The sequence below is a fragment of the Hyaena hyaena genome, unplaced genomic scaffold (assembly GCF_003009895.1).
Source record: "Hyaena hyaena isolate Hyena2069 unplaced genomic scaffold, ASM300989v1 scaffold_731, whole genome shotgun sequence".
In the NCBI taxonomy this organism is placed as follows: Eukaryota; Metazoa; Chordata; class Mammalia; order Carnivora; family Hyaenidae; genus Hyaena; species Hyaena hyaena.
In genome coordinates, this window is record NW_024081360.1 from 757,221 (window position 1) to 829,309 (window position 72,089).

The 72,089-nt window shown below is 39.3% G+C and overlaps 2 protein-coding genes across 3 annotated transcripts in view; both read left to right on the forward strand.

The window, feature by feature from the left end:
• Positions 1-177, forward strand: part of LYG1 (lysozyme g1) — a 5,102-nt gene extending 4,925 nt beyond the window's left edge. The window contains exon 5 of the mRNA XM_039217976.1: positions 59-177. Coding sequence (XP_039073907.1) covers positions 59-177 — 119 coding nt within the window. The remainder of the gene's footprint in view (positions 1-58) is intronic.
• Positions 178-34,887: 34,710 nt separating this feature from the next.
• On the forward strand, positions 34,888-47,301 carry LYG2 (lysozyme g2). 2 transcript variants are annotated; one of them, XM_039217980.1, is made up of 7 exons: positions 34,888-35,122; positions 35,257-35,362; positions 35,847-35,914; positions 41,643-41,783; positions 42,553-42,749; positions 44,329-44,467; positions 46,042-47,301. In XM_039217980.1, exons 3-7 carry the CDS (start codon positions 35,872-35,874, stop codon positions 46,158-46,160), a joined length of 639 nt encoding a protein of 212 aa, XP_039073911.1. In that variant the 5' UTR covers positions 34,888-35,122; positions 35,257-35,362; positions 35,847-35,871; the 3' UTR covers positions 46,161-47,301. The 2 variants fall into 2 exon arrangements, with proteins under 2 accessions (XP_039073911.1, XP_039073910.1); XM_039217979.1 differs by lacking the exon at positions 34,888-35,122 and having other exon boundaries at positions 35,176-35,362.
• Positions 47,302-72,089: the final 24,788 nt, after the last annotated feature.

Here is a 72,089-nt window from a genome sequence, read left to right on the forward strand (position 1 = left end):
AGACCCCGAAGCAATGAAGGGCTATGGGGTCAGCACTAACCCATCTCACCAATCCCAGGTGGACTCTGTGCCTATGCTGGGGGCCCTGACTACATCAGAAGCAACCAGGACCTGAACTGTGACTTCTGCAATGATGTCCTTGCACGAGCCAAATACTTCAAGAGACACGGCTTCTAATGCCCCAGAGCAAAGAGGAGGCCTCAAGTGTTACACGGATAAAACTAGCCAATGGAGCTCATAGCATGAATCTGAATTTGACCTGAAGGTCATCAAAATAACATGAATCCCATTAAAGAAAGAGTTGTTGCCTGCATTTTGTGGTGTGGTATGTATGTAAATTAAGGGTTGTGTCTCCTTAAAGGTATATGCAAGTTAGCTGTAATGTGGATTTCCACAAAATGAATCCTATAGTTCATTGACTAGCATTGCCAGATTTAGCAAATAAAAACACAGGAAACCCAGTTAAATTTGAGTTCCGGGTAAAGGATGACTGATTTTTAGTATAAGTCCCATGCAATATTTAGAACACATTTACCCTAAAAAATTATTCATAGTTTATCTGAAATTCAAATTTAACTGGGCATGTGGCAACTCTTATCACTGATTTCTTTGATAAAAATCATACATAGTTTTCAACTTTAATGAGAGGTGCCTAGGTGGCTTAGTCGGTTAAGTGTCCGACTTCAGCTCAGGTCATGATCTCACGTCTCGGCTAGTGAGTTTGAGCCTTGCATTGAGCTCTGTGCTGATGGCTCAGAGCCTGGAGCCTGCTTCAATTTCTGTCTCCCTCTCTCTCTGCCCCTCCCCCACTTGCACTGTCTCTCTCTTAAAAATAAATAAACTTAAAAACAATAAATTTTAATTGAAAACTTTCAATGAGAAAAGGCTGGGATGGTGACCAACCCCATCTGTTGGGTAGAAAAGTTTCTGAAGAGTTGCTCCTTTGCAGCATTATCTTAACCCTAGGATAGTCTCTTTGTCATTTAATTTTACTTCTTCCTTCCCTTTCCTGGACCACATAACCTTCTCCTGCACCCATACTCCCCCAACTCAGCTAGATTATTCCCTGTTTGGGGCACTTTAGACTAACAGAGCCAATAAATGCAATAAATGCCCCATTCTCCCAACTGTGTGATATCAATACTCTGCAGAGTGTCATTCTAGAACAACTGTCATCATTTTAGGCAGCAGTATTTTTTTTAAGCAACAACTGAGTGCTTAGCTCAACTAAATCATACAATATAGTTGAGGATAACAGCCAACTGCACGTGTGCACAAGGTACAGACTCAGGGCCTGTAGCAGGTAGCAGTGTGAGGTGCTCATCTTCTGTGTCAGGGGCCTGTGGAAACTGCTCATGACCATTGGTGCCCTTGACTTCCTCCAGGGCCACTTCCTTCTTAGTTTCCCCACCCATTGCTTTTCAAGACTTACTTTCAAGGCTGAATGCAGGTAAAGGATTCTCACCAAGGAAAAATGACTAAGGAAGCCTTGTGAATACACTCTCTTTGAATATTTACATTTCACTAGTGCTAAGGAAGTAGATTATGAGGCACTGGTTATCAGCAAACAGGCGAAACATTTGGGTGAATAAAAACCTCCTGAAATCACACCATTAGGGCAGCCTCATACAGCTCCCACTACAGACACATATGCCCAGGAAGTAGGGGTAGCTTGTGTACATGCTGATAGAGTCCTTCCTGAGAAAATATCCAGCCAAAGAAAGCCAATTAGGAGCACCAGGATGTCACAATAGGAGCTCCAGAGAAGGCTCAGCCACGTGAGAGTTGGTAAAAGTACAGGGTATTAATTATATAGCTACTAACAAATCCTTACTTGTAGAGCAATACCTAGCCGACAACTACTATATTAAAAACTATAAAGGCAAAACTCATACTCAAAGTCTCTTGTTTTAGTTGGGATACTGATATACTAACACTTGGGACACAATAAGATTTCCTTAAAGAAGAGGTAACTGAAAATTGATGTGGGAACTTTGGTGAAGAACTGAGGCCAGAATTCAAGCAAGAGGCTAAGGCATTTACTAACTGCTATATTCTCCCACTTGCCCTGACAGGATACACCATTTTTATTTACTTGAACAGACCAAAGAACTGCCAACCACAGGTGTTAAGATACTCGCCTTAGTCACAGAACCAAAATCCAAACTCAGATGTTTCCCATTTAAAACCTTTTTATTTTACCCTAAGTGAACACATGCATGTAATTAGATGATTATTAATATGTATGGTGTCTGTCTGTCTATATGGTGGGGTGTTAGGGTGCCAGTCATCCCAGTTTGCTCAGAGCTGATGGGTTTCCTGAGACATGGGATGTTCAGTGCTATACATGAGAAAGTTAAAGGGGAAGGATCTTGGGCCAATCCAGATGAGCCAGTTACCTTAGTTTGGTGTTATCACTTGCAGTAGGTATTTGAAAATGAGCAGTTTTCTTCTTTCCCTCCCTTCTCCTCACGCTCCTTATATTGTAATTGCCACAGTGCTTGGGATAGGAGGTCAGAGAACGAAAGGACATTGCTGGTGTTTTGAGGTGATACAAAAGGATGCTAAGCATCTTACAGTTTACACTGGGTAGGATGGTCTCATCCAGTGAAGGCTGTATATAAATGAAAATGTGTGTGTGTGTGTGTGTGTGTGTGTGTGTACACATTTTTTTTAAAACCCCTTCCTGAGTTAGCCTTTTGTCAACTTTATAACTCAGGATTTTTTTTTAACAGGTCTGGGAGCCATCTCTCTGAAATGTAAACATCTAGAAAGATGGAGTATCCATGATCCTGTCACTATGATAGTTTAGCTCTGGGCATTTCCATGTCATAGAAACAAGAAAATTTTTATTACGTCTTCCGATAAAGGTGAATTTAGGGTAAACTTTTAAAGGATACACAGCCAATGGTGCCATTAGGTCTTCTCATCTGTATATAAAGGTTAAAAATAAAGCAGCATAAAAAGATGATAACTTCTTGGCTGTGTAAACAGGATAAAATTTATTTCTATATATATAATTTCTTTGCAGATGATCAACCGTGTCCATGCTCTGGTTTATGCTTATTCAATAATAAAATTGCTTTCTTTCTTTTTGATATTTTGTGTCAATTTTTAAGTCCTTAACAACACAAAATAAAAAGAAAATTTGGTTAAAGATCGCTCAACACTGGGCTGACAGTCAGCTGGCTGTATGAGCAACTGGTGTTCCAGATTAAGTCTTAATCATGTACAAATTCTTTGTTTTTTCTCTTTTTCAAGTACAAGATTTTCATCAACATGCTAGGGATTTCTTCTGAGAGATTGTGAATCTCATCACACAAATGGTCCTGTCCCAGAGCAGACGTACAATCAGTTCACAGAAAAGTTGTTTAGTAACCTAGGATTACTGTACTTTCCTGAGTAATTTTTGTTTTCCATGGAGTTAATAATCACCTTTTATTTGCTTGCTGTCTTAGTTTTCTCTGTACTTAACAGTATTTGAATTCTAAATCTCCTCTCTGAGGTAAATCAGAAGGCTCTAAGAGCACGCTGGGGTCCTCTTCACCATCAGCCCTTCTCAGCTATCCTCTGTGGCTCCTTCCATTTTTTGCATCCTTCTTACCTTACTTCTTTGTATTGATGGAGCACATCCTCCAGCAGCTTCCTGAAAAAAGTGAATGGGAGATAAGTTTTTTCCAGATTTTTCTTGTCCAAAAGATCATTTTCCTTTCTTCTGCTGTCACATGAATTGGTCATTTGGCCTGGTACAAAATTGTAGTTTGGAAACAATTTTCCTTTAAAATTTTGAAGGCATTGCTCCCCTGGTCTTCTGGCTTCCAGGGTTACTTTTCAGAAGCCTAAGGTCACTTCAATGTTAATCCTTTATTTATGATATATCCCCTTCTCCCTTCTAGAAGATTATAGAATCTTCTTTTGTCACATATTTGATATCTCACAATGATGTACTTTAGTACAATTCTGGTTTTATGCATTATGCTGGGCACTCAGTCATTCCTTTCAAATTGAATTTCAAAATAAAAAAATTGGCTGATAATTTCCTCCCTTCCATCTTTCTCTGTCCTCTCTTCTGTTATTAAGTGTGGACCTCCTGGACTGGTCCTCTAAATTCCCGATTTTTCTCTCTCCTATTTTTTACTTCTGTCCTTTTTCTTTCTAGAAAATTTCTTTATCTTCTAAAGTTTCCAATAAGCTTTTCATTTCTACTATCATGTTTTTATTTTCCAGAAGTTTTTTTTTCTGCTCTCTGAGTGCCTCTTCTTTTTTTAATGTTTTTATGTTTTTATTTATTTTGAGAGCAAGAGAGACAGAGCATGAGTGGGGGAGGAGAAGAGAGAGAGGGAGACACAGAATCTGAAACAGGCTCCAGGTTCTGAGCTGTCAGCACAGAGCCCAATGTGGAGTTTGAACTCACAGACCATGAAACCATGACTTGAGCCAAAGTTGGACGCTTAACCAATTGAGCCACCCAGGTGCCCCACGAGTACTTCTTAATAGCATCTTGCTTTGGTTTCATCAATGCAATATTTTCTCTTATTTCTCTGGGTGTATTATTGAGAGTCCTCCCCACCCCAGCCCAAGTCTTCTTCCAGAATCTCTATTTCTTCCTGGGTGCCTTTTTCTGTTTGTTCTGACATCTATATTTCATATTGGAGGCTTTCTTCAAATGTCATGAATTATTTGTTATCTGGACATTTTTAAAAGTGTGGGAACTAGAAAGTTAATCAGAAACTTTGAACACATAGGTGGAGCTTATCATCTGTGAGTAATCCCATAAAGTGATCCTGCTGGGCTATTTGTTAGGAAATCCTCTATGTCTATATATCTTTTTTTTTTTCTAGGAGGGAGAGAGAGAGAGACAGCGTGAGCAGGGGAGGGTCAGAGAGAGAGGGAGTCACAGACTGAAACAGGCTCCAGGCTTTGAGCTGGCAGTCAGCACAGAGCCCGACACGGGGCTCGAACCCACGAACTGTGAGATCATGACCTAAGCGAAAGTAGGAGGCTTAACCGACTAAGCCACCCAGGCGCCCCTGTCTATATATCTTTAGATATTTTCTTTTGACTGTTCATATGCCTGAGAGAAAAACCCATATAGTTTTTAGACCACCGTAGAGTCTGGTGGTGTTCTGGAATCCAAGAGGAGGCAGTAGGCTGAGGAACTCAGTATTCAATATGTGTTTTACTTGGTCTCCCTCTTTTTTGTATGAATGCCTTCCCAAATGTGCCATATGTGATCCTGCCTTCTGTATTACCTTTTCCAGAAACAAAAATCTCTGCCAGGGTCAGGGAAGAAATCCAGGGTTTCAGCTGCTTCTTAATCATCTTTCAATCTTAAACATCTTTTTTTTTTTTTTTTTTTACAAATAGTTTATTGTCAAATTAGTTTCCACATAACACTCAGTGCTCATCCCCATAAGTGTCCTCCTCTATGCCCATCCCCCCTCCCCCCCACATCCATCAGTCCTCAGTTTTTGTCAGCATTCAAGAGTCTCTCATGGTTTGCCTCTCTCCCTTTCCCCCACCATTTCCCCCCTTCTTCTCCCCCTTGGTCCTCCGTCAAGTTCCTCCTAATCCTCCTATAAGTGCAAACATATGATATTTGTCCTCTGCCTGATTTATTTCGCTCAGCATAACACCCTCAAGGTCCATCCATGTTGCTACACATGGCCAGATTTCATTCTTTCTCATTGCCATGTAGTATTCCATGGTATAGATAAACCACATCTTCTTGATCCATTCATCTGTTGATGGACACTTAGGCTCTTTCCATGTTTTAGCTATTGTGGAGAGTGCTGCTATGAACATTGGGGTACATGTGCTCCTATGCCTCAGCATTTCTGTATCCCTTCGGTAAATTCGTAGCAGTGCTATTGCTGGGTCATAGGGGAGTTCTATTGTTAGTTTCCTTAGGAACCTCCACACTGTTTTCCAGAGGGGTTAAACATCTTTATTTACCCCGAGTTTCCCTCAACTTCCAGAAGTGGCCAATGCCATCAATTTCTGCATCTTCTGAGGATTTTACAACATGAATCAAGTTGGTTCTTTGCTTTCCCACTGCCAAGCTAGGATTTCACTTTTTATGCCTGTTTTATCAGTGACCAACTTGTCCAAGTGTTTTCCAGATTTCACAACTTTGTTGCTTTTACCTATCAGGGTCTAGGAACGTCTCCAAGGACTAGGAGTTTTCAACTAGAATTTCTGCTGTTCCTCTGTATCATACTTACAGCAAACAAAGTTGGTATATTCTTCATGCTCTGGATTTATGGCTTGGTAGATCCAAGTGGATCACTGTAGCAGGAAGACTCTAAGATGGCCTCTAGGGTCCCCTCCTCCTGGTGTCAAGCCCTTGTGGAATTCCCTCCCCTTCACTGTGGGTAGTAACTGGGACTTGCTTCTAAAAATAGAGTATGGCAAAGATGATGAGATGTTACTTCTGTGTTTACATTGCATATGATTGTAACTTCCATCTTGTTAGCAAACTCCCTAACGCTTTGATGAAACAAGTTGGCATGTTAGGGAAACCCATGTGGCAAAGAACTGAGGGTGGCCTCTGACTAACAGTCAGTGAAGAAGTGAGGCCCTTATTCCAAAAACCCAAAGGAACTGAATCCTCCCACAAACCACATGAGTGAGCTTTGCAGCAGGTCCTTCCACAGTTGAGCTTTCAGATGAGATTCTAGTCCTGGTTGATTGCAGCCTTATGAAAGACACTGAAGCAGAGGATCCAGCTGAGCTGTGCTGGATTCTGCAGAAAGTGAGATAATAAATGAAATTTTAAAAATGTTTATTTATTCATTTTGAGAGAGAGAGAGAGAGAGAATGTGTAAGTGGGGGAGGAACCGAAGGACAAGGAGAGAGAGAATCCTAAGCAGGCTTTGCATTGTCAGCATGGAGCCCAATGCAGGATTTGAACCCACAAACCATGAGATCATGACCTGAGCCAAGATTAAGAGTGGGTCACTTAATCAACTGAGCCACCCAGGTGTCCCAATAAATGCATTTTTTAAGCCACTAAGCTTGTGGTAATTTGTTATGCAGCAATAGATAACTAATATCAATGCTATCAAAGTAATGGCTGGTCTGTCCTACTGCCAAACAAAACCTCATTATATTTTGGAAGTGTGATCAATGCAGAATCAAGTAGATTATCTAATTAGATAAATATTATGGATATATAATTGCTTCCCAAACAAAAATCAATTATCTTTCATTATGAAAAATTTCCATATTGCTCTTTTATTTTTATCCAAGTAATATAAACACAGAAAGAATAGAATTTTGCAAATAATAAAAAGCTGAGGTATCCCCACTCCATCCCTCCTCAGACATCCTTAAAGCAACAAAATTCTTGTATAATTATTTACTTCATTCCATCATGCGGATGTATCATTTAATAAATTTCCTAAAGGAAGTTTGAATCATTGACAATTCTTCCCCACTCCTACATTTTATTGTGGAACTTTTCAAACAAATAGGAAAGTTGAAAACTTTTACAGTGGGCACCCATGTCTGCACCACTTAGATTAAAAAATTTGTGCATTAAAAGACACTATCAACAGCGTAGAAATGCATTCCATGGAATAGGAGAAAGTATTTGCAAATGACATATCTGATAAGGGATTAATATCCAGAATATTTAGAGAACACCCAAAACTCAACAACAAAAAAAACCAAACAACCCCACTAAACATATGAAAAGATGTTCATCTTCGCTAGTCATCAGAGAAATGCAAAGCAAAATCACGAGATACCATCTCATATCTATTATGGTGACTCCTAAAATAAACAACAATAAAAAACAAACAAACAACCCAATTGAAAAATGTACCAAGGATGTGTATAGACATTTATTCAAAGAACATATCTACATGGCTAACAAGACATTATTAAAAAGAAAACTAGGGTACCTGGGTGGTTCAGTCATTTAAGTGTCCGACTTCAGCTCAGGTCATGATCTCGTGGTTTGTGAGTTCCAGCCCCGTGTCGGGCTCTATGCTGACAGTTCAGAGCATAGAGCCTGCTTCAGATTCTGTGTCTCCCTCTCTCTCTGCCTCTCCTCCACTCATACTCTGTCTCTCTCTCTCTCTGAAAAATAAATTAACATTAAAAAAATTAATTAATTAATTAAAAAAGAAAAGAAAAGAAAACCACAGGCCAAAATTGGCATCACATAGGTTAAAGCCCCAGTTCTGTAAACTAGGGCTTAATACCTAACCCAACCATCATATCAACGTCCTAGGAATGTAACCTTTAACCAGTCAACATGGAATTTCCTGGTCAATACTGGGAAATTCACAGATAGACTCTTTCTGCTCCCTCTTAGGAGGGCAACCTTGCCTAAAAAGTGCATTCCTTACTAATAAATTCCTGTCTTCTTTTTAAATAACCTTTCTCTGCCATTAAAAACTCTTCTTTTGTTTAACTCAGTGGAGCTGCCCTCTACTTGCTAGGTGGGAAGCTGCTCAATTCATGAATTGTTTAATAAAGTCAATTAGATCTTCTAATTTACTTGCTTGAATTTTGTTTCTTAATAATATATCAATAATCAAGGAAAGAAAGTTGAGAGTCTTCCCCACCCCAGCCCAAGTCTTCTTCCAGAATCTCTATTTCTTCCTGGGTGCCTTTTTCTGTTTGTTCTGACATTTATATTTCATATTGGAGGCTTTCTTCAAATGTCATGAATTTGTTATCTGGACATTTTTATTTTTTATTTTTTATTATTTTTTTATTTATTTATTAATTTTTTAAAAAATATTTTTATTTATTTCTAGGAGAGAGAGACACAGCGTGAGCAGGGGAGGGTCAGAGAGAGAGGGAGTCACAGACTGAAACAGAATCCAGGCTCCGAGCTGGCAGTCAGCACAGAGCCCGACGCGGGGCTCGAACCCACGAACCGCGAGATCATGACCCAAGCGAAAGTCGGACGCTTAACCGACTAAGCCACCCAGGCGCCCCGTATCTGGACATTTTTAAAAGTGTGGGAACTAGAAAGTTAATCAGAAACTTTGAACACATGGGTTGAGTTTATCATCTGTGAGCAATCCCATAAAGTGATCCTGCTGGGCTATTTGTTAGGAAATCCTCTATGTCTATATAAGAAAAAGAGAGTTGAAATTTGTTTTCTCTGCTGGTAGACCTATTAATTTATCTCTATAGTAGTTCTATCCAATTTCATTTAATGTATTTTGAGGCAATTCTATTAGATCTTTGCATGTTTAGCATTGCTACATCTTACTAATGAGTTAAGTCTTTGTCATTCATTTAATGTTTCTATCTTTAATAATGGGTTTTATCTTAGGGCCTATTTTATTTGATACAATGTTCCAGGAGGGAAAAGGTAGAGGGAGGGTAGCTGATCTCCACCTGCTTCTCTTCCTCCAGATCCCAGGGATCCTGTGCTGGCTTAATCTGACCCCTGGGGACACTTGAACCAGGCTGCAGGTGTAAGCAGGCCCTGTTTTCCAAGGTAACATAGAATGGTCATGAAGCAAGATCTGAAGTTCCCTCCTATTTACTCTCCAACCAGCCTATTTGCTTCCAGTTACAAGACCCACCTGACACATAGCCGTTATATACAGCCCACCATCTTCTGGGTGGCTCAGTTGGTTAAGCATCAGACTCTTGATTTCAGTTCAGGTCATGGTCTCCCAGTGGTCATGTCAGGCCCTGTGCTGGGCATGGAGCCTGGTTAAGATTCTCTCACTCTTCCTCCCTCTGACCACCCCTTGCACACTCTCAAAAACAAAAAACTCTATCCAGCCCCCACCCCACCTTGGGGGGATCGAATTTGTCCCTGGAGGGAGAGGTTCCAGCATCTCTGTCATACTTTTTGTAGTCCCCACACTTTTTTAAAAAATGAAAGTAATACACATAAGTGTTGTTTTTGAAAAGACAGACTGAGTTTATAATGAAAGCGGAGACATCACACTCTACCCTACCCCTTTCCTAATCACACTTCCTTGAAACAAATACGTGAATCCTTTCTTTTTGTAGCTTTAAGAACGTTCTTTTTCCCTCTTATTAGGGAAAACCCCACCTCTACTTTACTGTGTGTTTCTTCTCTGGGAGCCACCTTTACTACTCACGCAAAACATGTTATTTCTGGTGTGTAGCCACAATTTAGCACACTCTAAGCCTAGGGCGGGTGATGGTCTGGTGAAACCAAAGACAAGAACCAGAGACAGCAACTGAGATATGAGTTTATTGGGGGAAGTCCAGGAGTGGCCGACTGGTCAAAGGATCCACTACTGGGATCTATGTGCAGGTTTTTTTTTTTTTAATGTTTTATTTATTTCTAGGAGAGAGAGAGAGCGACAGCATGAGCAGGGGAGGGTCAGAGAGAGAGGGAGTCACAGACTGAAACAGGCTCCAGGCTCTGAGCTGGCAGTTAGCACAGAGCCCTACGCAGGGCCCGAACCCACAAACTGCGAGATCATGACCTAAGCGAAAGTCGGACGCTTAACTGACTAAGCCACCCAGGCGCCCCAGCAGGTTTTTATATCATAGCAAGTTACTGTAGCAACTGTCAGCGGCCCTCCCCCTCCTTGCATGGCCAGCGTTTCTAAGGAGATCAAGGCCTGCCACCTGGACACTCTTTGTTAACAAGGGAAATGCTCTGAGTTGCCTCGCCCCAGAGCCCATGACCTGAACACTAAGCAACATGTTCTGCTGCACATTCTGCTTGATGGGAATATGAAGGAAAGACAGGATCTCTTTCAAAATAGTGATTAACAGTTGCACGCAGGGTATGCTTGCACCAACTAGCTATCGGCCATGTACCAATCTGGTCACCACATACGTGGAGGTTTTCCCCCACACTAAGCAATTCTCTGTGACACCAGCTGAATGTCCTACAATTTAACTCAATTCTGACACTCTTTGCCTGTCAGATCCCACAAGTCAGTCCCACAAGACTGCCCCCCTGCCCCGACCACACCCACACACATCAGACACCAATCTGTTGTCAACTGTGCTTCTGACCAACTGGCTTTAGATCGGAGATTCCAACAACTCTCTCATTGGGTTCGATTAATTTGCTAGAGCAGCTCACAGAACTCAGGGAAATACTTATGTTTACCAGTTTATTTAAGGATGAAGATGAATACCCAGATGATGAGAACTGGGAGGGTCCCAAGTAAAGGAGTTTCTGTCCCTGTGGAGGTGAGGTGCCTCATGCTCCCGGTGTGGAAATGTTCACCCACCTGGAAGCTCTCTGCACCCTGTTCTTTAGGATTTTAGGAAAGCTTCCTCACACAGGCACAATCAATCATTAACTACATTTCCAGAGCCTCTCCCATCTCAGAAAGATAGGGAGGGGGTGGAGCTGAAAATTCCAAGCTTTTAATTATGGCTTGGTCTTCCAGGTGAGCAGCCCTCATCCAGGAGCCCACCCAGAGTCACCTCCTTAGAACAAAAGATTCTCCTAGTGTCCTTCTCACTTAGGAAATTGAGGGTTTTAGGAGCTCTGTGTCAGGACCTGGGGGCAGAGACCAAATATATATTTTCTGTTATACCACAGAACCTCTTTAACTTAAAAAAAAGTTAATCCTGTTATTTCTCCCTTTCCTCGCTACTGTTAGAAGAGTTAATTGTGAAAATAAAGGAAATCTCATTTACAATAGGGCCAGGAAGCCCTGAAAGGGGAGCTCTTACCTGTGCCACTCCTTGGAGCCCGCATAGCCAGCAGAAAGAATAAAGAGACTTACTTTGACAAGGGAAAACATTTTCACATGGGAATTTCATCTCCATCTCTTAAGAAGGAAGATCCCTCGGGGCGCCTGCGTGGCTTAGTTGGTTGAGCATCCGACTTTCGCTAAGGTCATGGTCTCACGGTTCGTGGGTTCGAGCCCCGCGTTGGGCTCTGTGCTGACTGCCAGCTCTGAGCCTGGAGCCTGTTTCAGTCTGTGACTCCCTCTCTCTCTGACCCTCCCCTGCTCACGCTGTCGCTCTCTCTCTCTCCTAGAAATAAAAAAAAAAAGAAGGAAGATCCCTCCCCTGCCGTAGGGAGGGCAACAACACACCAATTGCCACTTGCAGCCAATGAGAAATGGTTATTGACTGACTGACTGACTGACTGACTGACTGAGTGATTGATTGGGGGGGTGGTGGAGAAGGGCAGAGAGAGGGAGAGAATCTGAAGCAGGCTCCACACTGTCAGCTCAGAGCCCACACGGTGCTCCATCTCACAAACCATGACATCACAATTTGAGCTAAAATCAAGAGTCGGATACTTAAATGACTGAGCCACCCAGGCACCTCCAGGGGCAACTAACTTTACCAAGTCTTTTGTATTTTTTCAGACATTTATTCTACATATGAATAAATATGCATGTAATATTCTTGGGTTTTACAACTTTCCCCACAACCAGAAGCATACTATATACACCTTTATTCACAGTGTCATATAAAGTGTTTATGTACAATTTAAAGAATGCTAAAATGAACACCCATACACCCATCTCTCAGGTTAAGAACTAGCTACTCTGCTACATCACTGCTACTCTGTCTCCAAAGTGCTTCTCCTCCATCACCACCAGGGGGAACCTGGACTGAATTTTGTATTAACCAGACTTGTGCTTTTCTTGCCACATCCCCCAGCATTGTGCTGGGGATTTAAAACTTTTTCTGATCTGGTGGATGTAAAATGTTATTGGATTGTGGTTTAAATATGCATTTCCTTGATTACTAAACATGTTGAGACTTTTTTTCAGGCACTATACTAGGTGTTATACATGCACTTATTTTTTTTTATTTTTAAGTTTACTTATTTATTTTGAGAAAGAGAGCACATGCACAAGTGGGGAAAGAGCTGAGAGAGAGAGAGAAAGAGAGAGAAAAAATCCCAAGCAGGCTCTGTACCACCAGCACAGAGCCCAATGTAGAGTTTGAACTCACAAACGTGAGATCATGACCTGAGCCAATGTCTGGTGCTTAACTGACTAAGCCTTCCAGACACCCCATTATACATACACTTTAAAAAATTGTTTTGAGTATAGTTGACACACAATGTTACATTAGTTTCATGTGTACAAGTGATTCAACATCTCTATACTTTATGCTATGCTCACCACAAATGTAGCTCCCATCTGTCACCATGTAGTGGTATTACAATGTCATTGATTATATTCCCTATGCTGTGCCTTTCACCTCTGTGACTTATTCATTCCATAATTGAAATCCTGTACCGCCTACACTCCTTCACCCATTTCTCCCATTGCTTCCCCACCTCTCCTCTAGTGTTCTCTTGTGTTCACAGGTCTGTTTCTGCTTTTTGTTGTTTATGGATTTATTTTATTTTTTAGCTTCCACATGAGTGAAATCATTCGTCTTTCTCAGTCTGACTTATTTCACTTAGCATAATAACCCTCTAGGTCCATCCATGTTGTTGCAAATGGCAAGATATCATTTTAAATTGCTGTGTAGTATTCCTCTGAGTGTGTGTGTGTGTGTGTATGTGTATGCACGTGTGCACGCGAGCGCACCACATCTTTATCGATTCTAAGAATGGTGAGCATTTTGTCATATGTTCATTTATATTTTTTCTACTGTGCTTTTTTCATGGCTCTCTCATTTTTCTATTTCAGTATATCTTTTTCATTGATTGATAAGAATTATTTATCTATTCTGAGTACTTTTTTAAAATAATTTTTTAATGTTTATTTATTTTTGAGAGAGAGAGAAACTCAGAGCATGAGTGGGGAGGGGCAGAGAGAGAAGGAGACAGAATCTGAAGCAGGCTTCAGGCTCCAAGGTGTTAGCACAGGGCCTGACGCACGGCTCAAACTCAAACCATGAAATCATGACCTGAGCCAAAATCAGACATTTAACCGACTGAGCCACCCAGGTGCCCCTATTCTGAGTACTAACTCTTTACCATCTCTGTGTCATGCAAATATCTTTGTTTCATTTATAACTTACTTTTTTTTTACTTTTTTTGATGAAAACTTTTAATTTTGAAACAAACTCAAAGTTACAGAAAAATTGCAAATAATTCATTTTTCCCTAGACCATTTGAGAGTAAGTTGCCAATATGATGTACTTTAGTGTATGGTTTTTATGAACAAGGACATTCTCCTGCATCATCACCAATACAACAAAATGGTTATTAAGAAAATGCTATCTGGCGGCATTTTGTTCGGAGTTTTTCATTGTAATCTGGGGATGAGATAGGCTGTAGTGGGTTCATGTCATTTGAGTAAGAAGCAAAGCCCAAATGGCATTTATCCCCCTTCCCCCATCCACCCTCGGTTTGTTCTCTTTAAGAATCTCTTATGGTTTGCCTACCTCCCTCTCTGTTTATAACTACTTTCCCCCCTTCCTTTCCCCCATGGTCTTCTGATCAGTTTCTCAAGATTCACATATGAGTGAAAACATACAATATCTGTTCTTGTCTGCCTGACTTATTTCACTCAGCATAATACCTTCCAGTTCCATCCACATTGCTCAAATGGCATGATTTCATTCTTTCTCATTGCCAAGTAGTATTCCATTGTATATATAAACCACATCTTTTTTTTTTTTTTTGAAACGTGTTTCATGAGTCAACTCATTCTTCCAATCATCTTTCCAGATGGTGCAGGTGGAGGTGGAGGGTGAGGTCCCAGAGGCCACCAGTGTGGAGAAGGGGGGGTGTCCCAGAGCCCATGAATGGGGATAAAAGGCAGCCCACAGGGCATGGCATGGAGGGCACTTCTGGGAAAAGCGGACACGCTCTGGCTCCACCATTTTATATTCCCACCAGCAATGAATAAGGGTTCCTGTCTCCCATATCCTTGTCAGTCATTATTATTGTCCACCTTTGTGATTTTAGCCATCTAATGGGTGTGAAGCGGGAGCTCAATGTGGTTTTGATTTGACTTTCTGGATGACTAATAATGTTGAGCATTTAGTAGCCTTTTGTATGTCTTCTTTGGATATGTAATGTCTATTCAAATGCCTTACTTTTAATTGAGTTGCTCATTTTTGAGTTGTAAGAATTCTTAACACAGTCTAGATAAAAGTCCCTGATCAGGTTTATGTTTGTAAATATTTTCTCCCATTCTGTGGTTTGTCTTTTCGTTTTTTGATGGTGTGGAGATGAACCAACCTGGACCATGAGGAAAAGGCAACACTTAGGGAAGGGAGAGCAGTAAACAGAAGAAGGATCTGATTCACTGGAGAGAAATAAACTTCTAATTTGTTGAATAACTGTGATTTTGGATATGTGTTACATCAGCCAAACCCATATCTTAACAGAAAATATTCCTTAACTCACTTTTTTATAATAGTTTGTCATACATCCAATAGTACCTTTTCCCTTTTCAAATGCCTTCATATCCATTATTGAACTGTTTCCACAGAAGCTCTGTGAGACAGGTAGAATCATGTTATTCCCATTTTACAAAAGATAAACCTAAGACCCAGGAAGCTCAGTGACTGACATGGTGTCGCATAGCTTGTGGATGCAAAGCAGTAATGAATTCTTAGCACCAAGGCTCCCTGACTCCTGACAGCCCTGAGCGCTTGGCTGGGGAGTAGAGAGAGGTGTACTTAGTCACAAGGGAACAAGGTGGATAGTCACAGTACACTTTTGGTCAGAAGTCTAGATTCTGCTTCTATTTATTGTGTACACTTTCACAGTAACTTAAGCTTTCTGAGCCTCAGTTTCCTTATCTAGAAATCAAGGGGTTGGACAGGTTGATGCTCTGAATTTTCTACCAGGTGTGAATTTCTTTTAATATAATTATACTGCTTCTAGGTAGTTGTATTTATAATCTGTTTTGACTGCCTGTTATACTAAATATTTGCTCATATGGCAGATCCACTTCAGCTAATCTTAACATATATTGGGAAATTGTTTTGGGCACCAGTTTAACAAAGGTAACTACCCTCATGCAGCAAGAGAGATGAGGCTTTACATCAGAACTCCTGGAAGTTACTCCATGTTTCTGCTTGAATTTTCCCATGTGTGGAATAAAAATTAAGGGAAATAATGTGGAGGTGGCACCTAAGCGGCTCAGTCAGTTAAGAGTCTGACTCTTGATTTCGTCCCATGTCATGATCTCATGGTTTGTGGGTTTGAGCCTCATGTTAGGCTCTGCGCTGACAGTGCAGAGCCTGCTTGGGATTCTCTCTCTCTCCCTCTCTCTGCCCCTTCCTTGCTAGCCTGCACATGCTTGCTCTCTCTAAAAAATAAATAAATAAATAATTTTTTAAAAAAGGAAATAATGTGTGTAAAATGCTGACTAGAGCCCCTGACACAGGTAGGAAGTCAATCAATGACAAAAATAAATATTATTTTACAAGATAGATGGATAGTTCATTAACTTCCTCGTAACAGGGGGTCAAGATTGCATGTGATGGAATTCACATGTACTCACAGAGAATCCTGTCTAAGGAAGCCAGAGCAGAGCTCTTGGGGGAACTAGGGTATTCTTGGGTTTCATCTTAATGATATCAATATGAATGCCAAAGGCTGCACTGATCAACTGTGGCAGTGGAACCCCAGACAGGCTCTCTTCTTGGGTTAAATGCTGACATGCAAACATCATTACCTGGAAAAAAAAAATGAAAGAGGGGTTTGGGATGTCCTTGTTTACTGATACATATAAGAGCTTAAAGGGAAAAAATTAATTTACAAAAATAAAGACAAATGTTCTTGCTAGTGCTGGTATGGTTTCATTTCCATCTTCTGAGAGATTAAAAAAACCAAAAAACGTAAAGTTGTATGTGGCAAAGAGCAAAATGCCTGCTTGCTCTTGGGAAGCCTTTTTTTTTTTTTTTTTTCAGGGAGATTTCTCAGCAGCCAGTCCAACGTTAGAGTTCAGAACTGTAGCTATGGTTTCAGTTTCCCGGGGAAGAAGGTGCATGTGTATGTCCTGAAGGGAAGCCCTTTCTTTACTCCTCAGATGAAGGATTGCCTGCGACCCCCCCCCCCGCCCCCCACCACCCTTTGCTCATTGGCATATGACTTCATCTTTTGTTCATTCATCTGCCTGAGACCACAAATGTCCACGACTCTGGAATTATGTAATCTAATCTTCCAAAAAAACAGTGTTTATATGGCCTCACAGTCTGCTGCTGCCTTATTTAATGAAGCTGCATTGGGACATCTTATTGGAAACATATCAGAAGAGAAAACTGGTTATGACTTTCCTTATAGCTTAAAGGAGCAACACTGATTACAGCATGCCAGGTAAGCAGGACTCTGCTCAGAGATGCTTCTATGATACGACCTTCGAAGCTCAGCAGAGTGAAAATACAATGATGAAACATTTAAATTAAAACATTTATCTACCAGGTTTTTCAGGTTTATTTATTTAGAGAGAGAGAATGAGTGGACAAGTGTGTGAGTGGGGAAGGGGCAGAGAGGGAAAGAGAGAGAGAATGAATCCCAAGCAGGGTCCATGCCATCAGTCCAGAGCCCCATGCGGGGCTCTATCTCACAAACCATGAGATCAAGACCTGAGCCAAAATCAGGAGGTGAACGCTTAACCAACTGAGCCACTCGGGTACCCCTGAATTAAAACACTTTTATAAAAGGATTTGTTGGGAGGGGTTCCTGGAGAAGCTGTCGTGTGGGGTGTTCTAGACCAAATACCGCCCTCACGGTCTTTCTACCTTCACCCCTGCAGCTGCCGCAGCACAGCACTTAGCTGCAGCAACTTGAGGCTGCACTCGGGGCAAGCCCCCAGTGTGGTGTTCCACTGAGAGGAAGGCTCAGCCTAAGAGCTGTGTGTAGGGTGGGGTGGCCAGCTGGGACCAGCTGGTGGGCCTGAAAAATGTCCCACACACCCACACCCACACCCACACTCCATTTTTGTGTTGCAGACTGCCCTTCCAAGAAGAGAGGCAGCGAGAGAACTCGTGTGCCATGCACAGGTCCACATGGGAAGAGCAGTGGGGACGGAGACTGGCACCACCTCTGGTCCTCCCTCCAGGGAAAACAGGAAAGTGAGAACCAGCAACACCTGGATTGAGATTGGAAGGCTGTTCGTTTGCCTACTGCTTCATCCCTCAACGTTGTGTTACAACTGCCTGATTAAGGACATGGAAAACAAGAGAGGTAAAACACAATCTTACCAAATTCACAAACCAATTAACATTAACAATATAATCATGAGAACAAGGCCGGGAAATAGGGGGATCTGAACTTCCCTCGTACCTCAACAAAGAAGTGTTGAAGCCAAAGGACTTTGAATCCCAAGAGTCCGGGAGGAAAAGAGACGGTCGTGCTTCCAGGGACCCACTGGGACAACCTGATGAGCCGTAGGTGTGTGATTGTGAACTGGGAGAGATAAAAGGAAGGGAGCAGAGGTATCCCCTTCTGCAGAGAGACAAAGGGAAGAGAAAGAGGCAGAGGAAGCATAGGAGTGTATCTGAACAAGAGAAAAACCTCAGACCAGGATGGAGAAAGATATAATCTCGAACTGCTGGGCTTTCTCTGGACTGGGGCCCACTGCCCGGATCGTGCACCTGAGAAGGTGGGGAGCCATCCCCGGGCTTAGAAACTGGTTCAGAGATGCAGTCTGCAGCGGGAGAAAGCAATCCCCTTCCTGGAGTGCTGTGGGACAGGACAAAACCTACCTGGGTCCCCAGGCCAGGGACCACATACCAGGTGGATTGGATTTGCGCCTCCCCAGTACCCGGGCGAGAGGAGTGAGAGTTTAAATCCCAGCCAAGCGCCAGGCACAGGAGTCAGTGGCAAAGTGAGACAAACAGCCTTGTTTTTGCCTGAAGCACAGTGGGGATGGCTGGAACAGAGTGGTTTGGGAGGGACACCAGGTCACTGAGAGCCTGGGGATGTCACCAGTTTTCTCCCCACCACCACCAAGGCAGGGCCCACAGTGGAGGCGGAACCCGCTTAAACCAAACCATGCCCCTCCATGCCTGGTAACTGTATCTACTGGAGCCGGACAGACGCTGAGTAACCAGACGGCCCCTCCTCCAGACCAGTGCTATTGCATTGCCTGGTTTAAATCTTGGACAATTCTTACTATATAGGTATATTTTTCCTTCCTTTTCTTTTTATCTCTTCCCTCCTCTAGTCTGGTTACTCTGGCTTTTGGTTTGTTTAAGTGGACATATTTAGTCCATTCTCTTGATACATGTTCCACACCTCCTTCTTTATTCTCCATTCTCTCTGGAATTATTAAGAAAGGAACAACCTGGAAGAAATGGACAAATTCCTAAACACCCACACACTACCAAAATTCAAATGGGAAGAAATAGAAAATTTGAACAGACCCATAACTAGTAAAGAAATTGAATCTGTTATCAAAAATCTCCCAAGAAATAAGAATCCTGGACCAGATGGCTTCCCTAGGGGAATTCCACCAGACATTTAAAGCAGAATTAATACCTATCCTTCTCAAGCTGTTCCAAAAAGTAAAAATGAAAGGAAAACTTCTGGACTCATTCTATGAAGCCAGCATTACTTTGATTCCCAAACCAGACAGAGATCCCACAAAAAAGGAGAACTACAGGCCAGTATCCCTGATGAACATGGATAAAAAATCCTCAACAAGTTATAGCAAATCGAATTCAACAGCATATAAAAAGAATTATTCACCATAAGCAAGTGGGATTCATTCCTGGGCTGCAGAGTGGGTTCAATATTCACAAATCAATCAATGTGATACATCACATTAATAAAAGAAAGGATAAGAACCATATGATCCTGTCAATAGATGCAGAAAAAACATTTGACAAAATACAGCATCCTTTCTTAATGAAAAGTCCTCAAGAAAGACAGGAGACACAAGGAACATATTTAAACATCATAAAAGCCATATATGAAAAGACTACAGCTAATATCAACCTCACTGGGAAAAAACTGAGAGCTTTCCCCCTGAGATCAGGAGCACAACAGGGATGTCCACTCTCATCATTGTTGTTTAACATAGTGCTGGAAGTCTTAGCATCAGCAATCGGACAACAAAATGAAATAAAAGGCATCAAAATTGGAAAAGAAGTCAAACTTTCACTTTTCACAGATGACATGATACTCTACATGGAAAACCCAAAAGACTCCACCAAAAGACTGCGAGAACTGATCCATGAATTCAGCAAAGTTGCAGGGTACAAAATCACTGTACAGAAATCGATTGCATTTTTATATGCCAATAATGAAGCAACAGAAAGAGAAATAAAGAAATGATCCCATTTACAATTGCACCAAGAACCATAAGATACCTAGGAATAAAACTAACCAAAGATGTGAAAGATTTGTATGCTGAAAACTATAGAAAGCTTATGAAGGAAATCAAAGAAGACACAAAGAAATGGAAAAGCATTCCATGCATGGATTGGAAGAATAAATATTGTTAAAATGTCAATACTACCCAAAGCAACCTACACATTCGATGCAATCCCAATCAAAATTGCACCAGCATTCATCTCAGAGCTAGGACAAACAATCCTAAAATTTGTACAGAGCCACCAAAGACCACAAATTGCCAAAGTAATACTGAAGAAGAAAAGCAAAGAGGGAGACAGCACATTCCCAGACTTTAGCCTTTACTACTAAGCTGTAATCAAGACAGTATGGTATTGGCACAACAACAGATACATAGACCAAAGGAACAGAATAGAGACCCCAGAAATGGGCCCACAAATGGATGGCCAACTAATCTTTGACAAAGCAGGAAAGAGTATCCAATGGAAAAAAGACAGTCTCTTTAGCAAATGGTGCTGGGAGAACTGGACAGCAACATGTAGATGAATGAAACTAGATCATTTTCTCACACCATACACAAAAATAAACTCAAAATGGATAAAGGACCTGAACATGAGACAGGAAACCATCAAAACCCTAGAGGAGAAAACAGGCAACAACCTCTTTGACCTCAGCCGCAGCAATTTCTTGCTTGACACATCTCCAAAGGCAAGGGAATTAAAAGCAAAAATGAACTATTGGGACCTCATCAAGATAAAAAGCTTCTGCACTGCAAAGGAAACAATAAAAAAAAAACTGAAAGGCAACTGATGGAATGGGAAAAGATACTTGCAAATGACATATCAAATAAAGGGCTAGTATCCAAAATCTATAAAGGACTCACCAAACTCCATACCCAAAAAACAAATAATCCAGTGACGAAATGGGCAGAAGATATGAATAGACACTTTTCCAAAGAAGAAATCCAAATGGCCAACAGACACATGACACGGTGCTCAATGTCACTCATCATCAGGGAAATACAAATCAAAGCCACACTGATACCACTTCACACTGGTCAGAGTGGCTAAAATGAGCAACTCAGGAAACAACAGATGCTGGTGAGGATGTGGAGAAATGGGAACCCTCTTGCACTGTTGGTGGGAATGAAAACTAGTACAGCAACTCTGGAAAACAATGTGGAGGTTCCTCAAAAAATTAATAATAGAACTCCCCTATGACCCAGCAATAGCACTGCTAAGAATTTACCCAAGGGACACAGGAGTGCTGATGCATAGGGGCACATGTACCTCGGTGTTTACAGCATTTTCAACAATAGCCAAATTGTGGAAAGAGCCTAAATACGGATCAACTGATGAATGGATAAAGAAGATGTGGTTTATATATACAATGGAATAATACTTAGCAATGAGAAAGAATAAAATCATGCAATTGGCAGTAATGTGGATGGAATGGGAGAGTATTATGCTGAGTGAAATAAGTCAATCAGAGAAAGACACATACCATATGTTTTCACTCATATGTGGATCCTGAGAAACTGAACAGAAGACCATGGGGGAAAAAGTAGTTACAAACAGAGAGGGAGGGAGGCAAACCAAAAGAGACTCTTAAATACAGAGAACAAACTGAGGGTTGATGCGGGGTGGGGAAGAGGGGAAGCTGGGTGATGGGCATTGAAGAGGGCACTTGTTGGGATGAGCACTGGGTCTTGTATGTAAGCCAATTGGGCAATAAATGATATTGAAAAAAAAAAAACGCCTTTGTTGGGGAGCCTGAGTCGCTCAGTCGGTTAAGTGTCTAATTTCGGCTCAGGTCATGATCTCGCTGTTTGTGAGTTTGAACCCCACGTTGGGCTCTGTGCTGACAGCTCAGAGCCTTGAGCAGCTTCAGATTCTGTGTCTCCCTCTCTCTCTTACCCTCCCCTGCTTGCATTCTGTTTCTCTCTCAAAAATAAATAAACTTTTTTTTTTTAATTTTAAAAAAGGCCTTTGTTACTCTGATGTTCTCCTTAACTTCTGTGGGAAATAGTTTACAGTCTGTGATTTTAAAAAATGTATTCCTAAGAAAAACTGGGAATTCTCCTTAAGCATTTCTTCCCTGTGGATAACCTGCTGCCCTCCTGCCTCCCTCCAAGCACCAACTAGCTCCCTAATGATTCTCACATAAACACCTACCTTATGCCATCAAAATGTGCTTCTCCTATTGCCTGTCTTCTCTGTATCTTTCTCTATGCTTTGTGAATAACTTAAAGAGTGTAGGAAAGATAGCAAGAGAGAGGGAGGGAAGAGGAGAGAGAGAAAAAACAAGATTTAAACCCATCAGTGTGCTAGGGGGTGACTGGATGGCTCAGTTGGTTAAGCATTCAAATGTTGCTTTCAGCTCATATCATGATCTCACCATTTGTGGGTTGGAGCCTGTGCTGACAGGACAGAGCCTACTTGGAATTCTCCATCTCTCTGTCAACAGCTACTATTTCTGACGGTCAAATGATTTTTCTGACTAATCTCTGGTCTCCTGTCTGCTCACTTAAGACTTTTCTTGCCTCAAGGCTTCTGCTTCCTGCCTTCGTTCTATGGACTTTTCTGCTTCTTACTACTCTACCCTCTTTGTCTTACATCAAAACTCTCCAATCTGGAAAATCAAAACCAAAACCGAAAAAAAAACCCTCACCATCAGAGATTCATAGATTGTTTTCTGGGACAATCACTCACAGATTTTTCCAAACATACCTTTTTTTCTTGGCTCATATTAATAGTTTTTAGAGATTTATCAGGAGTAGAATGACATCCTTACATGTTTATCAGACTTAGTTTTCCTGTGTGCTTTCTCACTTCAATTCTAGTCCACAAACATATATAGAGCACTCGAGATATACCAAATACTATGCCAAGTACTGGGGCTAGCAAGATGACACAACATGAATCAACAGACTGAGAGAGACAATCCAGAAAAGAGACAATTGAAATTCAGTGGGGTATTTGTTATCTAGGGCTGCTGTAACAAATTGCCACAAACTGGGTGATTTAAAACAACCGAAAATAATATCTCACAGTTCTGGAGGCAAAAAGTCCAAAATCAAGGTGTCAGCAGGTCAGCCATGTCTGGCTTTTGGTGGTTGCCTGCAATCTTTGGCACTTCTTGGCTTGTGGACACATCACTCCAATCTTTCACATGTTTACTTCCTGTGTGTCCCCGCGTGTCTTCACACGGCTTTCCTTTAAGAATAACAGTCATTAGATTTATGGCTGACCCTAATCCAGTATGGTCGCATCTTAACTTGATTACATCTGCAAAGATCCTATTTCTAAATAAGATCACATTCATTCACTGGTTCCTGGTGGACGTGAATTTTGAGGTGACCCTATTTGACTCACCATGAGTGGTAAAGAGTACGCTGGTGTGGGGGACTACAGGGTGCTCCACGGAGGACATTTACTCCCCTCCTTCCTGAATACTGGCTGCCTACTGGCCTGATCTAGTCACAGAAAGTCCAGCACAACTGAGCAGCATAGGAGGATCAATACTGGTAACCAAGAGTTACTGTTGAATGATTGCTGTGTATGACAAGCATCATAATAGGTGTTTTACATATAAAATTAAATATAATTTTCATAATATCATAAATAAATAATAGTATTCTGGTTAAGTTAGTTAATCAGGGGGATTAGCTTAGTTTCTCAGTGTCAAATGGCCAGTTAAGGGGAGAGTAGGTTTTGAACTAAGGCCCAAGACTTTAGCACCACAAATACTTCAAGGGACCCTGGGGCTGACAGGACCTGGTACAGTGCAACCTGAAATACCTAAAAATACTTCCTCCATAGGTATAAAAATTCTATGTAGGTGACTCATTTGTCTTAGGGTATGAAAAGCTCATTTAAACAGTCATCATTTAGAAGTGGCTAGTGACTATATGTGACTACTGAACACTTGAAACATAGTTGAGTTGAGCTGAGCTATGCTGTGAATCTAAAATACACAGACTGAGTATGAAAAAGAAGATTGTAAAATATCTCAGTCTCTATACTAATTACATGTTGAAATAATATTTTGGATGTATTGGGTTAAATATAATACACTATTAAAATTAATCTTATCTGGGGCGCCTGGGTGGCTTAGTCGGTTAAGCGTCCGACTTTCACTTAGGTCATGATCTCGCGGTTCGTGGGTTCGAGCCCCGCGTCAGGCTCTGTGCTGACTGCCAGCTCAGAGCCTGGAGCCTGTTTCAGAGTCTGTCACTTTCTCTCTCTCTCTGACCCTTCCCTGCTCACGCTGTCTCTCTCTCTCTCTCTCCTAGAAATAAATAAAACATTAAAAAAAAAATAAAAAAAATAAAATTAGTCTTATCTTACTTTCCCCCTTCTCAATGTGGCTAATAGAAAATTTTAAATCAAATTTATGGCTAACATTATATTTCTTTTGGACAGTGCTGGTCTAGAAAATCTCTGAACATAGAAGTCTAAAAGGCATATTTTCCAGTGGGAGTGAGTGTATCAGAGAAGGTAGACAGGTGTTGGGCAGTGTTGAAATTAAGGTAGACCTACGTGGCTTGGAAAAGAGGTCTTTGTGCAGCAGGTGGTAAGTGAGGGTATTAATGTTTGGTTTTTGGAAATGACAAAACAAATCACTGGATCTTGGAATTTCACAATTTAAGAAATAAATGCCTTGTGGATCATCTGGTCCAGTAAGTAATGGGAAGGAAATGCCTTGGACGCAGCATCAGAATGTTTGGAGTCTAGTCTCAGCTTCACCATTTATTAGCTGGGAGATCTTGGGAAAATCATCTCATCTCCTTTCTTGTATGAATAATGGAGGAGAAATTTGCTTGACATTTCTCAGAGGGTTATTTCAGATATTTTAACTTATTCAAAAGCCCATTTAAAATTCTGAAGCAATGTACAAATATAACATTAAAAAGACATTGCCTATGTTATAATCCTGGCTCAGTCCAGCTGTATAGAGAGTTGTTGATAACTTTAAAAGTGAATAATTACTTTATAGACAATTTGGCATTGAACATATTGGTGTTTTGTGCTTATGTCGATGCAGAGAATCAAAAGAAAGTGAAGATGAAGAAAGCCAGTAGCTTCCATTTTCTTCTTTTTTCTATTGTAGTTACAATTTCCTTTGGATGAGAATTCTGGAACCTAACAAAATCAAGTAAATCTAGCTGAGATAATAAAATAGTACAAAAATTGCTATAAGATGATGTTTTGGGGCCAAGCTACTCACTCTGCCCAAGCTGGCACCTTCTTGGGTTGGCTCTTTTCAGAGGCAAAGGCAGCACAATGCTGCTCTCTGTTGTTAACAGAATGTCATGACCATCTGGGGCCACTTCCCCATTTTTTTAGAACAGTGAATACTCCAGTTCCAGGGTTGTCAGAAGTTCCTACAAAGGAACCAGGAGAATCCAGTGATGCCTGAGGCATTCTAACCCTTGAGCCAGCCTCAGGAACACTGACTGAGATTGGGTCAACAGGTTGGGTGACAGATAGCTATGACTCCTCAGACCTCTCCCCTTTGTGTGTTGCTGGACTGGACCCTTAGGAAGGTCAGTATTTTCCTGAGCTTTTCTGCTGCTGTGCACATCTGGACCGAAAACTCAGACTTCTTCCCCTCAGCCCTCAATGTGACTCAAAGAAGGGAGGGGAAATGTAAATGGCCTCTGATGATGCCATCTTCCCAGTCACCTATTGAGATGAGGCCCAAGGGGCTAGAATTCTAGAAGGTGCCCTTGAAGTTTTCACAAAACTCCAGGGGCCCAGGACCATCTAAAAGAAATCCTTACACAGTATCTACCTGTGGGATAAGACTTACCTACACTCTAGAGAACACTGGATTCTCTGAAATTCCAAAGAATTTTGAAATAGCATTCCTTTCTGATAACCAAATTAATACCATATTCTTTGTAGAATATGCGAAATATGTGAAGGATAACCAATAAATTATTTATTATTATTTTGCTTTATGGTCTGAAATTCCTTTCCTAATATTTCATATAATTAACAAAAGACTAGGACCCAGACTACAACGTATTAAGGATTCCTACTTTAAAAAATGAGAAATAAGCAAATGGTTCAGTAAAGATTATCAAAAGATATAAGCAAATAGTTTAGAGAAGCTGTAAGTGGAATAGTGAATACACACAGATGAAAAGACACCCAGCCTCAATCCAGGAAATTAGACTTTTCCTACCCAATTTAAAAAGTCTGATAATAGCAAATGTTGGTGGACATATGTGATATTGGGAACATTCATACTCTACTTTAGAAGTTAAGTGTGGTGTAGCCTCTTTGAAGAAAATTTTATAACATCTGGTGCAGGTGAAGATGCAATTCAACTTATTCTCCATGACTGCATATACACACACCTAAAATAAAATTGGAACCATCCATTAATACTATTTAACAACCTACTTAGATAAAGAGCCTAACAATATATTGCAAACATTTCCCTGTTGTTAAACAAGAAAACTTATTATTAAAAAGCTTAATAGTCCTAATCCATGCTTCCTCTCTCTGCACTTTGGGAGGCCTAGCATTTTGGTGCTTCTAAAACATTTATGGACTCTGACTTCAACTAGTCCGTGTCTGGACGCTACTAATCTATTTGGCTCTCTTGTCAAGTCTCTTAAATATCCAGAGTGGCTTTTCTCCATTTTCTCCATTTCCTTAAGCCTCTAATTCTACTTAGTTTTTACACTTAGCACATGATTTGACATTCTAGTTCATAAAGGAATTAGAGATCATTAGAGAACTCTGTTTTCTCCTATCGACTCAATACATTTAACTGCATTACTATCTGATTTTGTTTTCTTATTCTTTCTATTACAATAAAAGAAGTGTTCCCATTCCTACCTCAGACCAGTCTCTATTCTTAGGCTTTTGAATTCATGTCTTTAATCTTACGTGATCACATAATGCTTCCATTTCCATACCCTCAATATCTTCTCTAGCATTTAAATATTTCAAGTCATTCCCAGCATAAATCATAACAAAGTGGCCTTGACTCAACTCTTCCTTCAGATACTGCCCTAGCTTTTTTCTCCAACACAGGTATAGTGAACAACTATGGCATATTAAAAAAAAAAAATTCAGGGGCGCCTGGGTGGCTTAGTCGGTTAAGCGTCCGACTTTCGCTTAGGTCATGATCTCACAGTTCGTGGGTTCGAGCCCCACGTCGGGCTCTGTGCTGACTAGCAGCTCGGAGCCTGGAGCCTGTTTCAGTCTGTGACTCCCTCTCTCTCTGACCCTCCCCTGCTTGCGCTGTCTCTCTCTCTGTCTCTCTCCTAGAAATAAATAAAACATTAAAAAAAAAATTAAAAAAAAATTCAGACTCTTCTTTTCTCCTTTTCAAGCAAATCCATTCTAGACAGTTGAATAGTCCAGAAGTGGGCATTTGACCCAACCTAGGTTAATTGGAGTTATTTCCTAATTTGTTTGTTTATTAATCTGGGTATTATTCCCTTATATGGCTATACCACAATTGTTAATCCATTCTCCTGTTGGTGAATTTTTGGTGTTTTTAGTATTTGTGCTATTATAAATAAATACTATGAACATTGTCGTGCAAATCTTTTTGGAGGCATTTGTTTCCATTTCTCTTAGATAACTACCCAGAAATGAAATTTCTGGATCCTATGGTAGATGCATGCATAAGTGCCCAAAGCAGGCCACCCCACAAAATGCTACTTTGGCATATTGTTTTAAATTAAAGTTTGTTAAAAACAGCCAGTGCAAGAACACCCCTCCTCCCTTTTGTCTCCATAAAGCAGGAAAGAAATTTTCTGTATGAAAGTTGACCTCCCTGTATCAAGAGGTATCATCCTTATCAACAAAGAGAGGGGATTCAGGGCCAAGAAGCCTTTATCAACAAACCTTGTACTTTTTACTAATTTACTACCCCAGCCCAAATTCTGTTCAGAATTTCATAGTAATTGAAGCTCCATAACATAAGCTTTCTTTGTCTTATCAGTTACCCACAGGTTATTGTCTCTTTGTCTAAAAAATATAAAACCTGCCTGCCTTGGTCATTTCTTTAGATCTCAGTTTAATTATTGGGCCTCCGTGTGCATACAACTAAAATTTGGTTGTTTTCTTCTGTTAATCTGTCTCATGTCAATTTAATTTTTAGACTAGCTAGAAGATTTGTGAAGGGTAGAGAAAAAATTTTCCTCCCCAACATATGTTTAACTTCAGAAGAAACTGCTAAACAGTTTTCCAAAGCAATTATTCCATTGTACATTCTAACTAGGAATGTACAAGAGTTCTATGTGCTTCATATTTCCACCAATATTTTATATAACCAGTCTTTGATTTTAACCTTTTTTAGAGAGTGTGTAATTATCACTGTGGTTTTAATTTGTATTTTCCTTATGCCCAATGGTGTTGAGCATCTTTTTGTGAGTTTTTTGACCTTTCGTGTCTCTTCTTTTCTGAAATGTTGGTCAAATATTTGACACTGGAAGATCATGTACCTTCGCAGGGTATGGTATTTTATTTACCATCAAGTGGATTAAACTCAAGATAAGAAAAGAAAATCACTAAGGAGTTCAAGCCAGATCTTGAAATATCTCGAGGTTAAACTGAACTTTTTAGTGAAATTTTGTGAACAGGCTCCCCTTCTGCCTTCCCACAAGCCATTGTTTCTAAAGTGCCATTGCCATGTATTCTTGGACAGCCCCTTCTTCTTCAGTTTCTAAGCTGTGCAGTGGATGCTCAGGCTGTGTGAGACTGTATCTGATCGTCATCCCTCTAGTCCCACCAGGCGGGCTGCAGAGTCCCAGCAATAGCCCTTCTTGTCTTGTCATATGTCCTTCCTGGCTGAAGCGAAGCTTCACGTGTTACTTCCTATCCTATTAGTCAACTCTTCATTATGTTTCCTGGTATCTCATGGACAAATAAACAAACAAATGAATAAATCAACAAGAAGCTAACCCATCAGGATCTGTGTGCTGCTCCATCATAGTAATAACTGGCATGTGTATGAAACATTGCAGTTTATAACATGTTTTCACACATATAATTTATTTTTAGCTTCAAAACAGTCATGGGGCATCATTATCATCTCCATTTCACAGATAAAGCAAACTAAGGCTCAGAGAGGTTAAATGAGTAGCCATGGTAATCATCCTTGGTTGTTCTTGAGAAAGGAGAGCTGTGACTGGGATTCACAAATGGCAACATGGTGGAGACAACCTAGTCTCTAAAACCACAGACCAGTGCTGGGAAGGAAGTAGATGGGGATGAGGAAAGAAAGGGGACCAAGAGAGCTTCAGATACTGGGCTCTTATAACTCCAAAGGGTGCTGACCTAGGCTAGCTCAAGGCACAAGTACAGCTCTGTCTATGATATGTTTTGAGGAGACCCTCAAGGAATTCCCACCAAAATCTACTTCTCAGGGCACATACAGTACCTCTGATTCAATCATCATTTTTTTCCTTCTATTAATTAGTACGGTACTTCTTAAACTTTTCCACTGATGCTTTCTCAGTGGCACATAAAGGCCACTCTGGGTAGGTGGTGGTCTGGAGCAGAGTTCCAAGAGGGAGCTGAAAGAGAAACATTTCTAAATCTGGTGTTTTATCTTAAACACTAGTGTAGATTTCACATTTTTCTCCACAATAAAATTTAAAAATACATGGGTATTTTTTCCTGCTTTCTCTTCTAGGGTTTTGATGACCTCAACTGCAGCAATTTCTTAGTTGACACATCCCCAAAGCCAAGGGAATCAAGAGCAAAAATGAACTATCAGGACCTCGTTAAGATAAAAAGCTTCTGCACAGCAAAGGAACCAATCAATAAAACTAATAGGCAACCGACAGAATGGGTAAAGATAGTTGCAAATGACATATCAGAAAAAGGGCTAGTATCCAAAATCTATAAGGAGCTCACCAAACTCCACACCCGAAAATCAAATAATCCAGTGAAGAAATGGGTAGATGACATGAACAGACACTTCTCCAAAGAGGACATCCAGATGGCCAATAGGCACATGAAACAATGCTCAGCATCCCTCCTCATCAGGGAAATACAAATCAAAACCACACTGAGATACCATCTCATGCCAGTCAGAGTGGCTAAAATGAACAAATCAGGAGACTATAGATGCTGGTGAGGATGTGGAGAAACGGGCACCCTCCTGCACTGTTGGTGGGAATGTAAGCTGGTGCGACCCCTCTGGGAAGCAGTATGGAGGTTCCTCAAAAAATTAACAGTAGAACCCCCCTATGACCCAGCAATAGCACTGCTAGGAATTTACCCAAGGGATACAGAAATGCTGATGCATAGGAGCACATGTACCCCAATGTTCATAGCAGCACTCTCCACAATAGCCAAAACATGGAAAGAGCCTAAGTGTCCATCAACTGATGAATGGATCAAGAAGATGTGGTATATTTACACAATGGAATACTACATGGCAATGAGAAAGAATGAAATCTGGCCATGTGTAGCAACATGGATGGAACTAGAGGGTGTCATGCTGAGAGAAATAAGTCAGGCAGAGAAGGAGAGATACCATATGTTTGCATGCATAGGAGGATTAGGAGGAAGTTAGTGGAGGATGATGCGGGAGAAGAAGGGGAAAAATAGTTGGGGAGAGGGAGGGAGGCAAACCATGAAAGACTCTTGAATGCTGAGAACAAACTGAGGGCTGATGGGAGTGGGGGAGAGGGGAAGTGGGGAGATGGGCATGGAGGAGGGCACTTGTTGGGATGAGCACTGGGTGTTATATGGAAACCAACTTGCCAATAAACTATTTAAGAAAAAAACACCAACAACAAAATAAAAATAAAAATACATGGGTATTTTTAAAATACGTGGATTTTATTATAAAAATAATGACCTGTTGCAAAGGGGTGTGTGTGTGTGTATGTGTGTGTGTGTGTGTGCGTGTGTGTGTGATGTTTGTCCTCTGGTTTCTGTATCCTCTTGGCAGACTGACTCATTTCTCACTGGAAAAACAAGATTTCAGGCATTCAAAGCCCGGTTTAATTGTACCTAAAAATATATTACTTTAAGTTTCTGTCACTAATTAATACAACTCTGTTATCAGATTAACCTAGGGAGAGTAGGAAGGACATTGGAGTTAGGAAGTAGATAGGCAAGAGGAAGAAAAGTTGAAAAATTCTGTGGAATTGCCAGAGTATTTGAGTCTTGTCTTGGGCCTGAACATCACAGTGATAGGCATTGTGACAGGAATAATAATTCTCCCTGACTGTGGCCCCCACTTAGCCCCAAACTATGAGCAACGGTGATCAGAACATGGATCTGAGACTTGACAATTACAAAAAGAATCTTGATTTTTTTCAATGTATTATATTTTTCAGTCATTTACATTTTTGGGGCAATTTTGAGGCTATGACATATGCAAAGTTAAAACTTTCATTGGCCTTGCTCATATGTACTGTAATTCACCGAGCCTGACAGAGAAATCTGTAACTATGGCTGAGACTTACAAACAAGCAAGCGAGCAAGCAAACAAACACCACCTCTTTTTTACTGTCCTTGTCAGTGAAAATGGTTGATGATGAGGATCCTGAATTCAGTTCTGTGCCTATGTACGATAAAAGAATTCTACAATTTGCCAATTGCAAGATAGAGGAGAAAATTTATTTTGAAAGCCACCCTAAAACGCTGGATGATTTTCATGGCCTTTGTGATTTTGATGAAAGCTAAAATGAAGTCCAAGTTTTCCATGAACAACAGTACAAACTGTAATGTACTTTATCCACATTTAAGCCTCTCTGCTTGACCTCCCACAGTATTTCCTCTTCTGGATCCTGTAGATTGTTGGAGCCAGAAGAGAGCTTGCAGATCATCTGCTGTCATCCAGGTTTATAAATGGGAAAATGATGTCTAGACTGATGACCTGCCCGAGGGTTCTCAGCTGGTCAGAGGCAGATGTTAGGCTGCAAGCTGGATCTCTAGACTTCCAGGCCAGATCTCTTCCTACCACACCCTGCTTTGGTGGGACTGATGGAAAGCAAGTTGTTTTTGTGGAACCCACATACCTCTTGGCTTAAGGTATCTTTAGAGGTTAGGCATAACTGGAGTCTTCACCCACAAGGCCAGGAACCACAGATGTATTATTTGGCTACCAGAGGATACCAGAGAATTGCTATATTGAAAAGTCTTCGACATGGACAGCTGATTGGCAGGGGCAGGAGGTCAGGGAACTGGTCACAAAGTTCTATTTGTGTCGCAAGTAGACGTTTTGCATATAGATCATATTTTTATTTTGGAAGCACAGAGGTGCTGATGGAAGTTATAGCAGGCAACTGGTCCCCTCAAGCTCTTCTTGGCAGCATCAGTAGAACTCACATGCATAGTCACTGTTGTCACCCCTGGGAAGAGATGGGGAATCATTCAATAAATTACTTTTTTAAAAAAATATTTTTATTTATTTCTAGGAGAGAGAGAGAGAGAGCGTGAGCAGGGGAGGGTCAGAGAGAGAGGGAGTCACAGACTGACACAGGCTCCAGGCTCTGAGCTGGCAGTCAGCACAGAGCCCGACGCGGGGCCCGAACCCACGAACCGCGAGATCATGACCTAAGCAAAAGTCGGACGCTTAACCGACTAAGCCACCCAGGCGCCCCAATAAATTACTTTTTAAATATCAAAATTTATCCCCGATCTTTATACAATAGCACCCACACTTAACCATCACTGGGCTGTAGATTATAGTAGTTAAAATTTATACTTTAGAGCGCAACAAACTTGGGTGCAGACCTCAGCCATGCATCTTATTACTGTTGCACCAGGGCTACTACACAAGCTCAATGCATGTTATTGGTGGAAAAGATAAAAGTGACAAAGAGCCACTGTGGATTCAGTTGACTCACATTTGTATTTTAAAAGTACAACAGAGATCAGGGAGGGCAAGATGGTAGAGAAGTAGGGAGCTCCATAAAAATTACAACAGAATCTACAAATAACTGCAAAATATATACAGTCAGAATTACTTATTCAGACCACAGACAATGCTTTGAATTGAGTGATTTGAACATGTTGTAATTACTGTGTAGGGTCATTGATGCACAGTGCTAGCACCTTGGACATAGTGGAAGAGCATGGATTTTGGAATCTTACAGATCTGGACTCAAATCCCAGCTTTGTCATGTCCTGTTGTGTCATCTCTGACAAGCTGCTTAACTTCTCTGAGTCTCGGCTTCCTCATCTCTAAAATAAGGGATAATGCCTATCTTACAGAACTGTTGGAATATTGGATGACATAATGCACATAGAAACCTGATGTATGATGAGTGTCAAATAAATGTTTATTTGTATTCTCACAATTTGAGCAAAGCTTAATAACCCACATTAGTTTGAAAACATTTATTTAAATTACAGAAGGCCTGGGCATTAAGACCTTCATGCCTAGAAGGACTTATAACCCCACTATATGAAAATCAGGAGAAGAGTAAAATATGCTTCACATTTAACAGTACAGCACGTTCAGTGTTTTATTTTTAAATAAAAAATACTCATGCAGGCCTTGAGTACAATGTCAGTGTGATGTTGCCACTGTTAATGGTGATGGTTCATGTGTTCCTCAGGGCCATACTGGAGAAGCTGGACCCATGCAAAACCCCTTATTAAAGAGTGGCCCTGACTACAGCATCAGTGGTTGTGGTAGAGCTGTTTCCCATACCCTACCACAAGTGATTTTCATGAGAGTCAGGGCAGGAATCATCACTGATTCAGAACATCCCTGCCCTTTTGTTTTTGTTTTTGTTTTTTTGGAAGAGAAGACTGGAAGCCACTTAAAATGAAATCTATTCTACAGACAGGAAGGTAGTCAGGGCAGAAGTGAATGCAAGGAGATAGTGCAGAGATCAGCTTCATGGGGGCATGATCTCCTAGAAGTTGTGGTTTATTCATTGCCAGGGAGCCTGGCAAGTTGGTTGACTTAGGCCCTTCATCTTTCCCATATCCTGCTCAGGCTCTCTCACACCTGTCTTCAGCTGGTGGATTTATGGAAGGATTGTACATAGTCTGAGAAACTTCTCCCACATGTGGAAGGGACCCATATGAGATGTCCTCCCGTTTGGAAATAGTGCTTTGTCTATTTCAAGAATGTCTCTTCCATTTCCTTTTTTTTTTTTTTTTAATTTCTAGGAGAGATAGAAAGAGAGTGTGAGCAGGGGAGGGTCAGAGGGAGAGGGAGTCACAGACTGAAACAGGCTCCAGGCTCTGAGCTGGCAGTCAGCACAGAGCCCGACGCGGGGCTCGAACCCACGAACCGCGAGATCATGACCTAAGCAAAAGTCGGACGCTTAACCGACTAAGCCACCCAGGCGCCCCTCTTCCATTTCCTGTTCCCAGTGCTGCACAATGTGCTTTATCTCTTCCTTTGGACATAAATGTGAAGAAAGATACTCCATCCTTGAAAAAAAAAAGTTCATCCCTGGCCAAATCTTTTTTTCCCATTTCCTCAGATAGTTGGGGAAACCAGCACCCATGTTGCTACTCCCTGGCTTTGTACTGATCTCCCAGAGCAGGTAGCCAATCTTGGCTTTGTTTATCGGTGTAGAATTGGAGCAAGGAGCCCTGTGACATATTGGTATGTGGATCACGTGACAACGGAATGAGGAACAAAGACCAGGAGGCTCAGACTTCAGGCAAACAACCAATCCAGGAATGAGAGCTGCTAATATTTCTTGTTTGTTTATCTTTTTTATGCTAATTATCTCCTTCTTGTTCTCACATTTAGAAGCTGTTGACCTAGCTCAATTTTAGATACTGTCCACCAAATATATGCCTCCACTACAACTTGGGGGTTCATTAGATTAATTAATTAATAGTGGTTAATAAATGCTTTGAAATATTTTTATTAAAAGGGCCACCTAAGTCCAAAGTATTATTATAATCAGGTCTAATGAGGTCAGTGGTTTAAAGAGAGGGTTTTAAACCATATATAAACCTCCTCCAATGATCAGTGGTACAGAATGTAGATAAGAAGAGGCAGGTGAGTTTATGTGCTGGCGCTTAAAACCTCCCTCACACAGTGGCAGAGCCACACTGAAGTCTGCTTGGATTGAAGCCAGGTACTCATAGATCTACCAACTAATGGATTCTCAAATTGTTTAACCTGTCTTTTAGGACGAAGGCCACTGCTTTGTTAAAGCCTGGCGTGCAGGGTAGTGCTGAGGACGGGGAACCTTCCCATATTGAGAGGTGAGACTTCCTCTGCAAGTTCACAAACAAGGTAAGTGCTAGCCTTCTTGTGTCTTGTAGAGCACTTATGCTGTCTTTTGAATGAAACCAAGAATAGAGTTGATGGAGGAATGTAGGGAGCATAGCTACCCTATTCTGAGTCATGATCTCTAATGCTCCTCTCATGATTTCTTATGATTTTCTAAGGAGACTAGTACAAGAATGGGAACAAAATTATAATGTGAGTAAGTTTGGAAGTTTGGAGATGGAATGAGTGTGTGTGTGTGTGTGTGTAACATACATAAGATATCCATAGGGCCATGTCAATATGAAGTTGGATTAAAAAGAGTTGGGAGATTATAAGGCAAGAGAGTGATTCAATGAACCATAAAACCAAGCCTATGAGAATAATATCTTGGAACTGGCAAAAAGGTATTATATTAGAAATGACTCTAAACTTTTAAAATCAAAACAAATTTCCTTTAGGAAACTTTCAAGTTTTAAAATTAACGAGTTTCTCTTTCAAATCATAACAGGTGCTGTAGGATAAGATTCACCACCATGCTATCCTCTATCCTCTTTTGGGGACTTGTTGCTCTCATTGGTAAGCCATTGATTGACATTTGGTATTGTTTGCAGGCTGTCCACAAATATTTGTAGACAGTCATGAATCAGAAAAAGCAATGATTACATGTAATGGAGGGATAGGCTCTCTAATCAGACTGGCCATCAATCAACTGCTTATATCTATTATTAAGAGTGTATTCTACTTGCCAGGCAGGTGAAGGTGATATCAGTGAGAATTTATGGACAGTGCCTTGGGAGGCAAGACATATGAAGATAAAATTATCAATACCAGGCAGTAAATAAGAGTTAAATGAATATAGACAGAAAAGACACTAGTCTGAGAGGAGTTTAGGATGAAAAGTTCACATCTAGTCAGGATGTTGATACCAAAAGGCTTTCTGAAGGGATGTGATACTTGAAGAATGTTTTGTGTTTTGATAAGAGAAGAAAGGAGGCACTGGATGGGTAGAATGCCTTTAGTATAGAAAGGCAGAAATGCATGGCAAGTATTTGGGGTGCAATAAACAGGTCAATGTGATCAGAATAGAAGTAAGGATTTCTGAAGGGAAGGCTAAAAATGTAGGCTGGTGAAATGGTGAGGGACTTTGAATAAGAAAAAAATTGAAACTTTGGCTTAAGAAAAATGAAAAGACATTGTAAACAATGTTCAAGTTTTCTTTATGAATAGAGTGAAGATTGAGAAGAAAGTATTTCTAAAATGTTTAATTCTAAATTTGAAAAAGTGAGGCAACAGAAAAATGACAATTTCCAAATATGCATATGGTCAAAGGTAGGGGAACATAGTTTAGAATTTTTATTCCTTCTTTAATTCCCAGGTGACAGCAGAGTTATATAGCCAGTAGCCTAATTACAAGCTACTATACTAGCTATGTTTAACTGAAAGGTGACTATAATTAAGAAAGAACTGTGTGTTTATGATGTCAACACAAGTAGTTTAAGTCCATGGTCACATTCTAATTCCCTTAAGTCAAACTTCGGTATAAATGAATCTGTTGGGAATCCTGGTTAAAGTGGAGATTCTTTGATCTCAAACCTAAAAACTGGCTCAATAGACCTAGTGTGAGGAGGCCACAGATATGCATTTTTCATAGGCATCCATACATCCATCCGTGCATTCATTCAGAAATATTTATTGAATGTCCACTTTATGTCAGGTATTGTTCTAGGTGCTGAGGAAGATATAGCAGAAAAAAAATGTTCCAGAGAGAGGAACAGGAAAAAAAAAAAAATAGGAATAAATAAAAGAAGAAAGGAAGGAAGAGATGTCAGATGGTGATAGGTAAATAAAATAATATATAAATAAATTAAATTAAATAACGCAAGGTAATGAAAGACAAGGAATGAGGCATTAGTATGTTGCATTTTTAATATAAGTAGGAAAAAAGTCTCTTTAATAAGGTAATTTTTAAAAGTTTGTTGTAGAATGTTTCTATAGATATAAAATGGGGAAGGGAATAGCATAATTAACTCCCACGTGCTCATAATTAACTCCCATCAACACTTTGCTATTCCTATTTTGTATATCCTCATCTCTGTATTTTTTGTTTGTATTTTTTTTTTTTTTTGGTGATGGGGAGGTTGAAATATTTTAAAGCAACCAAAACATCAAAATATTTCACCTGTAAATGTTTTAGAGTATGTGTCTATTATGTATAAGAGCCAGTTCTGTCACAAGAAGATGTTCTTGGGTCACCTTAAGCATTTCCTCCCCCAGACCAGGAATGAGCCTTTTTTCTGAGGAGCACTGGTTTCTTTGAGTGGGGAAATAGTATTTAGAGACCACAATATGGGTACCAGCGGTGCTCCATTGCTATGGGGCTGTTATTCCAGGTCTTTTCAGTGGAGAGAACTTAGAAAGTACATATTTTTTTAAAACAGAAAAATAGTTATACATTCATACTGATATTTCACATTTATACTTGTGAATATAAAGGATTTACTTAAAATCTTGTTTCCGAGTAACATTAACATGTTTACTTATTTACATATAATCATTTCAAAGTAACTATTATATTTACATATAATCATTTCAAAATAACTATTACCAACCCACAATGATCCTGTGAATATAGTTTAAGATTTTCTTATGATTCTTTATGTTCATAGGATGTATTCCACTAGTTGTATATACTTACACAGACTTGTTTTTAAGTCACTTGAAGTAAGCATTCTCTATGTGTTAATTAAAATTTCAATTTGATAATAAAGTTAGGTTTATTTGTCTTTCACTTTTTAGGATTTTTTTCTATTTGATTTAATTTTTTAAATCATGGAAACATTTACATGGCTCAAAAATAAAAACTATTAAAAAAGTACATTTACAGAAATCTAACCTCTATTCTTGTCCCCTTTACCACTTCTTACCTTCCCCCATAACTAACAATTTTATTAGTTTTTGGTTCATCTTTGTGTTGTTTCTTTTGAATATATAAGGAAATCACACACATACACACACACACAAAATCATATTTTTCCCTTTTTCAAACAAAGAGTACAATTCTATAAATACTATTCTGCACCTGGAGATAATGTTATAGAATGATATAGAGTTCTTCCTCTTTCCTCTTTTCAGTTGCATAGTAATCTGTTGTGTGGAGGTGGCTTGGCTTATTCAGTCCCTACATTAATGACACTTGCATTGTTCACAGACCTTTGCTGTTATAAAGTGCTGAAACAACAGCCTATTGCAAAATCCCCTTCCACAGCAATGTATAAGATTGCGTATTGCCCCATAGCCTCGTTGTCAGAGTACATTGTCAAACTTTTAGATTAAATTGGTAAAGAAATGTAGTGTTTCAGTGATGTTTTAATATGGCATTCTCTCTTGAGTGTGGTTGAGTGCCTTTTTATACATATAAGGATTTTATCTTTTTTTGTTTATTCTTATCTTTTGCTGATAAGGTGTTATTTGAACAGAGTCCTAAAGGGCAGCAAAGCAGCAAATCATGTAGATACCTAGAAAATAGCATTCTAGGCTAAATATTTTGCAACATTTTCTGTAAACATAAAGGCCTTGAGGCAGGACCCTGCCTGCAAGTTGAAGGATAATCAGGGAGAAGAATGTAATTGGAGAAGAGTGCGGGAAGGGAAGGAGAAGTTGAAAAGTGAGCAGAGGCAAGATCAGGTAGGGCGTGGAGGCCACAACTGAATGATTGGAAAGCCATCGGAAGGTTAAGAGAGAAGACCAATAGGATCCCAGGCATGTTTCCATAGACTACTCTGACTGCTGGGGATTAGGCTGCAAGAGTGGAAGAGGGAGGTCAGTTAGGAGGCTATTACAATAATTAAGATGAGCAATGGGGTGGTTTGGACCCTGGTGGTGGTAGCAGAGGCAGTGAGAAGTGGTCAGATTCTGGATATATGTTGTCAGTTTGCACCCTCTCTCACGGCTTCCATGCCTCTATCTTACATATGATCTATGTCATGGAAATCTATTCATTCATTCGTGTATATTTCCTACACATATTGCAGGCACAAGGTATACTGAGGGCCATGGGAGTGCCAGTGTGATGGTTCCTGCTGTTTGCAGGAACACATCCACTCTGCTTTGAGAAGCTTAATGGCTTTGCTTGTTTCTGCTGCTTTTACTATCTAAATAGGCTTTCTTAGTATTCTGAGTTTACTTGATAGTTTCACTGTCTGACTTCCTCGTGCATTTGCAAAACTCTTTTTTTTTTTTTGCCTGTTTCTTGATGGGAGAGAGTAGATTGTGCCTGTATTTTTATTTGTTTTGATGAGTTTTGCTTTTTATTTTATTTTTTAATTTTTAAAAAAATTGTTATTTGAGAGAGAGAGAGAGAGACAGAGCATGAGCAGAGCAGAGGCAGAGAGAGAGGGAGACACAGAATCTGAAGCAGACTCCAGGCTCTGAGTTGTCATGGAGCCCAATGCAGGGGCTCAAACTCACTAACCTGGAGATCACATGACCTGAGCTGAAGTCGGATGCTCAACACACTGAGCCACCCAGGAGCCCTAAGTTTTGCTTTTTTAAAAAGTTAATCTTTAGAGTTGCTTTGTTTTCCTTTTAAAATAAATATTTATAAGAAAGAGTTCCTTTGTGTCCCTAATTCTAAGAGAGTCTCTTCATACTGTGAACTTAGTCAGAACTAGACCTATGGTGAATGGTCCTATTTAAAAACACCATATACAGGGGCGCCTGGGTGGCTTAGTCGGTTAAGCGTCCACTTTCGCTTAGGTCATGATCTCGCGGTTCGTGGGTTCGAGCCCCGTGTCAGGCTCTGTGCTGACTGCCAGCTCAGAGCCTGGAGCCTATTTCAGAGTCTGTGTCTCCCTCTCTCTCTGACCCTCCCCTGCTCATGCTGTCTCTCTCTCTCTCCTAGAAATAAATAAAAATATTTTTAAAAAAATTTAAAAAAAATAAAAACACCATATACAACACTAAATGAAACAACATAGTTGGTTTTTTTAAATTAATTTATTTATTTTTGAGAGAGCGAGAGACAGGGAAGGAGCTAGAGCAAGCAGGTGAAGGGCACAGAGAGAGAGGGAGAGAGAGAGGAGAGAGAATTCCCAAGAAGGCTCTGAGGTGTCAGGAGAGAGCCTCACGTCGGGCTTGAACTCACAAACTGTGAGATCATGACCTGAACTGAAATAAGGAGTTGAACGCTTAACTGATTGAGCCACCCAGTTGCCCCAACATAGTTTTTTAACATCAAGGGTTTTAACAAACATAATTTCTTATAACAAATATATGTAGTCTTAAGATATAAGTCAACAATCCTAGGAACTATTAGAACAAGCTTTTCAACTTACAGAAAAGCTCTTTATCTCTTTTAGCAAATAGACTTGAACAGAAAGTCACTTCATAATGACAAAATAAAAAATAAGAATGAATTTAACTTAAAGTTTTATGGTAAGTTAAATTTTATTTCCAATTTTACTAATTATACTTAGAAACTCAACTTTACAGAAACAGATATAAAATGGATATTTTAAGTTAAAGGCACCCTTCCTTTCTATCTTATATGGTATTTTTACCCTTCTTTCTTGTATTCTTAAACAAAGGCAATTGTTAATACAGATGCTTACATCCCAGAAGTATTTGTGTCAGAAGTGTATTAAATTTCTCTCAAAGTTCCTGCTTAAAACTCTAGCGGCAATTTTATTTATTTATTTAAAAATTTTTTAATGTTCATTTATTTTTGAGAGAGAGAGAGAGTGTGAGTGAGGGAGGGGCAGAGAGAGAGGGAGACACAGAAGTCAAAGCAGGCTCCAGGCTCTGAGCTGTCAGTGCAGAGCCCAAAGTGGGGGCTCAAACTCACAAACTGTAAGATCATGACCTGAGCTGAAGTTGGATACTTAACCAACTAAGCCACCCAGACACCCCTCTAGTCGCTATTTCAATTCTGATCAAGATTATAGCAAATGTTTTTGAGGCCTACAAAAATTTGATTTTCATAATACTTTCTACAATATTTAGGATTAAGTGCTTTATTAAAATTTTTGTGGGAGACACCTGGCTGGCTCAGTCGCTAGAGCATGCAACTCTTGATCTCCGGATCATGTTGGGTGTGAAGACTACTTTAAAAAAATTTTTTTAAGGTTGAAGTAAAGTGGGAAGGAGAAATCTTCTATTCTCTTTTGTCTAATGAGCCATCCTAAGGGTCTTGGGAGGGACTTGGGGAGGAGTAAATCTATGGCTTCGCCTTTGGTTTAGTAATGCACATTATAGCAACTAGAGTCATATTTCTCACAGGCTTCATGTGAATTATTCTGTTCCACAGGCACTTCTAGGGGCTCATACCCTTTCACTCAATCAATGAGCCCTCACCTGCATCCCCGCCTGTACCATGGCTGCTATGGTGACATCATGACCATGGAGACCTCTGGTGCTTCTTGTGATATAACCAGGCTGATTAACTGTGGTGAGTGAAAAAGCAAAGCAAACATTTGGCTTCCCCCTAATTATCATTTTCAGATTCACTTTTAGGAAGTAGCTTAATTTTAAAAAGGTATAATCACTGTTACAGCAATAATATCAAATTAAAAATTAGAAGAAAGCAGAATCCTGACCAGCCTAACAAACTGTTTCTTTTCATTTTCCCACTATTCTTTCCAAACCTTATCCAAATGAGTTTATTTCTATGTATTGAAATGATTGCTTACATAAAATATTAAATTCTGGCTTTGTTTTTTGGTTTGTTGTTGGTTTTACACTTCATGTTACAGCATGAGCATTTTAAGCAAGTCTCTCGCTCTTTGTACATCTTCTGAGAATCTTGTTCCAAAGTCTTCTTCATGTTATCCCAGTATTAGAAAGTCAGCACTGGAAGCAACAATAAGATCAATCTAATCCTACCTCCCCAATTTATAGATCTGAAAACTGAGGCTCAGCAAGAAGAGACTTCCCAAGGGTCTGGAACTAGGTAGTGGGAGAACCAGACTCAAATTTAGGTTGGCTGAGTCCTAGTTCAAGAGACTTCCCAATGCACCAATGTGGCAGGTAGCAGAAGATCAAGAAAGAGAGCAGAAGTGGTATCTGCTTGGGGTTGTGGACCTTTCAAGGTTTATGCAATTAGAGATTGGAAAATGTCCTAGCACAGTCGCAAGATGTGGTCAGGCGCTGTGACTAACTTACTACACTTTGAAAGAGGGTTTTCTTCTGGAGTAACAGTTTATTTTCTATTGACTTAGGGATCCGTGGTTCTGAAATGTTTGCTGAGATGGATTTGAGGGCCTTAAAGCCTTACCAGGTTCTGATCAAAGAAGTTGGGCTGAGGCATTGTGTGGACCCTGCTCTCATTGCAGCCATCATCTCCAGAGAAAGCCATGGTGGAGCCGTCCTGCAAGACGGCTGGGACCACACAGGACTTAGATTTGGCTTGATGCAGGTACTTGGCAAGGAACTTTCAGTCAGTCCCACTTCATCCTTCTTTATGGAGGCGCAACCCAAACTGGATATTTATTTGCAGTACTTCCAGGCTTCAAAACACCTTGGTACTTCAGCATTATTTTTACTTCGGTATTTCTCTAACATGTCTTTGGTTATTTCATTCAAGATTTATCAGTTATTGGTTGTCTCCAGTAAAAGTATTTAATGAGTTTTAAAATTACAATTTGTAATTAATAACATAAAATACACTTAATTGAGAAAATCTTATAAAGGACATTATTAAAAGTGTCCATTGGGGTTCATAAAGTAGTAAATTTCATCCATGTAGATCAAAACACTATAATTAAGTTCTATTTGAACCAACTTGTTTTTTTTTTTTTTTAAAGCAAATTGGTGGAAGGCAATCCAAACTATCTGAATGTTTGTTTCCAGTCTGTATTTTTTTTTAAATATAGTTTATTGTCAAGTTGGTTTCCATATAACACTCAGGTCTCATCCCAACAAGTGCCCTCCTCAATGCCCATCACCCAATCTCTCTCTCCCCCACCCCCATCAACCCTTAGTTTGTTCTCAGTGTTTAAGAGTCTCTTATGGTTTGACTCCCTCCCTTTCTGTAACTGTTTATTACCCCTTCCCCTCCCCCATGGTCCTCTGTTAAGTTTCTCCTGAGATACATATGAGTGAAAACATATGGTATCTGTCTTTCTCTGAATGGCTTATTTCACTTGGCATAATACCCTTGAGTTCCAACCACATTGCTACAAGTGGCCAGATTTCATTCTTTCTCATTGCCATGTAGTATTCCATTGTATATATTAACCACATCCTCTTGATCCATTCGTCAGTTGATGGACATTTAGGCTGTTTCCATGAATTGGCTATTGTTGAAAGTGCTGCTATGAACATTGGGGTACATGTGCCCCTACGCATCAGCATTCCTATATCCCTTGGGTAAATTCCTAGCAGTGCTATTGCTGGGTCATAGGGGAGTTCTATTGTTAATTTTTTGAGGAACCTCCGCACTGTTTTCCAGAGGGGCTGCACCAGTTTGCATTCCCACCAACAGTGCAAGAGGGTGCCTGTTTCTCCACATCCTTGCCAACACTTCTTATTTCTTGTATTTTTTATTTTAGTCATTCTGACAGGTGTGAGGTGATATCTCATTGTAGTTTGATTTTAGCCACTCTGACTGGTGTGAGGTTTGTATTTCTTCCAGTCTCTAATTTTCTGTAGAAACCCAGACTTTTAGCTGTCCCAGTTAGAAACAAATTTTTATTTTTGACTGCAAATATCTAGACATTGAGTGCTAATTACTTGTTTTGAAACAACTTTTTCATATATTTATTTCTATTTGAGAGCTCAATTAACATTATGCCACATTAACATCTCCTAAATCATACTTTGTTTCTCTGACTCTCTTTTCTGTGAGAGAAAGGACTATAGAATTGATCCTGTGGAGATAAATTAAGGGGGTTGAGACCACTGTCTGTGTACTTGAACACAGGAAGAAAAATCAGGAATAGCAGAAAAATGTGTTGCTTCATCTAGATGCTGACGTTATTATCTGATTTTCCTAGCTTGATAAAAAAATTCATCACCCTGTTGGTACCTGGGACAGCAAAGAACACCTATTGCAGGCTGTTGGGATTCTAACCGACAAAATTAAGGCAATCCAGAAAAAATTCCCCACATGGAGTGTGGCTCAGCATCTCAAAGGTAGGCCATATAATGTGTAGCTTTGTTAAAAAGAGCAGTGAGTGATACCCCTGAAGACCAGATGTGCCCTAGGCGTCCCTGGGAGTATTCCCATGGGGTCGACAGTGGGCATGGGAGGAGCTGCCAGAATACTGCACTAGTTTTCTCTGAACCACTGAGTTACTTTGAGTGGACTTCCTTCCCAACTTCCATTTCCCCTTCTGCCAGGTGTTGGCATTCTCATTACCTCTCTCATTGGTTACTGGGCCACTGAGTGATGCCTTGAGAATTAACGCCATAGTTTAAAAGAATATGTTTACATTCCCCTGATAGTTTTTTTTCTTGATGAAAGAAACTATTAACCTCTTTATGAATTGTTCAAATAAACTTTTACTCTGTGAGCATTCTCAGTGACATCAGGGCTTTAGGTACCATGACATGTCCAAGTGGAGATTTCTGCTTGGCTGATCACAGATCTCAAGTTCAGCATCTTCCAGACTGAATTAAGTCACTAGCTTCTCACCATAAACTTGCTCTTTCTTCTGCATTTTCTGTCTCTGAAAAAGGTGTCAAAATATGTCTAGTCATCCCAGTCAGAAAAACAGATTGTTTTCTTAGGTTCTCTGGTTCTTTCTGTCTTCACACCCAACCACACCAAGTCCTATTAAGTCTATCTCCTATAAATTTATGGTATGCATATACGTCTCTCCTCCCACACTTTAACATCCTCACTTTACTTTTTAAATTTTTTTTTCTGAGGGAGAGAGACTGCGTGAGAAGGGGAGGGTCAGAGAGAAAGGGAGACACAGAATCCAAAACAGGATCCAGGCTCTGAGCTAGCTGTCAGCACAGAACCTGATGAGGGGCTCAAACCCATAAACCATAAGATTATGACCTGAGCCGAAGTCGGCTGCCCAACTGACTGAGCCACCCAGGTGCCCCCATCCTCACTTTAGAATAAACAATTTGTTTTTTCTATTTCAAGGTCCTTGAAGTCAGGGATCAGGACTAGGGAGCTTTTTCTCTATACATCAGAGCAGAGCACAATTATGTTAAACACATAAGGAACTTTTGAAGATCAAAATTCTTGGGTAAAATACACCTAAATATACACATATCCCTACAGAGAAATGATTACATCTTGGGTACCGTTGTGCACCCTGAACGCAGTGTGGCACCCATCCTGGTACACAGCAGGTGCTTAAAAACATTTATTGAATGTCTAAAAAAGTGAGTGAATAAGTAATTTTTTTAAATGAGTAAGTTATTTAATGATTGAGAGAATGTTATAAGCATTCTCAGACTGATTTTCTGGGATCTCCTTTTGCCAGGCCTGGACTGTATAAGAAGCAAATATGACTTTTGTAGCAAGAAATACAAAAGCCTTCAAAAGGAGAGAGAAGGAAAGCAATCTGGAATTCTCCCAGAGATTCTTGGGGTAGTTGATTCTTTGGGGAAGGAAGGAAAGGGGAAGGAGGGTCTGGGACTGTGTGCTTTGAAAGATTTGCCTAGGGGGGCTTACATCCTGGGAATGCTCAAAGCTGATTTCCACTGAAAGTTTTAATGTTTCAATATGAATCTCTGTTTCATTTCAGGTGGTCTCTCGGCTTTTAAGTCAGGAATAGATGCTGTTGCAACTCCAGTGGACATAGACAATGACTTGGTCAATGATCTTCTCGCCCGAGCTAAATTCTATAAAAGACATGGCTTCTAGGCAAAGCTCTATGGGTGGGCTGGGCTGGCAGATGGTCAGGTGGCCCTTCTTTGAGAGTTTGATATAGATGCATTATACTCAACACTGGCAAAGAAATAGCTGCAATTATGACAGAAAATTCATTTCTCAGTTTCCTTAATGCAAATAAGCATTAAAAAAAGGAAACCCACCCAGTTTATAGTATGGTTCCCATGAAATGCACATAGACCTATGCATAATTATTTTGTTGTAGGTGTGAATATCATGGTAACTGACACATATTCCAGTGAGGCCTTATTTTATCCCATGATTTCAATGGGATAAACTGACCCCTTGTTTTACTGAAATTGCTAACAAGAGAGCCTGACCTGAGCTTTTGCCTTTTTCCAAGCATCTATCTGAGCCACTAGGGCTTTGATTGTGAGATATGCCTACTCATAAGCCAGTTAGCCTGTGGGACAATGGAGAAGCTAGAGATGGAATTCTGGCTTCACAAGTAACTGAGAGCTGACTGTGGTAAAGCTGATCTTCTGAAAGTGATATACACCACATCCCTGGCTCACATCAAGCTTCTGTGTCTTCTTCCTCTTGTTTGCTGAAGATCCAGGGACTGGCTTCTATTTTCAGTAACTGCTGCCACACACTTGTTGAAGAAGTCTACTTCCCACAAAACATGGCTGAAGATAAGCGTATAGGACCTGACTGAGTTATGGTTCTTTAGTTGTAAGCAAAAGTAACCAATTTTGGAAAATTTAAGGAATAAGTGGCCATTATGAGAAGGCCATCAAAAGGCTCCCAGAAACAACAAAGTCAAGGACATGAAGAGAAACCAGGCAACTCTGGGCAGGAGGAACTGGTTGACCTTAGTTGATAGCATTCCCATTGCATGACTGAATTAGCACTCTCCCTACATAAATAGACTCTGGAGGCTTTCTCTCCCATCCTTTCATCATTTTGTTTCACTTTCATGGTCCCAGGAGAGAGACTCTGATGGGCTTATCTTGGGACATCTACATACCTATGCCTTGGCTACTTTGCTCTTTGGTCTTGCCCAGACAACCCAATTGATGGAAAAGAGACAGTTCTCTAGAACAAAACTTGGTGCAGTTTGTGGCTTTCTTTCCACACTCAGGAGAGGACACAAATAAAACATAAAGCCCTGTTGGAGTCTCAAAGTCCCTGACAACATGGCTCCTGTTTGGCCATTATCTTCTTTTGGGAATATTTGATAAAAGGTTTTACTCATTACTTCTCTTTCTGAGGAGGAATAAAAATTAAACCCATCTACCTCTGAGTTCCTCTGGAGAAAGCCAAGTAAACTATTCTCTGCTCAACAACCTCTCAACTCAGTCTAAAGATTTGACCAAGGCAGAACTGGGACTCTGTTTCACAGAGAAGAGACAATGGTCAGCTAGCATGGCAGCCCTGCAGCATACAGTCCAATATCTTTTATGAGTGGTGGAGGACCATACTGTACCAGTTGTTAAATATTTTGATTATCATCCCTATATGTGGGCAATCCAGAATGTTCTTTAGATGTTCCCTTTACTCAAAAATGATTTCTTCTGGGCTTTCCCCCCACAAGCATGTATGCCACCTAATTGCCAGCCCCGTCAATGTTACTACTAAGAAATAAAGTACATCTAGGTGAGATAATTTCCAAGTAATTTGAAAAATAAGAAACAGTATGCTGACTTAGATTCTGAATTGATTCCCCCAGTATTCTCTTTATGACTGGGACACCAAGGGATGTTCTATAGGAGAGTCCATATTTAAGGTGTCTTAGTTGGGTTCCCACCTGAGATGAAGGATTCAAGTCCAGCTAGCTTATCTGAGAGGTACAGGGAGTACTGGTATGAAGTGGCTTGGTGATACAAGGAAGGGAAAAAAGCCAGTAAAATCTGTGTCATCAAGCCAGTTACCATGGTGGGCACTGGGACTCAATCTTCCAAGCACACCTCAAGGACTGTACAACACATAGCTCAGAATTATTCTACTCAAAGAACAAGGAGCTGAGGTGTTTATACATCAATCTTTGAGAGCCATTGATTGAGGGATTTTTCTGTTGGGGGCCAGTGGAGGGCATGTTAATTCTTTGCTCCTCTGGTCTGCCATGCAAGTAAGCAGCACACTTTTTTGCAGTTCCAAGAAAAAGAGATTGCAGGCATAGAGATGCAGATACTGGCAGATGGAAATCATCTGAGAATCCTGAAGTGTCTAGGGTTATGGGAAGGGCACTGGAGGCATCTGTTTCACAAAGGTTAGAAATATGTGGAGGTTAAAAAAAATCCCTCCAACACTGTTTCCCTCCATGAACTAACAACATAGTAAGAACAATGTAAAATAAATATAAGGCTCATTATGCCTCATGATTTCCATGCCAAACTTTTCCATAATCAATTAGAATTAAGTAATTAGATATAATAAGCTGTCCCAGTCTACTTTTTCTTGTTTATACTGAGAACAATCTTAGAGATGTTAGACTCAAATGTGGCTCCATTAAGTATTCTTTCAGTCATCCTCAATTTTCTTTATATCTTTTGCCTGTATCTTCTTCAGAGATAATGAATGGCTCTATTTTTACATCCTAGTGTATACAGTGTCATTTCTTTTTGTTGTCTAAGAATTAAGCTCTCTCTGAAAATGAAGAAGATGGTCTTCAGTTTTCAAAGCATAAAAAAAATATATCTAAAACCATTTCCCTGTGGAGAATAAGCTTAGGAATCCTCCGGGCTTATACCAATGGGTTAACAAGGCATAGAGAAATAAAGCCATAGTATGTTCACACCCGAGTTTGGGTAATGGGCGCCCTGAAAATAGGATGGTGCAGAGGCACCCCAAGAATAGTGGGGTGTGGAACCCCAAAGATAGAGAGGGACGGGCAAAGACCCAAGATAGGAATGGGCACAAAGGCTCCCAACACAAAGGTATATGAGATAAACAAGCTTAGGCATGCATGGCAAAAGTGCCCCCCAATTTAGTACTATAGCAGAGAAACTGCTTTCACAGGAGAATAGGGCCAGGTTAGGCAAAACAAGGAAATTGACCTACAGACCTGTGAGCTGCCGGTGAAACGGCCCAGAAGGGAGATGGTTAACAAAAGAAAAGGTATCTTGTTAACCCTGAAGTTATTTTCCCTGTCTGTTCACCTAAGCTAGCTAAGATAAACAGACGCGGTGCCTCCTCTCTGCTGTTAACAACCATCTGCCCATCTGCCCGGCGCCTCGATTTTGTTTCATATTGACCCAAACCCCAAACACTGGGTATTTTCAGAAACCCCCTTTCCTCATGCCCCTAAGTTGATGTTCAGTTTCTTTGTCTCTTTGTACATGTCCATCACATCTGTAAGTCTTCTGATCTTAATAAATATGGGGCAAGTACCCTTATTCCGGGCTCTTGTCTTTTCCCTGACATTAGCCATCTCTCTTATTTTTTAATCCCGTGTCCTGCTCTCTTGCTAAGACAAGAGAGAACTTTAGGCCCAGAGTCTACAACATTTCCTTAGCTGGACTTGTTCATGGTTATATTCTCATCCTGTCTCTTTCTTGGCAATCAATACTTCACAGGACTTTTTTTTTTTCTTTTATAGTTTATTGTCAAGTTGGTTTCTATATAACACCCAGTGTTCATCCCAACAAATGTCCTCCTCAATGCCCATCATCCATTTTCCCCTCTCCCCCACCCCCATCAACCCTCAGTTTGTTCTCAGTGTTTAAGAGTCTCTTATGGTTTGACTCCCTCCCTTTCTGTAACTGTTTTTTACCCCTTCCCCTCACCCATGGTCTTCTATTAAGTTTCTCCTGACACATATGAGTGAAAACATATGGTATCTGTCTTTCTCCGAATGGCTTATTTCACTTGGCATAATACCCTTGAGTTCCATCCACATTGCTACAAGTGGCCAGATTTCATTCTTTCTCATTGCCGTGTAGTATTCCATTGTATATACTAACCACATCCTCTTGATCCATTCGTCAGTTGATGGACACTTAGACTGTTTCCGCGATTTAGCTATTGTTGAGAGTGCTGCTACGAACATTAGGGTACATGTGCCCCTATGCATCAGCACTCCTGTATCCCTTGGGTAAATTCCTAGCAGTGCTATTGCTGGGTCATAGGGGAGTTCTATTGTTAATTTTTTGAGGAACATCCACACTGTTTTCCAGAGGGGCTGCACCAGTTTGCATTCCCACCAACAGTGTAGGAGGGTGCCCATTTCTCCACATCCTTGCCAGCATCTATAGGCTCCTGATTTGTTCATTTTAGCCACTCCGACCAGCGAATACCTCACAGGACTTTAAGCGTCAGTGCTGAGAATAATATTAGAGGTCACAGATATGGAAACATTTCCTTCCCTTACCTCCTCTGCATAATGCTAAAAGAACATGGATGACAAATGGCCCTAATAAGAAGACCAGCCTTGGGGGTATTGTTAAGACTGAAGAAAAAAGTATTTGAGAAATTACTAAACAATCATTGGTGGTGTCCTGGTGGCAGCATCACCAGACTGAGGGGTTTTGCAAGCCAGGAGGTCATGAGGACACAGAATTCTTGAGAGAGGAAGAAGCTCTGAAAGTTAGAAGACTCTAAAAGTGACTGACTGAAATACCCCTCTGTGCCAGCCTTACTGGGTTTAGCCTGTGAAGCAGCCCTTAGTTTGTCTGCCTGGAGTGGAATTTTTTTTTTTTTTTTTTTGACTGGTAGGTTTTCTGCCTAGAGTAGAATTATCTATCAGTTACTTCTTTTTACTTGCCATCTTGATGTTTATTTGTATTGAATTTAAAATCCTCTCTTTAAAAATTCTGTTTTAAATTGTGAAATAATACACATAGAGGAGAGTACATGTAATAACAAAGGTGTTTAGCAAAATAAACTATTAACAGTGTCAAAAAAGGCTAACCACAGAACAGGAGAAGACATTTCAACTAATAAGTAAATATTTTATTGTAACTTAATACATCAATATATTCTCTTTTTAGGGAGAGCCCAAAGTGATATTTTAATTGGTTTTTATAAAGTATTTTCATGTAGTTTCATTAATATTTTACTCCAAGTCTCATGAAGATAAAATACCCTACTGGATATTCATAGAATACTAAAGGGCATTGTTAAATTATGCATTTATTGTAATGCTTAATTTTTTTCCTTGATTTTTTTAAAATTGTGGTAAAATATATAACATATTATTTACCACTGTAACTATTTTAAGCATACAGTTCAGTGGTATTAAATCCATTCATAATGTTGTGCAATCATCACCACCATCCATTTCCACAACTCATTTCATCTGATAAAATCTATACTCATTAAACAATAACTTCCCTTTTCTCCCTCCCCTCCTTAGCCACTGGCAACTACCATTCTGACTTTTGTCTTCATGATTTTGACTATTCTTTTTTTTTTTTTTTAAATGTGTATTTACTTTGAGAGAGAGAGAGAGAATGAGCGGGGAGGAATAGAGACACACACAGAATCTGAAGCAGGCTCTAGGCTCTGAGCTGTCAGCACAGAGTCCCACATGGGGCTGGAACTCAGGAACTATAAGATCATGACCTGAGCTGAAGTCGGAAGCTTAACCAACTGAGCCACCCAACTGCTCCTGATTTTCACTATTCTAAATACCTTACATAAATATTATCTCATTCTTTTTTAAAGTTTATCTATTTATTTTGAGAGAAAGAGCACACATGAGTGAGGCAGGGGCAGAGGGAGAGGGAGACAGAGAATCCCAAGCAGGCTCCCCTCAGCACAGAGCCCAGTGCAGTGCTTGATTCCTGACCATGGGACCATGAGCTGATATCAGAGTCCAACACTTCACTGTTGGAGCCATCCAGGCACCCCTACCTTATTATTAATGTTTCTCATGCCCCATTTAAGAAATATTTTCCATCATCAGATTATGAAGGCATTCTCCTATATTACTTCTAAATTCCTTACTGTTTTATATTTCACATCTGGTTTTGTGAAGCACTGGATTTTTGGTGTGTTGTGATTTAGAGATCCAATTTAAATGTCTTCCATGTGGATACCTAAAATTGTCTTAAAGACATTTATTGAAAAGATCCTCTTTGTCTCACTGCCCTGCACTACCACCTCTGTTTCTAATCTCTCCCTTCTGCTCATCAGTTTACTTATTTCTAACAAGATGAAACTATTTGAGTTAGTATAGCTTTATTTTAAATCTTGATTCCTGGTAAGGCAAGTCCTCCAACCTTGTTTCTCCTTGAATTTTTTTATAAATTTTACAATTAGCTTGTCAAGTTCCATAAAACTGTTAGAACTTTTTTAAATTAATAAGCTTTTTAGTTTTTTAGGTTCACAACAAAATTGAGTAGAAAAAGGACCAAGAGTTCCCATACACCCCTGCTCCCCACACATGCACAGCTTCCCCTAATATCGACATCTCATACCACAATAGTGCATTTGTTATAATCAGTGAATCTACATGGACATATCATTATCATTTGCAGTTCATAGTTTATATTAGTGTTCATTCTTGGTGTTGTACATTTTATGGGTTTTGACAAATGTATAATGACATGTATCCATTATAAGAGTATCATACAAAAGAGTTTCACTGCCCTAAAAATCCTCTGGGCTCAGCATATTCATCCTTCCCTCCCTTCTTCCCCCAACCACTGATCATTTTACTGTCTTGATAGTTTTGCCTTTTTCAGAATGTCATATACTTCTGGAATCATACAGTGTGTAGTCTTTTCAGACTGGCTTCTTTTGCTTAATATGCATTTAAATTTCCTCTATATCTCCATATCTTTTCAAGGCTTTATAGCTCATTTCTTTTTAGCACTGAATAATACTGCATTATCTAAACATACCACAACTTATTTATCCATTCACCTGCTGAAGGCATCTTTGGCTCCCAAATTTTGAAAATTAAGAGTAAAGCTGCTATAAACACCTGTGTGCAGATTTTTGTGCGGACATAATTTTCAATTCATTTGAGTAAATACCAGAAACATGATTGCTGGATCACATGGAAAGAGAACGTTAAGTTTTGTAAGAAACTGTCACAGTGCCTTTTCAAGTGCCATACCATTTTTTCCTCCATTAGGAATAGAGTTTCTGATGCTCCACATCTTTGTCAGCATTTGGTAATGCCAGTGTTCTAGATTTGAGCCATTCTATTACATATGTAGAGACCCTGTTGTTTTAATTTGCAACTCCCTAATGACATATGATGTTGAACACCTTTTCAGATGTTTACTTGCCATCGTATATCTTCTTTGGTGAAATATCTATTAAGGTCTTTGGTTCATCTTTTAGTCACGATGTTTATTTTCCTGTTGTTGAGTTTTAAGAATTCTTTGTATATTTTGGGTAATAGTCCTTTATCAGGTATGTATTTTGCAAATATTTTCTCCCAGTCTGTGTTTTGTCTTATTATTCTTTTAACACTATCTTTCATAGAGCAGAAACTTTTAGTTTCAATGAAATACAGCTTATCAATATTTTTCTTTCATGGATCATATCTTTGGTGTTGTACCTAAAAAGTCGTCAACAGGGGGCGCCTGGGTGGCTTAGTCGGTTAAGCGTCCGACTTTCGCTTAGGTCATGATCTCGTAGTTCGTGGGTTCGAGCCCCGCGTCGGGCTTTGTGCTGACTGCCAGCTCAGAGCCTGGAGCCTGCTTCAGTCTGTGACTCCCTCTCTCTCTGACTCTCCCCTGCTCACGCTGTCTCTCTCTCTCTCTCCTAGAAATAAATAAAACATTGAAAAAAATTAAAAAAAAAAAAGTCGTCAACAGGGGCACCTGGGTGGTTCAGTTGGTTAAGTGTCTGACTTTGGCTCAGGTCATGATCTTGTGGTTGGTGAGTTCAAGCCCTGCATTGGGCTCTGTGCTGACAGCTCAGCGCCTAACAGGTGCTTTGAATTATGTGTTTCCTTTCTTTTTTTCCCTTCCCTTGTTTGTGGTCTGTCTCTCTCTCTCTCTCAAAAATAAATAAGCATTACAAAATAAATTAAAAAAAAAATAAAGTCACCAACATACCTAAGGTCATGTAGGTCTTCTCCTATGTTATCTTCTAGGAGTGTTAGCTTTGCATTTTGCCTTTAGGTATAGACTCATTTTGGATTTAATTTTTGTGAAGAGTGTAAGGTCTGTGTCTAGATCCTTTTTTTTTGGGGGGGGGAATGTGGATGTCCAGTTGTTCCAGTACCATTTGTTGACAACATGATCTTTGCTCCATTGTAATGCCTTTGCTCCTTTGTTGAGCAGTTGACTATATTTGTGTCTATTTCTGGGCTTTCTATTCTGTTCTATTGATCTATATGTCTATTCTATCTCAAATGTCACACTGTCTTAATTATTGTAGCTTTATAGTAGGTCTTGAAGCCAGGTAGTATCAGTCCATCCAATTGTTTTCAATATTGAGTTGGCCATTCTGGGTCTTTGCCTCCCCATGTAAACTTTAGAATCAGTTGCTAAATAACTTGTTGGGATTTTAATTGGTATTGCTTTGACTCTATAAATCAGGATGGGAAGAAATGACATATTGACAAATTGAGTCTTCCCACTGATAAACATGAAATATCTCTTCCCAACTTTAGTTGTTTGATTTCTTTCAACAGTGTTTTGTAGCTTTTCTCATAAAGATACTGTACATATTGTGTTAGATTTATATTTAAGTATTTCATTTTTGTGGGGTGCCATTGTAAGTGGTAGTGTGCTTTGAATTTCAAATTACACTTGTTCATTGCTGGCATATAGAAAATTGATTGACTTTGGTATATTAATCTTATGTCCCGCAACCTTGCTATAATTGCTTATTTGTTTCAGGAATTTTTTAGTTGATTCTTTTGGATTTTTTACATAGATGACATGCCATCTGAGACAAAGACAGTTTTATTTCTTCCTTCACATTCTATACATCTTATATTTCCTAAGTGTATTAGGCTAGGATTTCCAGTACAATACTGAAAAGCAATGATAAAAGGAATATTCTTGCCTTGCTCTCAATCTTAGTGGGAAAGCTTTGAGTTTCTCACCATTAAGTGATGTTCTTTATCAAGTTGAGAAAGTTCCCCTCTATTCCTAGTTTGCTGAGTTTTTATCATGATGCATGTCGGATTTTGTTGGATGATTTGTCTTCTCCAGCTCATTGATGTGATGGATTACATTAATTGGTTTTCAAATGTTGAACCAGTCTTGTGTACCTGGACGTCATAGACTCTGGTTCTCTCCTGTCCAGCAAGAGAGCGGATGCAGGATTAAAACGCAAGCGAAGCTAAAGTCCAGGAGGAGACAAGAGTCCTGAGTAAGGGTCCTTGCTCTGTTTTTATTAGGACCAGGAGGCTTACAAGCGTGATGGACATGCACAATGAGACAATGAAATCGTGAACATTAACTCATGTTTGTGAGGGAAAGGGGGTTTCGAAGATATGTGATGTTAAGAGTTTGGGCCAATACAAAACAAAGTCCTGGCATTGGGCAGATGGTTGTTTATGGTGGGCATGAGGCGCCAAGTCTGTTTATCTTAGCTAGCCTAGGGGATAAGACAGATAGAGCATGCCACCTCAGGGTCAACAAGGCACCTTTCTTTTTCTAATTAGCTCAGCTCTGGGCAACTTCACCCTGTTGAGGTCTATAGCCCTGTTTACCTGTTTACCTATTTTGATCCTTCTTTCCTTTGAAAGCAGCTTTTTGCTATTGTACTAAATTGGGGGACATTACTGCCCTGAATACCTAATCTTGTTTACCTAATCTTTCATCCTGAGGTTTCCTATTCCTATACCTTTGTTCTATACTGGGGATGCTTTGCCTTGTTTACCTAATATTGGATGCTTTCATCCTGTGGCTTCCTATTTCTTTATGCCTTGTTAACCCATCAGTGCAAGCTCAGGAAATTCCTAAGCTTACTCCCCCCACCTGGATAAATCCTACTTGGTCATGGTATACAATTCTTTTTATACATTGTTGGAATTCACTTGCTAGTATTTATCATTCTGAAAATCTGAAATTCTTTTCTTTTTTATTTTTTTGACGTTTATTCATTTTTGAGAGACATAGAGACAGAGCGTGAGTGGGGAAGGGACAGAGAGAGAGGGAGACAGAATCTGATGCAAGCTCCAGGCTCTGAGCTATCAGCACAGAGCCTGACATGGTGCTTGAATTCATGAACCATGAGTTATCTGAACAAGCCCATGAAGTTTTAACTCAATTTCATGGGAACTACCAAATCATCTCTTACTATAGTCTCACCCTTAGTTTCAAAGGCTTATTTCCTTTATCTTAGAGTAATAGCTGTCACTGAAAAACTTGATGCTTTTGCTGAACTAATTCTAAACTGCTTGCTTGAGCTTATGGTTCTGCTTGTGGTATAAACATTACTTCTGGCTGAGAAAACACAACACTGTCCAGCCAGCTGATCAACCTCTATTGAGATTCTGTTATTCTTTTCTCTCACATTACTATTTACCACTGCAAACCCCCAAATTCTGCCACCCTTTTGGCTCTATAAGAACAGGAATCTCATGATAGTCTTAACCCAGTTAGGGAAATTTCTGTATCTCTCTCCCATTGAGAACCTTGGCCTAATATGATTTGTTGACTGATCATATTTCAACCCAAACTGGAAGTTACTAAGCAATATATGTTTAACAATGTGAGCTCTCCTTTAGAAAATAGTTCTCCATCAGGTAAAATCAGCCTAGGTTGCAAAACTTATTGCACCAATGATAGCGTATCAACTATATAAAGACTAGAGAGTAAACATATATACAGATAGCAAGTATATTTTTAGAGTATCATATGGCTTTGGAATGCTGTAGAGACAAAGGGTGTTTCTTACCTCTGCTGGAATTCCCGTCCAAAACGGACAAGTCATAGAACATCAAGGTGCTCCTACTTCCAAGAGGGGTGGCTATTATAAAGATTGAGACCTGTCCAAAAGGAGGGAGAAGAGGTAGAGAAAGAAAAGAGGTAAGGCTACAGGAAATGCTCTAGCAGATTATTTTGCTAATAAGCAAGCAACCTTAACCAGAGCAATAACCACAATCAAACCCTCAAAGGAAAAATTACTGGAGGAATTCAAATAGGCCATTATAAAATATTAATGTTTAGCTTCTTATTTTAAAAGGAGATAACGGGGTGGAGGAGAAATCTGGTTGTTCCCTTAACTTGGGCAGTCTCAGGTACTCCCAAGAAGGCTGATTTGAAGTTTCATAATGAAGTTTCTTTATGAAACTTTACTAATTGTGGCCCAGTGGGATCATGTGTCACATGTCAACAGTATAATAATGAAAAAAAACTGTAAAGGTAAGATATGGTCAGCAATCGAAGACTTTAAAGACCCTTTGATCAGCTTCAGATGGATTTATATCCAGTGTCCACCATCAGTGGGATCTGAATACATTTTAGTTTTTCTATGTCTATTTTTAGGATATACTAAAGCATTTCCTTGCCAAAAACCGAAAAAGCTTACAGTTGCTAAAAAACTGCTTGATTTTATGTTTCCAACTTTTATATCAAACAACCAAGAGAATAAAGTAGAAGAAATGCCCTTTTTTTCTTCTCTCTACTCATGCTTCAAGACTTAGAATAAGTGTTGTCCTACCTTGAAATCTTCATGGACCTCTAAAGTAGAATAAGTCTTTTTTTTTTTTTTTAATGTTTATTAATTCTTGAGAGAGAGACAGAGCTTGAGCAGGGGATGGGCAGAGAGAGAGGGAGACACAGAATCCAAAGCAGGCTCCAGGCTCTGAGCTGTCAGTACAGAACCCAATGCCGAGATCAAACTCACAAACCATGAGATAATGACCTGAGTCAAAGTCAGACGCTTAACTGACTGAGTCACCCAGGCACCCCAGAAGATGAGTTATTTTTATTTTCATTATTATAATTATCATTATTATTTTAATGTTTTACTTATTTCTGAGAGAGAGAGAGATAGCGTGAGCAGGGGAGGGTCAGAGAGAGAGGAAGACACAGAATCTGAAACAGGCTCCAGGCTTTGAGCTGGCTGTCAGCACAGAGCCTGACATGGAGTTTGAACTCTCGAATGGCGAGATCATGACCTGAGCTGAAGTTGGACGCTTAATCGACTGAGCCACCCAGGCACCCCGAAAATGAGTCATTTTTAATGCTGGACTACACTAGCACCTGACAAGACCTCTGAACATGGAGTCAGACTGATGTTATGCTAAAATCTTACTCTATCACCTAACAGATCTTCAGTCTTAGACAAGTTTCTCCTCTACTCTCAGCATTAGCTCGCTCTTCTTATAAAAAAAAGATATAATAGTTTATATCACATTGTACATTATACATGTGAAGTAAGTGAGATTTTCAGTGTAATATAAGTAGCACAGTGAGAGATGGTTGTAATGTACTCAGCAAAATTAATGAAAGATATCGACTTTTAGATCTTAAAAACTTAATAGACTTCAAACAGCATAAATATAAAGAAAAGCAAAATAGCCATATAACTATCAATCTGCTGAAATTCAGAGATAAAGCAGATATTAAAGCAACCAGAGGAAAATGACACATCAGATACAGAAGAACTACTTTAAGATTGTGAACTTTATATCAGAAACACTGGGCACCTTTAAAGTGCTGAAGTAAAAACAAAAACAAAACCAGGATAGGATTTGTATCCAGGAAAACTAACTTCCAAAAAATTAGCTAAAATAAAATACTAAATAAAGAACATTTTAAGATAAACAAAACCTGAGGAAATTCATCATCAGCTGACTTGTACTCAAGAAATCCTAAAAAAACTTCTTCAAGCTGAAGGGAAATGACACCAAGTGGTTACTCAAATTTACAGAAAAAATATTGCCAGAAATGGTGAATATATAAGACTATATATTATTATTTATATATTTTAGTTCTTTAAAAGATATATGAATGGTCAAAGCAAAATTTATAATGCTGTATTATGGAGTTTATCATGTATGTAGTTAGTTATACATGACAAAAATATCAGTATGAATGAGGGGGTGAATAGAATTATATACTATTGCAATATTTCTATATTTATTATGAAGTATTAACTCTAAGTAGTTTGGGATATGTTAAAGTGCATTGTAATCCTAAGTCAAGCATTTAAAAGTTATGCAAGAAATATAATCAACAGAAAAATAAAAAACCAAAATGTTAAAAAAAAACAATCAGAAAATAAAAAACAGAGCTAAAAAGATTAAATATGAGAAAAAATAAAACAAATATTTAAAATGGTAGCTCTAAATCCAACCACATTAGTAATTATGCTAAATGTAAGTGGACAGAACACTATCATTAAAAGACAGAATTATTAGATTGGAGTTTTAAAAGTAAGACTCAAGTACATGCTATCTACAAAAGATTCACTTTAAATAGAAAGACACATATAAGTTGAAACTAAAATGACAGGAAAAGATATGCTATGCATAAAGAAGCTGGGGTTATATCTATATCAGACATAATAAACATCAAGACATCTCTTTTTGTCAGAGATAAAAAGTAACATTTTATAGTGAAAAAGGAGCCAATCATTAGGAAGATATAAAAATTATGTGTGTGAACGTAACAATAAAACTTCAAAATAAATGGGAAAAAGCTGACAAAACTGAAGGGAGAAATAGACAAACCAATAATCGCAGTTAACATTCTTTTTTAAGCAGTTGATAAAATAATTAGAAAAAACAATCAGCAAGAAGCTAGAATTCTGCTGCTAATACTTAGAATCACAAGTGGCTATTGAGTTCTTGAAATGTGATTGGTCTAAATTGAGACGCACTGGGCAGTGTAAAATCCACATTGAATTTCAAAGACCTAGTAGGAAACAAGAATGTAAAATATCTTCTTGATGATTTTATATGGATTACATGTTAAATAATTAGATATTTTGGGTTAGATAAAATATAGTTTAAAAATTAATTCCATCTGGGGTTTTTTCTTGATTTAATGTGGCTACCAGAAAATTTTAAATTACATATATGGCTCACATTACAATTTTTTTGAATGGTATTGATCTAAAATTTGTGTAAGATGCTATCAAACACCTTTACCTAAGTGATATTTATAGATACTCCAGTACATAATGGAAGAATAGATATTCTTTGCAAGTATATATGAAAAGTTCCTCAAGATAGATCAAATTATGGGCTATAAAACAAATTTCAATAAATTTCAAAGAAATCTTACAGAGGAGGTTCTCTAAACACAATGGAATTCAATTAGAAAGCAAAAAGAGTAATACTCAAGTACTTAGAAATTAAACAATGCTCTTCCAAATAACCCATGGTCAAGGACGGAATCACAAAGCAAGTAGAAAATATTTCAAATTGTATAATAATGAAAACATAACAGATCCACATTAGAGGTATGTAGCTAAAGCAATGCTTAGTGGGAAGTTTATGGCTTTAAATGTTTATGTTAGAAAAAAAAGTTTAGAATCAATGATATAAATTTATGCCTTAAAAGACTGGAAAACAAGTAAGCAAATTAAACCAAAATTAAGCAGAAGAAAAAAATAACAATGATTATAGTGGAAATAAATGAGACAGAGCCGGCAAAAAACAGAGAGTTAACCAAACCAAAATTTGGTTCCTTCAAAATATTAATAAATTTGATTAAATTGATTACAAACTAATCAAAAAAGAAAACACAAATCACCCTTATCAGAAATGAAGGAGATTTTCTAAAGATAATAAAACTGTAATAGAATATTCTAAACAACTTTAAACAAATACATTTAGCGACTTATAAGAAACAGACAAGTTCTTGAAAACTTAGAATGAAATAAAAAACCTCAACCATTATATCTATCTGTATCACTGTATCTATTTCTGTATCTCTGTATCTATCTATGTGACTATATATCTATCTACCTAAAATCCCCAGCATAAAAGATTCTCGCATAGTTTCACCAAGAATTTTTTATCAAATGTTTACAGAAGAATTAAAACAAATATTACACAAACTCAGAAAATAGTAAGAATACTTTCCGACTTATTTTAAGAGTACATGCCAACCCTAATACCAAAATCTGATAAAGAGACTGCAAGAAAAGAAAATTAAATGTCATGGTCCTTCTTAAAGAAACTAAAGTCCTTGTTAGCAAACCAAATCTGGCAATACATAAGAAGAGTAATTAATCATGATGAAGTAGAGTTTATTCTAGTACTTTACACATGATTTAAAATTGAAAATCATTTAGGTAATCCACCATAGTAACAGAATGAGAGAAATATATAAATTTCAAGAGCTTGCAGAATCTAACATGCATCCAAGATAAAATTTTTCAGTAATCCAGGTATTTAAGTAACTCCCTCTATCTGACTAAGGACATCAACAAAAAAATTTACAGCTAACATTGTATTTATTGGTGACACTAAACATTTTTTCCTTAAAATCAGAAACAAGGATAGTATGTTGTATGTAAATTGGTACTTGTGAAAGGTATTTCATCCTGTATTTTAATGTAGGTTATAAAGTCTTGGCTGTGTTTGAAACTGGCTTTCCCATCTGGAATGCTCTCTTGCTAGTTTCACTTAAAAGTTGTAGATAAGTAATGAGCATGTTTTAGAAAGTATAGCCATGTTCTGAAACATACTGATAAGGAATTGTATAACTTGTAAGTACAATATATAAACGGTTATGAAATTAGTTTGGTAATTTGAGATGAAACCAACCAGAATATGAATGATACAGCTGCAGACCATATACTGACAGGTGCACTCCAAGTGCTCAGGACAATTTTAGTTGGCATGTAAGCCCAGCTTACCACGCCCCACCCCCTGACAAACTTTTACTCTAAAGTGCACTGAATGGGCCATAAACTGCCACACACCATAAAATGACTCCAATCTTGTGTGAAGATATCCACCAAGTAAAGGGATGTACCAGTCGACAGTGAGCAGCAGCTAATGCAGACAGAAGGATGGCCAATCTCTGGACCAGCAGCCATCCATCCCATTCCCCTGGCTTACAAGCAGGTACTATTTAGTCTCTTGAAAGGAACAAATAAACGAAAGTTGTAGCAGCTTCATGGTGTTTGTGTGAAATTTTCCTGGTTCTGCCTACCTGCCAACCCCAAGCCCAAGTCTTCATATTGAGCTTGTTATTGTTGCTCAGAAAAATGCAACAAGGATATGTTATCTTATCATTTCTACTTGATAATTAGTGGTAGTCCTAGCCAGTGTAACAAAGCAAAAATAAAATAAAGAAAAGGCCCCTCTAGAACAAACAGTTTATCTGCTTCAGGCTCCTGCTACCACACAGGATTCTCTGTAAAAGTCCTGTGTCTGGAGTCAGACTTGTTAGATATCCTTTGGAGATGTTCCTCTCTGGGCTCTGTCACTCTGAGCCCTTTCTTAGGTGTGGGGTACAGAGCTTCATTTCTCTCAACCCCCCAAAATACCTCTCACCCCTCCCTCTGGTCTAATACCCCTTAATAAATTCATGCTTTCAAAAACAAATACCTGGAAGAGAGGCTGACCTCAAGCAAAGGAATACAAAGGCATGGCCACTGAGAGAACAAAACAGAGATTAAAGTCTCAAACAAATTACAGTGCCACATGAACATCAATGCTATGTGGATTTATTTAATATGTTCCTCAAAAAAAGCTATGTTGTTTACTTTTAAGAAGATAAAAGGCTAAAATATGGCTGAAGCCTTGAAAATGTGAAATGTAGAAAGGGGTGGGAGAGGACGTGGTTACTAATTGTGCCTTTGATGGCAGCGGGTTAGAATGCTTTATAAGGACCGGCAAGCTTTAGTGTCCTGAGAAGAGCTGCACACACAGAGACTGATTGAAGTCTGGGCATGGATGCATTTGCTCCTTCCTGTTCCACTTGCTTCTCTTTCTTTGTTGGTTGTATGGGGGGTGAGTTCCTCATTAACTGACAAATTCTAATTTAATAGCTGCAAAGAGTAACCACCCAAGTAGGGCTTAGCTTTGCCAAATCCATTCTGAATGTTAAAACGGCTTTTCTAGGGGCGCCTGGGTGGCTTAGTCGGTTAAGTGTCCGACTTTCGCTTGGGTCATGATCTCGCGGTTCGTGGGTTCGGGCCCCGCGTCGGGCTCTGTGCTGACTGGCAGCTCAGAGCCTGGAGCCTGTTTCGGTCTGTGCCTCCCTCTCTCTCTGACCCTCCCCTGCTCACGCTGTCTCTCTCTCTCCCCTAAAAATAAATAAAAACACTAAAAAAAAATTAAAAAACAAAACAAAACAAAAAAAAAAAAACGGCTTTTCTAATTTTTAAAGAATGAAATAAGTCCCTGTAGGCTGTTTGCTGTAATTTGAGACTGGCAAAACATGTGGAATGTTTTAGGGGTCATGGCTGTGAGCATCACATCTTAGCTACTTGATCGTCCCAAGTCAATGCCAAGAAAAGCTGTGGGTTTGGCTTCTCCAGTTCTCTACATGGCTCCATTCCTAAACACATCCTCTCCTATTCTGCATAGTTCTCTTTCCCACCATGTCCTTCACTCTCACATACATGGCCTTCTCTCCCCAGGATCTATGCTTCTCCACCTGTTCCCCAGGTCATCTGCCCCTCCCGAATCCTCCGGTTTGCACCAATCTCCTCCCATTGCTAAGGGTCTGCCATGGGCTTGGGATCCCCTGTCCTTCATTCCCTAACTCTTCTGTCAGTACTTCCTGGTTCTTTATTGCACTAGATTCTAAAATTAAAACAAAGACGTTTTACAAAGTGACCTCAGTGGAGGTATTTTTTATTATGTTATATGTTATTTCAAACTTAAGGAATTAGAGCCAGAGAGTCTGGATTAGCATTTTCACACAGGTAAAGAACAAGTTAATTCTTTATCACTTACATCTCTGAGGATTTTTCGGAGTTTTATTTAAAGAAAAAGAGTTCTCTGCTCAGATGTCCTTTGAGCTTGTGTTCATGCTATCTAAAATAAAAACAATCAGATAAGTGATCTGTTCCAATATGTGAACATGTACTTTATTAAAACTCCTAAAAGCATGAAAATTAAATGTGATTATGTATACACATTTTTATGTTGGTTTTTTGTAAGAGTACAATTAACTGAACTTGAGATTGTTATGCCTTCTAGAATTTTGGTCAGAGTATCTTAAAAAACAACTTAAACTCAATATGCTTTTAAATGCGTTCTGTTGTTTATAAGGTGAAGAAACACCTTTCCCTCATAGTTGTTCAATACCATAGTTGCAAAGACTTGCTCTCATGTATAGTGCATGAATTGTTTTAATCATATGTATATATATACATATATATATAATACACATATATGATTTTGTACCCTGTGACTTTGCTGAATTCATGTATCAGCTTTAGTAATTTTTTGGTGGAGTCTTTCAGGTTTTCCATGTAGAGTATTATGTCATCTGTTAAGAGTGAAAGTTTGGCTTCTTCCTTGCCAATTTGGATGCCTTTTCTTTCTTTTTGTTGTCTGATTGCTGAGGCTAGGAATTCCACTACTGACTTTAAAATATATCTTACAGCGGTGTTAATGATAGCCATCTTGTATTTTTATGACCTTACAACCTTAGTACTTGTAACTGGAAGTTTGTACCTTGAACCACCTTCATCCAATTCCCAATCCCACTACCCCCTGCCCTTGATAACCACAAATCTGATGTTTTCTTCTGAGTTTTTTTTTAAGATAAAAAGATTCCACATACAAGTGAGATCATACAGTATTTGTTTTTCTCTGATTACTCTTAGCATAATGCCATCAAGGCCCATCCTTATTGTTGCAAATGGAAGGATTTTTTTTTTAATGGCTGAATAATATTCATTATATACATATACCCATTTCCTTTACCCATTCATTTATTGATAGATACTTTGGTTGTTTCCATGTATTGACTATTTTAAGTAATGGTGCTGTAAACATTGGGATGTAGAATCTCTCTTCAACAATGTTTTCATTTCCTTCAGTTATATTCCCAGAAGTGGAATTGCTGGATCATATGATAGCTCAATTTTTAATTTTTTTGAGGAAACTCCATACTGTTTTCCATAGTGACTGTACAAATTTACATTCCCACCAACACTGCTCTGGACATCCTTGCCAGCATGTTATTATCTCTTGCCTTTCTGATGATAGCTTTTATCTTTTCTTTTTTTTCTTTTTTTTTCAGATGTCAGCACAGAGCCTGATGTGGGACTTGAACTCACGAATTGCAAAATCATGACCTGAGCCAAAGTCGGCATTTAACCACTGAGTCACCCAGGTGTCCCCTGATGATATTTATTCTAACAGGCATGAGGAGACAACTCACTGTGGTTTTGATTTGCATTTCCTAATGATCAGTGATGTTGAGCACCTTTTCATGTATGTTTGGCGTTCACAGATCTTGTTTGGCAAATATCTATTCAGGCCATTGACCCATTTTAAAAATTGGACTATTTGTTTTGCTACTGGGTTGAAGGACTTTTTATATATTTTGGATATTAATCCCTTCGCAGGCATATGGTTTGCAAATATTTTTCTCCATTCCATAGGTTGCCTTTTCATTGTGTTGATGATTGCCTTTGTTGTGCAGAAACCACTGATTTGTTGCTTGCACTTTAGGTATCATATCCAAAAATCATTGCCTTGACCTAGGTCAAGGAGGTTTTTCCTGTTTTCTTCTAGTTTTATGGTTTCTAGTCTTACATTTAAGTCTTTAATCCCTTTTGAGTTAATTTTTTGTGAGCAGTATAAGATAGGATTAGTTTCATTCTTTTACATGTGAATATCCAATTTTCCCAGCACCATTTATTAAAGACTGTTTTTTTCCCCATTGAGTGCTCCTGGTTCCCTTGTCGAATCCAGTCGGCTGTATATGCATGGGCATATTTCTATGCTCTCGATCCTGTTCTATTGGCTTATGTATCTATTTTATGCCAGTACTATTCTGCTTTATTACTATTGCTTTATAATATAGCTTGAAATGAGTAAGTATGATGCCTCCCACTTTTCTTTCCCTCAGGATTGCTTTGGCTATTCTGGGTGTTTGGTGGTTCCATGTACATTTTAGGATTATTTTTTCTATTTCTATAAAAAAAAGCCATTGGAATTTTGATACAGATTGCATTGAATCTATAGTTGGTTTTGAATAGTATGGACATTTTAACATTAATTCTTCCTGTCCATGAACATGGAACATCTTTCCATTTGTGTCTTGATTTTTTTCATCAATGTCTTGCGGTTTTCAGTGTAGAGATCTTTTCTCTTTGGTTAAATTTATTTGTAAGTATTTTATTGTTTATGACACTATTGTAAATGAGATTGTAACAATTTCTTTTTCAGATAATTTAACATAAACACTGACTTTTTTGTATGTTGACTTTGTATCCTAATACTTTACTGAATTTGTTAATTAGATCTAACAGCTTTTTGGGGGAGTCTTTAGGATTTTTCTATGTATAAAATTATGCCATCTGAAAATAAAGACAATTTTGCTTTTTCTGTAAATGACTGCATTTCTAATAGAGGAATGTCAGACTCCCTAACAGTGATGGGAGAGAGTTTTGTTGAGGGACGTTTCCAAGTCCTATTCTATATTCCATCCTATGGGAAGGTAGTTTCTTGTATTGTACTAAGTTGGAAGCCCTGGATTCAGACAGATTTTTACCAAATTAGTATTGTAAGTAAGAAAATGGCCTAATAAAAGTACCATTCCCTGTCAGTGGCTCTTAGACCCTCTAAGAACTCCAGTATCTTTGAACCAGAGAACAAGAAGGCAATAAATAAGATGTGGGTCTTAGTGACAAAGTGTCATGGGGGACAGGTCTGAACAAAACTACTAATTCCTCAAACCTGAAGAAGAGCAAGACAAACATAGGATTTATTTAACCTCAGGGAAAAGAGTAGAACAAGCATGAGTACAGACAAAGAGAATTTAATAAATACAATGAAAAAATAATTTAACATCCCACAGGAACATATTTAGGGTCCACTCTGTCAAAGGGTTGAACTGTCCTTGGCAAATCAATTGGTCTTATTGTCTGAATTTCTTAAGATTGGTGCATGACACCACAGACCCATAGGAGAGAGGTAATAGGGCTTTGAGTGTTGCAGTACTGGACAGTGACGTATGATGGGACAGCAACAACACTTCACATGTCAGGTGACTCACCAAAAAATACTGAGAGTTTGCTGTCAATGGAAGAGTCTATACTATTTAAGTGTAGTCAAGACCCTAGAACCAAATCAGCTGAAGCTTTCACACTTCTTTTGCTGCTATAGTTCTTAACAAGGTGGATGTATGTCTTGGCTACTCATCTAACAAAAGATTAAATACAGCAATGGGCCTTTGATGATTTCCATTTAAATGAATTGGTTCCGTAATGCCTGTTCAGATTTGTGATAAAAAGAAAGGGTGGGGAGAGGGAAGCATTTGTGAATGGATAATAATAGAAACAATCTTTTGGAAAATAGTTACTGTATCTTTGTGTCCAGTCATATTTATCTTGAAAAAATGTATACTTATTAAAAGATATTGAATAGACTTTACTTATATATAAGTAATCAATCAAGAGAGATCAAGTCTTTTTAACTTGTCAGGTTTCTGTCAATACTAAGTTTGGTAGACAAAAAATGCTCATAATCATTTTGAATTCAAGTTTGGAGAATTTTTAGACAATTATCCCTACTGCTTTTACTTTTATGTGGTGAACAGCAAATCTTTGTTATCTTTATGTAAATTTTCAAAAAAAAATTGTTTATATTTGAGACGGAGATAGAGCATGAGTGGGGGAGGGGCAGAGAGAGCGGGAGACACAGAATCAAAAGCAGGCTCCAGGCAGTGAGCTGTCAGCACAGAGCCCAACGCGGGGCTCAAACTCATGGACCACGAGATTATGACCTGAGCTGAAGTCAGACACTTAACCAGTTGCGCCACCCAGGCACCCCTCTGATGGCTGGTTTAGAAAATCCATTGATAGTTTACGAATAAAATGCATCTTAATAATTTTACTGTTTCAAATTTGGTTATCATTTTGGGAAAGGCAAAATCATGACTAGTTTTGAAAGAGGAGAAGATATGTGATAAGTATCTAAAATAGGAAAAAGGGGTGCCTGGGTGGCTTAGTCGGTTAAGTGACAGACTCTTGATTTTGGCTCAGGTCATGATCTTGGGTTTCGTGAGTTCAAGCCTCACATTGGGCTCTGAGCTGGCAGTGCAGAGGCTGCTTGGGATTCTCTCTCCCCCTCTCCCTTCTCCTCCCCTACTCGTGCTCTCTCAAGATAAATAAGCTTATTTTAAAAATTTAAAAATAAAACAGGAAATAATTAGTCTTTAGGCAAAAATACCTTGGTTTACTCAAATTTGATTTTTACTTTTATTTTACATCATTCATGCGCCGATTGCAATAATTTGTTATACATTTGTTATATGTATTTAGGTATGGACGTTTATATTTAGTAAACCTAAAGCTTATATCTATAGCTTTAAAATAGAATTTGTCAGGGGTACCTGAGTGTCTTCAGTCAGTTAAGTGTCTGATTCTTGATACCAGTTCAGGTCATGATTCCATGGTCATGGGATCTAGCCCTGCCTCCAGCTCTATGCTGAGCATGAAGCCTGCTTGGGATTCTTTCTCTGCCCCTCACTTTCTCTCTCTCAAAATAAATAACCTTTAAAAAAAATAAAGTAGAATTTATAAGTATATTAAGTAAAAGATGTAGGGGTACCTGGGTGGCTCAGTCAGTTAAGCGTGCAACTCTCGATTTCAGGCCATGATTTCATCATTCATGATTTCATGGTTCGTTGAGCCCCAGCTTTGGGCTCTGTGCTGACAGCATGGAGCCTGCTTGGGATTCTCCCTCTCTCTCCCCTGCTCTCTCTTGTGTGAGTGTTCGCTCTCTCTCAAATTAAAAAAAAAAAAAAAAAAAGAGGATACATATTAAATTTACCATCTTAATAAGGAGAAAATCATATTCATTATGCTATATACATATTTGTATTTCTCTGTGGTTACTGTACCTGATTTATATTGTTTATAATACACAGTGTTAACAATTAGTATATTATATAACATTCCTAACACTGTTTATATTATTTTTAACTTAAGTGACCAACAAATTTTTTCTCCATACAACAAAGAAAATTAGAGAATAGAAAATGAAGAATTATCCAGCTATTAAGAAAAATTTGTTTTTAATGTTTATTTATTTGAGAGAGAGAGAGAGAGAGAGAGAGACAAAGCATGAGTGAGGGAGGGGCAGAGAGAGGGAGACACAGAATCTGAAGCACGCTCCCGGCTCTGAGCTGTCAGCACAGAGCCTGATGTGGGGCTTGAACTTATGAACTGTGAATCATGACCTGAGCCAACGTAGGATATTGAATCAACTGAGCCACTCAGGCACTTCAAGAGAGAAAAGTTTAGATGCAGAAAACAAGTTTTGATGTGTATACACATATAAAGAGAGCGACAAGATGGTTTAGACAGGAACTTGGACCCTTGAAAATTTTATCAAACTGTGATCAAAAAGCCAGTACTTAATTCTGGAAGTTCGGGAAGGAAAGAATACCACCTATATTAAAATTATCTCATTTTAGAAAACCAAGACAAGTAATTTCATGGGATTTCTTCACTTTTTTTGTTGCAAGGTACCTCCTAAATGCACTATCTTATTATTTGTGTCAAAAGCTCCTCAAAATGGCCAGTACAATTCCAAATTGTTCTTGGTAGCTGTGCTAGTTGGAATGCTAAGTATTAGTATTGTGACGACAAAAGATGCCCCTGGAAGAGGTGCAGTTTTATATTGAGAAGAGTCAAGAGAACTGGGACGGTCCTTAAAGGTAGTGCTAGTGCTCAGGTAACTTCATCTCCGGGAGTTTGACCAAATGCCAATGGTCACCAATGAGAAGCCAGACAAAACCTCCTAAAACAAGGCAGCTGAAATTAAATAGAGCAATTCTCAGAGACCCAAAGACAAAACTAAGCAAGAAGTCCTTAAAAGGATTTGAAATGATATGAAAAAAAGGAATGCTAATATGGGGATTTCCATGGGTCCAGGTTGGGGATGGACTTACCGAGCTTGCAGGTAATCTTTAAGGAGGCCCCCAGGACCCTTGCCTCCTGGCAGTCATACATTTCTGTAATTCCCCTCTTTCTTGAGTTTGGCTGGACTTATGACTTGCTTCTAAGCAATGGAATGCAACAAAGGTGATGTTAATGTACGTGACCGCATTTGCATGATTATCTGAGAGTGTAGCACATGATAAGGTTTTTGAGGGTGCCAGTGGGGTTCACAGGGTCTGGAGCTGACGGCCAAGAAAGAATTCTTGAAGACATCTTTGGTGCAAAAAGGTGATTTTTATTGAAGCAGAGGGACAGGACCTGTGGGCAGGAAGAGCTGTCCAGGACCAGGACCAGGTTATACACTGTGGAGATGAGGGAGGTAAAGACCAGCGGAAGTTTTTAGTGAGATTTTCATATGCTAAAGAAGATTCAAAGGATACTGGAAGCCTAGCTATTGTCAAACTATGGTTGTTTTTCCCTCTAGCAAAGCATTAACATTATGATAGTTAGGAGTTCCTGGAGAAGTATTTTACTCTGCCAGCCTCAAGTATTTGTCAATGGGTTGCAGCCTCAAGTATTTGTCTATATGCCATTTCCTTCTGCCTTTGTTTTCCACATCACTATGGAAGGGTGATGGATTTAGGTCCTGTAGGGACTATTTAACTCTATCCGTTGAGCATTTGTTTTTCCTCTTTCCTTTGCCTCTTTCCTTTGTTCTTGGGCAGCCAGGAGTACCCAAGAAATATCACACATATCCCACCTGGTTTGGGGGTGGGGTTGTGGCCTGTCAGTTTGCCTTATGCTGCCTCATCAGCATACATCTAGCTGGTCTCTCTTCAATACTGGGTTTGAAGAAACAACTTGCCATGAATCCTAGAATCACAAGCAAATGAAATTAGAGAGCTTGAAAGCAGATCCCTTCCCAGTCAAGGCTTTGAGGAGGACGCAGCCTTGTGAGACCATAAGCAGACTAAGCCCAGCTAAGCCCTGACTTCTGACCCACAGAAACAGTGGGGTGATAAATGTGTATTGCTTTAAGCAGCTGGGTTTGCAGTAATTAGTTACACAGCAATAGAAAACTAATGCACTAGCCTATGAATGTTTGCCCTATAGACTTTTCTTCTAGACAATTTCACTTCCAAATATTCAACTTAACATTTAAGTCATAGGCTTAAGTCTAGTCATGGGCTGTTGAGGTTAAAATTACTTACCTAAACTTTATTAGAATCTTTGGGTAAAAATTAACCAATGTTCTTTTCCCCATTTTAAACAATATTAATATTAGAGTGAAAGAGATGACAACTGACAGGTCTGGCAGGTTTGGGAAAGGACACCAAGATGGCGGGTCTGACAGGTCTGGAAAAAGACACTAAGATGGCGGATCGGACTCCATCTTATGACCGCCTCAGGACTTTCCCGCCACCAGCTTCCCGCTCCTAGTTTCCTGCCACTGGTTTCTCAGAAGACATGTCACCTCAGCAGAAACGAAACCCAACCCAGGAAAAGCGAGACCAAATAAGGAAACCTGCCCTCATGGTCACGACCCAGAACTACAATCCTATATATACCCCTGTCCCCAGTCTCAGGGTGCGACTTCCCGGCTTGCTTCTACCCCCAGGCTTGCTTCTACCCTCAAGCCACGGAACCTACCCCGAGAGCTCTTTATAATAAAGGTGTGCTCAGCCCATTCCCTTGACTCCTTTGTCTCATTTTTGACTGTTTTTGGTTCACCACCCTCTGTTATCTCAACCTTACAACAATAAATCAGCAGGGACCAGCTTTTATTAACACAGTTATCCTCAAACCACCTCTATCAAGGACACATTTTGTAGCATACAGGTTTCTCTCCAACTAGAACAAGCTCTCTGAAGTTAGTCTCCTTTGGCTTTAGATCTCCTCCAGGCCTTACACATATTGGATATTTAGTAATTGTTGAATTGAAACTGTAATTGCATTCAAGCTTAATAATTAATGATAACTGGGGGCGCCTGGGTGGCTTAG

Bases quoted from the DNA above. Each gene is read 5' to 3' on its own strand.
- LYG2 (XM_039217980.1), top strand. From the start codon at position 35,872: ATGCTATCCTCTATCCTCTTTTGGGGACTTGTTGCTCTCATTG. The intron at 35,915-41,642 runs GTAAGCCATTGA...TCTGTTCCACAG, and splicing joins GGGACTTGTTGCTCTCATTG to GCACTTCTAGGGGCTCATAC. The intron at 42,750-44,328 runs GTACTTGGCAAG...TGATTTTCCTAG, and splicing joins TTAGATTTGGCTTGATGCAG to CTTGATAAAAAAATTCATCA.